Genomic DNA, 72,089 nt, shown 5'->3' on the forward strand with positions numbered 1-72,089 from the left:
ACGATTTTGACTATATGGTCAAAATCGTAAGAAAAAAATTTCACCGTGTGTACACACCATTACTCTCTCTGCACATGTTATATCTGCCCCACTTGCACTGCACATGGTTTCTCCCATTAGAGAAAAAGTTTGCTGTTGCAATCAGGTCTGAATTAGGCCCATAGTCATTCCGTATATTATTTAAAGCAGAAAAATCTGCTAGTGCATCTTATTCTCATCGGCATGCAAATAAGATGCAGTTTTTTTTTAGGGTAAATTACGCTGGCCGAACTGGTGGCTCTCATGCATCCTGTGTGCTGGTGTGCTGAGACTCATTACGTATGGTGGCTGGATGGAGAAGGGTGCATATGTAAGTACACTGCTCAAAAAAATAAAGGGAACACTTAAACAACACAATGTAACTCCAAGCCAATCACACTTCTGTGAAACCAAACTGTCCAATTAGGAAGCAACACTGATTGACAATCAAGTTCATATGCTGTTGTGCAAATGGAAAAGACAACAGGTGGAAATTATAGGCAATTAGCAAGACACCCTCCAATAAAGGATTTGTTCTGCAGGTGGTGACCACAGACCACTTCTCAGCTCCTATGCTTTCTGGCTGATGTTTTGGTCACTTTTGAAAGCTGGCGGTGCTTTCACTCTAGTGGTAGCATGAGACGGAGTCTACAACCCACACAAGTGGCTCAGGTAGTGCAGCTCATCCAGGATGGCACATCAATGCGAACTGTGGCAAGAAGGTTTGCTGTGTCTGTCAGCGTAGTGTCCAGAGTATGGAGGCGCTACCAGGAGACAGGCCAGTACATCAGGAGACGTGGAGGAGGCCGTAGGAGGGCAACAACCCAGCAGCAGGACCGCTACCTCCACCTTTGTGCAAGGAGGAACAGGAGGAGCACTGCCAGAGCCCTTCAAAATGACCTCCAGCAAGCCACAAATGTGCATGTGTCTACTCAAACGATCAGAAACAGACTCCATGAGGGTGGTATGAGGGCCCGACGTCCACAGGTGGGGGTTGTGCTTACAGCCCAACACCATGCAGGACGTTTAGCATTTGCCGGAGAACACCAAGATTGGTAAATTCGCCACTGGCGCCCTGTGCTCTTCACAGATGAAAGCAGGTTCTCACTGAGCACATGTGACAGACGTGACAGAGTCTGGAGACGCCAAGGAGAACGTTCTGCTGCCTGCAACATCCTCCAGCATGACCGGTTTGGCAGTGGGTCAGTAATGGTGTGGGGTGGCATTTCTTTGGGGGGCTGCACAGCCCTCCATGTGCTTGCCAGAGGTAGCCTGACTGCCATTAGGTACCGAGATGAGATCCTCAGACCCCTTGTGAGACCATATGCTGGTGCGGTTGGCCCTGGGTTCCTCCTAATGCAAGACAATGCTAGACCTCATGTGGCTGGAGTGTGTCAGCAGTTCCTGCAAGACGAAGGCATTGATCCTATGTACTGGCCCGCCCGTTCCCCAGACCTGAATCCAATTGAGCACATCTGGGACATCATGTCTTGCTCCATCCACCAACGCCACATTGCACCACAGACTGTCCAGGAGTTGGAGGATGCTTTAGTGCAGGTCTGGGAGGAGATCCCTCAGGAGACCATCCGCCACCTCATCAGGAGCATGCCCAGGCGTTGTAGGGAGGTCATACAGGCACGTGGAGGCCACACACACTACTGTGTCTCATTTTGACTTGTTTTAAGGACATTACATCAAAGTTGGATCAGCCTGTAGTGTGTTTTTCCACTTTAATTTTGAGTGTGACTCCAAATCCAGACCTCCATGGGTTAATAAATTTGATTTCCATTGATAAATTTTGTGTGATTTTGTTGTCAGCACATTCAACTATGTAAAGAACAAAGTATTTAATAAGAATATTTCATTCATTCAGATTTAGAATGTGTTGTTTAAGTGTTCCCTTTATTTTTTTGAGCAGAATATATAAGTGAAAAAAGAGAAGCAGATGGAGAAATAATAAGACTTAAGACAGAGAGTGAGAGTCTGGCTGTGGGTGACAAGGCAGTAGCATATCACCTAAATCATCTTCAACCTGCGGCCCTCCACCTGCTGTGGAACTACACATCCCAGCATGCACTGCCTCAGTTTTAGCATTCCTTAATAACAAATTTGTGGCAGGTCATGCTGGGATGTGTAGTTTCACAGCAGCTGGAGGGCCACAGGTTGAAGACCCATGATGTAAATACTTTTTTTTCTCAGTATTCATTGCATAAGAAGAGGTGTAGGGGCCAAAATTAAGTTACAAAAGCATTCATAAAAACAAGGGTACAGTAGATACAAGTACAGTTACAGAGGAGAAGGTCCTAACAAAACTCTCAAAACTACAGTAAAAGTGGAGAAATCAATATGGCCAGATGGGATACATCCAAAGATACTGGATGTATCCCATCCAGTATCCCATCCAGGCTTAAAGTGGTGATGGTAACATCACAAACAAAATTATTCAATCAGTCACTAGCTACAGGAGTAATCCCAGAGGATTGGAAAAGAGCACATGTAGTCCCACTGCCATATAGTGGAAGCAAGGAAGATGCAAGCAACTATCAACCAGGGAACCTTACATCAGTAGTGGGAAAATGATGGAAATGCTACTCTAAGGAAGAGTTGTGGAATATCTCAAATCCAGCAATTTATAGGATCACAAACAGCATGGATTTATTGGGGGGGGGGGGGGGGGGGCGGAGGGGGCAGATCACAAATCTTTTTTTTTTTTTTTTTTTTTTACTGGATAACTAAAGTAATAGATCAAGGGGTGCTACAGATGTGGTTTCACGCATTAACAGTAAGAAAATCCCTGGGAAAATGGCCACCGTGCCATTTCCCTGGAGACCTGCTCATGCACAGTAGACTCTGGCACAGTGCCAGGTCAGGGGAGAGCACAAACAGAAATCAATAGAAACCTTGAAAGTTGATTGAAATTGAGACTTTTCAGGAGAGTTTCATTAAGATGGGAACAGAGAGAAAAAAAGAGTTTTGTTAAGTCGCCAGGGCAGTCTAAAGGTAGGCGTGTCAAAAAAAACAGAAAGTGGAAGTAGCAATGGCATCGTCAGACCCAGGATTAGAAACAATAGAAGAGTTTATCAAATGTTTAGAAGCTAAGGGGTTTTAAAAAGTATACAGATCATAGAGTATGTGCAGTGTGAAGAAGAATAAAAGCTATAGTCTATCGACGAGGAATTAAGGGCACGCCACGTATCAAACAGACCAGACTCCTTCATGCGTTTACTAAGGGACCGAGACGCTAGGCAAACTCTAGGGTAGGCTGAAAGAGCAGTCCTGTCCAGAGCTTGGTTGAGGATGGCATTGGAATCCCAACCTAGAAGAAGATAGCCTTCCCCAGCTTACATAGTATGGCAAAAAAAAAAAAAGAGTTGCAAAAATTGCTGCTAGCCTGTGATGGGGGCATTACTGTTAGCAATAGTAATATCAAGGTGACCCAGATTGCCAGTCAGAATAATGTATCGGCAATCTGAGTCAGTGTTAACAGAGAGGTGAATAATCAGAATAGCAACCCCATTAGTTTTAGTTTTTTGGAAACTATAAATTTGTTCCTTTTGTGTGTGATCACCTGCATACAGTATTTGTCTCCTTTACTTACCCCCTACACCTCTCACTCCCTGCTACCCTTTCAGCCTCTGATTCTATCTCACCCCTACACCTTTCACCTCCCCATCTCACCCCCTGCGCCTCTCACTCTCCCATCTTACTCCCTGATCCTCTCACTCTCCCATCTCATCCCCTGCTCATCTCACCCCATCTCACCCCCATCTCACCTCCTGCACCTCTCATTCCCTCATCTCACCCCCTGCTCATCTCACTCCCCCATCTCACCCCCTGCACCTCTCACTCTCCTGTCTTATCCCCTGCACCTCTCACTCTCCCACCTCTCATTCTCCCATCTTACTCCCTGATCCTCTCACTCTCCCATCTCATCCCCTGCTCATCTCACCCCAATCTCACCTCCTGCACCTCTCATTCCCCCATCTCACCCCCTGCTCATCTCACTCCCCCATCTCACTCCCTGCACCTCTCACTCTCCTGTCTTATCCCCTGCTCCTCTCACTCTCCCACCTCTCATTCTCCCATCTCACCCCCTGCTCATCTTACCCCCTGCTTCTCTCACCCCTCCATCTCACCCCCTGCTTCTCTTGTCCCCCTTCTCACCCACTGCATGGTAAGAGCCAGGATCGTCGGGTCCCCGGTTTCTCTGATTCCCTGCATCGGAGGTGGATCCCGGAGCATTAGGTCCAACTACAGTGTAAGGTTGGCAGTGGCCGCACACTGGCTGCTATTTAAAATAAGGGGTCATTATTTGAAGATGGCGCCCTTTACGCACCAATCACGGCTCATGGACCACCAGCCGTGAGAAGCTGCCACTTGGCAGAAGCTGCCGTGGTTGGCTCGCACCCAATTTTGAAAAGGCCGCCCCTTCATTCGATAGACACTGCAGCCGATCCACCAGGCGGTATTGGTGGCTGGCGGCCAGTGCCAACTTTACACTGCAGCCCACAAAATGCCTGCAGCAACCCCCACCCTCACGTCCACACCTGTCAATCAGTGTGCGATCGTATCCTTCCAAGATGTGATCACATGGTGATGGGTCTCACACATGCTCTATAGCCAGTGCACGTGCGCAGACCCAGTGGACACGGATGCTGCATGCGAATGCAGTTTATTCGTCCATCTTTGGATAAGGTCCTATGTTTCTATGTTAAATGTATGAACAAACACCATTGCGTTTCCCAAAAACCTCAAATTCTTATACCAGAAGTCAATCTCGATCTCCTGAAAGTGCCTGGAAATTATTTTGGCTTTTTGACAACAATGCATCCTGTAGAATTTTTCCAATCTTTATTTCTTCATCAAGACCTTTGTGGCTTCACACTATATCCATACTTGCCAACTTTCTGTGTCTCGTCTCCATGAGAAACCCGGTGATTAGACAATGCTGGCCAGTTCGGGGGTGGAGCAGGGCTCTCACGTCACTATTCACTATGTTTATCCCTGCCCAATCCATACAGTGCAATAACTAATGTGATTATATCCTGACGGATTCACTAGGAAGCAGGTGGGATGCAGGACATCAGCAACTTCCTGAGTAGGCAAATATGTATGTCTATATCCCCCCAAACAGGCAAGCACACCACAACTAAGAAGGGGAGGCATTCGATATGCCGGCTGTCGGGATCCCGGCGCTCAGCATACCGACGCCAGGATCCTGATAGCCAGCATAATGACAACTATTCTCCCTCTTGGGGTGTCCACGACACCCCTGGAGGGAGAATAAATAGCGTGGCCACAAGGGGCTCTTTTGCGCTCGCTCTGCTGCCGGCATGCCGGCGCTCAGGATCCCAGCGCTGGTATAACATAGTACACCCTTAAGAAGTCCCCCTCCAAATGTTAATAACAAAATTGGAGTTGATTTTTTTTCTTTTTAGAATTTAGTTATATTTTTCAGTGACAAAGCACTAGTGAACATTGCATCAACACTGGTTGCTCTCCATCTATATACCTGTCTTTTTTTGTGAGCCAGTGTGAAATAGTAGAGCGACGATACACAAAATAGGGGCATTTTGGTAGGAAAGAACAACAGGGTATTTGAATAGAAAAGAGAGACAGTGGGTAAGATCTTCCAGTGGTGCTTGGATGCTGTTGTCTCACAAATAAAGGAAATTGCCACATACTCTCTGTTTATGTTAGCCCTATAAAAGCCTTTTACAACATATGATGTTATTCCCTGGTATCTATGGGACATTGTGTAATATGTAGTAAAACAAAATCTTCCGTAAAATGTACCTTTTCTAACTTTATGGCTGCTCGTACCTTCATAAGCTTTTTGATCTATGCTACTGCAAGGTCACCAATATAAAATATGCAATATAACTACATCTACATAGGCCAGAAAAAGCAACTACACTGATTAAGCCTCCAGTTAGCTGATAGCAAAACAGTTGTCATGAGAACTGATAAGGAAGAAGAAGACAGAAAACCAGTGCCACACTCTGTTTACCCAGCCTGCCTTAAACACTTCTGTGTTGCTGTCAGCTATATTTATGTTGATCCATCTGCGTCATTGGCATTTTCCCTTAGAGAAGCATAGCATTTCCAATTTTCTTTTTTTATTGAGCTTAGGTTTTAGGGGAGGGGTTTGCTATTTTTTGCTGCTTAAACACACATAAATACAACCTTATATCAACCTTCTGTTCCTTTACACAAGATAACATTTACTGTAGATATCCCTGTTCGTGAAAGGATTGTATTAAACTAAAACAGTAGGATTGCTTTAATTGTATCAAGTGTTTTAATTGTGGGTAAAAGGGAATGGGAAAACTACTGCACTAGTATTGAGGTTTATATACTTCTGGATAGGATACCCCTTCATATAATGTACTGCCTAGTAGAGATGAGCGGGTTCGGTTCCTCGGAATCCGAACCCCCCCGAACTTCAGCCTTTTTACACGGGTCCGAGGCAGACTCGGATCTTCCCGCCTTGCTCGGTTAACCCGAGCGCGCCCGAACGTCATCATCCCGCTGTCGGATTCTCGCGAGGCTCGTATTCTATCGCGAGACTCGGATTCTATATAAGGAGCCGCGCGTCGCCGCCATTTTCACACGTGCATTGAGATTGATAGGGAGAGGACGTGGCTGGCGTCCTCTCCGTTTAGATAGAGAGTGAGACACTTGATTTACTAGTAATTTAATTTTAGTAATTTTGGGGAGCATTAGGACTGGAGTACTCAGAGAGTGCAGAGTTTTGCTGATAGTTATACTAGTGACCACCAGTTTTATTTATTATTTAAAATCCGTTCTCTGCCTGAAAAAAAACGATACACAGTCACATACCATATCTGTGCTCAGCCTCAGTGTGCTGCATGATAATATCATCTATGTATATCTGACTGTGCTGAGTGCTCACTGCTCACACAGCTTAATTGTGGGGGAGACTGGGGAGCAGTTATAGCAGGAGTACATAACAGTGCACACTTTTGCTGCCAGTGTGACTGACCAGTGACCACCAGTATATTGTCTGCCTGAAAAAGTTAAACACTCGTGTGGTGTTTTTTTTTTTTATTCTATAAACGCATTCTGCTGACAGACAGTGTCCAGCAGGTCCGTCATTCATTATATTATAATATATACCTGCAGTAGTGATATATATATATTTTTTATATCATTATCATCCAGTCTATACTAGCAGACGCAGTACGGTAGTCCACGGCTGTAGCTACCTCTGTGTCGGCAGTGCTCGTCCATAATTGTATACCTACCTGTGGTGGGTTTTTTTTTTTCTATCTTCTTCATACTAGTAGTTTAGGAGTCTGCTGACAGTGTCCAGCAGGTCCGTCATTATATAATATATACCTGTCCTGTAGTAGTGATATATATATATTTTTTATATCATTATCATCCAGTCTATACTAGCAGACGTAGTACGGTAGTCCACAGCTGTAGCTACCTCTGTGTCGGCAGTGCTCGTCCATAATTGTATACCTACCTGTGGTGGGTTTTTTTTTTTTTCTATCTTCTTCATACTAGTAGTTTAGGAGTCTGCTGACAGTGTCCAGCAGGTCCGTCATTATATAATATATACCTGTCCTGCAGTAGTGATATATATATATATTTTATATCATCATCCAGTCTATACTAGCAGACGCAGTACGGTAGTCCATGGCTGTAGCTACCTCTGTGTCGGCAGTCGCTCGTACATAATTGTATACCTACCTGTGGTGGGTTTTTTTTTTCTATCTTCTTCATACTAGTAGTTTAGGAGTCTGCTGACAGTGTCCAGCAGGTCCGTCATTATATAATATATACCTGTCCTGCAGTAGTGATATATATATATTTTTATATCATTATCATCCAGTCTATACTAGCAGACGCAGTACGGTAGTCCACGGCTGTAGCTACCTCTGTGTCGGCAGTGCTCGTCCATAATTGTATACCTACCTGTGGTGGGTTTTTTTTTTTCTATCTTCTTCATACTAGTAGTTTAGGAGTCTGCTGACAGTGTCCAGCAGGTCCGTCATTATATAATATATACCTGTCCTGCAGTAGTGATATATATATTTTTTTTATATCATCATCCAGTCTATACTAGCAGACGCAGTACGGTAGTCCACGGCTGTAGCTACCTCTGTGTCGGCAGTCGCTCGTCCATAATTGTATACCTATCTGTGGTGGTTTTTTTTTTTTTCTATCTTCTTCATACTAGTAGTTTAGGAGTCTGCTGACAGTGTCCAGCAGGTCCGTCATTATATAATATATACCTGTCCTGCAGTAGTGATATATATATATTTTTTATATCATTATCATCCAGTCTATACTAGCAGACGCAGTACGGTAGTCCACGGCTGTAGCTACCTCTGTGTCGGCAGTCACTCGTCATCCATAAGTATACTAGTATCCATCCATCTCCATTGTTTACCTGAGGTGCCTTTTAGTTGTGCCTATTAAAATATGGAGAACAAAAATGTTGAGGTTCCAAAAATAGGGAAAGATCAAGATCGACTTCCACCTCGTGCTGAAGCTGCTGCCACTAGTCATGGCCGAGACGATGAAATGCCATCAACGTCGTCTGCCAAGGCCGATGCCCAATGTCATAGTACAGAGCATGTAAAATCCAAAACACCAAATATCAGTAAAAAAAGGACTCAAAAATCTAAAATAAAATCGTCGGAGGAGAAGCGTAAACTTGCCAATATGCCATTTACCACACGGAGTGGCAAGGAACGGCTGAGGCCCTGGCCTATGTTCATGGCTAGTGGTTCAGCTTCACATGAGGATGGAAGCACTCAGCCTCTCGCTAGAAAAATGAAAAGACTTAAGCTGGCAAAAGCACAGCAAAGAACTGTGCGTTCTTCGAAATCACAAATCCACAAGGAGAGTCCAATTGTGTCGGTTGCGATGCCTGACCTTCCCAACACTGGACGTGAAGAGCATGCGCCTTCCACCATTTGCACGCCCCCTGCAAGTGCTGGAAGGAGCACCAGCAGTCCAGTTCCTGATAGTCAGATTGAAGATGTCAGTGTTGAAGTACACCAGGATGAGGAGGATATGGGTGTTGCTGGCGCTGGGGAGGAAATTGACCAGGAGGATTCTGATGGTGAGGTGGTTTGTTTAAGTCAGGCACCCGGGGAGACACCTGTTGTCCGTGGGAGGAATATGGCCATTGACATGCCTGGTGAAAATACCAAAAAAATCAGCTCTTCGGTGTGGAAGTATTTCAACAGAAATGCGGACAACATTTGTCAAGCCGTGTGTTGCCTTTGTCAAGCTGTAATAAGTAGGGGTAAGGACGTTAACCACCTCGGAACATCCTCCCTTATACGTCACCTGCAGCGCATTCATCATAAGTCAGTGACAAGTTCAAAAACTTTGGGCGACAGCGGAAGCAGTCCAATGACCAGTAAATCCCTTCCTCTTGTAACCAAGCTCACGCAAACCACCCCACCAACTCCCTCAGTGTCAATTTCCTCCTTCCCCAGGAATGCCAATAGTCTGTCAAAGTCAGAAAAATATCTCTATGCACACTACCATATTTGCACCTCATACAGGTCCGTGCTGCGCATGCGTACACTCTCCCGTGCGTGCGCATACTCGCTGTCACGTGCACCCGCAGGCGCACGATGTGCGCATTTACGGTAGAGTTTATGTGATCGTAGCGTGCGACTCAATCGTTACATATTTTCACTATATAATGTATTTTGTAGATCATGGTCCCTTTGATAGATTCTGAAAGTTTAGTTAATGTAGCATGTTCCTGGACAGAGAGATCCCTCTTTGTATTGTACGAAGGGTCCAACAGGGGTCATACAGTGATGTTTAGTATCCATCGGAAGAGTATTTAATTAGCAATATTCCGGTGTTGGTTTGGAGCGGATTAATCGCTCGTGCGAATAGTTATGGACATAAGAAGTTTATGTCCATTTACTATTATTTGCACTTACTTATCCATGCAGCGGGAAACCTAGTTTCCCACCCACCTGAGCAGTTGGAAATTGTCACAGCCCACCTGTATGAATCAACCTATGACCTTTTGTTATAACGCGAGGAGGAATTCCTGTGTCCAATGAACAATGAGATTGTAGGGACCATTGAATTGTATTGTGTGTGGGGCATAAATAGACAAGCCGATCACATCCAGCTGACTCTTCAACGGTTCTCATTGCTGATAATCGGGAGCTGGATGTCCAGAGGCGCATGCGATCGTTCCCCTTTGTGCGTAAGTTTTCTCCGCAATCATATTGATCTTACTGTTATTGTGAGCCATTTCTCTCTCTCTCTCTCTCTCTCTTCTCCTCTTTCTCTCTTATTTTCCCTTAAAACGTAATTGTATTGTATTGTATTTCCCGTGTAGTTATCTGGTTAGTTAGTCTATGTTATATTGTAGTGTATGACTTGTATTGTATTAATTCTTTTGCAAGTATAACATTCATAATATATATATAAGGCGTTGGACCCTAAGCACGGTATCTGTGTATTTCTTATAGTGTTAAGTATTCTCTGAGCGTCGGTGATGTTCGAACAGCTTTTAAGTTAATAAGGTTATACTGTGCTGCATTTACACTCTATCACTACACTAAGGTCTTACTGCATAATACACTGTTTATGGTTTAGATATAAAGGTTTAACATTGTGAACGTCAGCGCCGCTGGTGATCTCCTCGTGGTCCCGAGCGTCCGCTACGCTATAGCGAATCATTACGTTAGTCGGCAGCCAATAGCGTGCCTGCCTGTGATCTCTTGGCCGTGAGCGAACGTGACGCTTGAGCATCTCGACTACGGCTAAGCGATTGTTACGCAACGTGCGTACCCTTACGGTACTCCATACGTAAATAGCGTACAGTGTTCTTAAACCTCATAAAGGGTATTATATAAGATAAATATTTAGCTTTATCAATTGGCTGCTCGTCCAGTCCTTCACATATCTCTGCCAGGTAATTTCAGCAGACATTATCCATCAGCAAAGGGCGGGAGATCATATTCTTCGCAGTGCTGACGGGATAAGCGTCTGTTTCGCTTAGTAAAGGGTGCTGAAGGAATCCGGGAACCGGAGGTAAGAACAACACACTAGTGTCTTTTAAAACTGTTTATTTCTGTTTTGTATACACACGCATATATCTGCATTCCTTTTTCGTGTATATTCATATCACTCTCCTGTTTGCCATTGTATAATTGATAAACGTGCTAAGAGAGATTTGTCGCTATTTAAATAGTTAAAGTGTAAAAGTTATACACTAAGGGGTAATTTGTAAAATACACACACAGCTTTACCTGAGATACAAGAAAGACCTGTGTGGGGCTTGGTAGATGATTACAGTTAAAAGAATCATCTACATTAATAAACGTGCTAATTGTATTTTGTGGCCAGCGTACACGTGTCTCTAACAAAAGGCTGAGACTCGCGAACACAACCCAAAGGCCGACGCACGCAGCGTATATTACGCAACGGAGCGTCTGGGTACGCCCACCGAAACTCAAATCGCACAATAGCATTGTTTTAGTGGGGGCGGTATAGCATAGCCACGTGATAATAGCACAAATTGATTTCAGTTTTTCCAAAACTTAGTTTAAATACCTTACTTTACTGTAATGCCTCTGGGGACAGCTATCAGACTACGGGAAATGATTTTTCTGATCAGAAAACTATAAGAATGATAGTGGGTTGAAAGCGGTATGAGTGTATTGAATCCCGCTTTGTGAACTGAGTGATCTGGGTGATCTTTGGTGGAACGTGATGAGCACGGTCTGAGTGAAAACGTGCAACAGAGTGTGATAAAGTTTTCGTTGTATTACGCTCTGGCTGTTTTGGAGCACAGTAGGGAGACTCCAATGATCCTACCATTTATGGGCAACAAGTGTTTATAAGTGGTACGATTGGACCGCACGGTTGTAGGTGTGACCAATAACGCAACGTGATACGAGGTAAATTGCCCTCATACGTGTTGTGGGAAGCACATGCAAGCGTGATTTGTGTAAAGAAAAAGGAAGGGAATTTTCACTGGTCACAGGAAAATCTCTAGAGATAGGGCCTGCAACGGTTACACGTGTCTGCTAGAAGGCGGACCGGAGATACCCGGAGCAGAAGAAGCTGGTGGAAGAGCTTGGAAAACTCCCACCGTAGACTGTGTTTGGTGCATTTTAGGAAGTTTTTCTGTGTAAGGTCCACAATGGAAGCCAAGTGCACAACACAGGGACGTTCAGCAGTCAGGGTTCAGACTGCAGAGGCTTGCAGACCCCGAGGGTCTGCTCGGTTAGTAATGTGGAGGAGGTATGGTCCCCACACTGAGACCTTTTGTGATGAATGGACACGAATGACTGCGGGGGATAAGGCACCATTTCCCGGGATAGGTAGTTTTGACTTAGAGGTATTGCATAATTTAAGGCAAAGGATCTGTCTCATAAAATCCTGGAAACAACGAGTTAAACATGATGATTGCTTGCAGATATGGCTACAGGAAAGTGACATGCAAAGAAATGTAACTTACATACCTAACTTTCATCTTGAGAGGAGAGACATGGCAATGGAGAGGATTATGGTTGCGGAGAAAGGCACAATGGGGTGCGATAAAAGTGCACTTAGTAACTATATTAAGAATGAATGTAACAAACGTAATAAGGTTTATAAAAATGAAAGTGTTAAATGGACAACTATTAACCTATGCAAGTCGCACCCCTTGTTAAACTTTCCTCAGGAACACCAACAAGAAAGTGAGCCCAGCACAATGTCGGAGCCTTTTCCAGCAGCCATCACACAAGACATCCAGGTGGACGCGACCAAATCGGTAAAGACTGTAATCAAACCCCCTAACGGAGGGTCAGGTGAGGTCGTGTCCACAGGTACGTATGGTATTATACATCACGCACAAACAAATGTACCTCATATCGTGGAATCAATTCAGAATGACGTTACTGGACTTAATCCTGTCAGGGTAATTGCAGTACCAAATGGGAAAACTGACTCTTCAGGAGTCACTCCTGTCAGGAACATCGCCATGTACTGCCCCTTTTCCCGAACAGAATTAAGAACAATTCTGTCTGAATTTCCTGATCCCAGGAAAGACTTAGTTGCTTGTCAAAAATACATTAGAGTGCTAGGAAACACTGCAGAGCCAAATAACAAAGATTGGAGGACAGTTTTGAGGGCATGTTTACCCCCCGATGTTGATTCATTGAAATTTATCGCTGATTGTAAGCTAGATGAGGAAGTACCACTAACAGACAAGTATAACCAAGATAATGTAAAAAGAATCAATCTACAGTTGAAAGAATATTTTCCTGCAGTAGTAAAGTGGAATAAAATCTTTACAATAAAACAAAAAGAAGGTGAATCCGCATCAGAGTATTTTCACCGGGCTCTGCAGGATATGGCTAGGTACACTGGTATAGATGACATTGAAACTAACGTACACCACAGAGAGGTAGCTGTGTCTGTATTAATGGACAGCTTAAAAGACACACTAAAAATTAGGGTACAAACCTCTATACCTCATTGGAGAGGTATCTCGGTGGCTGCATTAAGAGAGTCCGCTATCGAGCATGACCAAAATATCCAAAGAACCAGGGAAGCACAGGGAGAGCGGTTGATGGTACTGAGCATCCAAGCACTAGAGGAGGCATCAAGTCGACCGGAACCCCAGGCCCCTAGCACATGGAGAAAGCCAAGGATTTGTTATCATTGTAGAAGAGAAGGGCATTATGCCAGCAACTGTAATAACCCACATAAAGTCAGACCCCCTAGACCAAGAAATGAGCAAAATTATAACACACACAATTATAATCAGGGATCTTTTAGGAAGAATTTTGGGCCACACCCATGATATGTAGTCAGGAAAGGTGATCATTAGGACTGATGGTAAGCCTGAGGTAACGGTTAATAAATTGGGAGGTCATTCACTGAAGACACAGGAATGACAAGGTGAAACGTTGTAAATGTATTTGTGAAAAATGTTTTTTTTCTCTCTCTCTCCCCATCTCTGACGATTATTAGTAAGGAATCAAACATTGCATATCCGCTTGGTCTTTGCAGAAGTCTACCAAACCCCAGCATGACCTATCCGCATCAATGTATCCTGGCCAGATACAGACAGTGGAGTAATGCAGGTGCTGGTGGGGAGGGACTGCGCAAGGAAACCATTGGACATGTAGATATGACAGCCTGATGATCTGACAATGTTAAAAAAAATGTTCGAAAAATGTTTTTTTCTCTTTTCCTATTGCTGGTTATTGTTGATTTATGTAATATATATATGCATATGAATTGTTCTCTCTTTTTTGTTTTTTTATTTTCCTCTCTTCTCACTCATGTTTTCATGGTTTAAAGATGGTATGTCATACATCAGCTAGACAAATGGTAATGCAAGATTTTTGCTCCTTACAGAAAGATCGCTGGTTTGGAAGAAATATTGCATCACCGGAATGTTCGTTTGGAAGACTGAGAGACAGCACCTTTGAGATGACAGCAGAAAAAGAAGAACAAAAAGACTAGAGAACTTAACTATCGTAACAAGTTTCTCTCCCCCTCAAACTGTTTTTCTGTACCCCATTACAAATTTCTTCTTTTCTCCTCCTGTAAGATGGACTTGCCACAAGAGACTGTGATATGGATTTTCCTGTTGACCCTGATGTTGACCAGAGCAGTCTGTTTCGGTGAGAGTACCAGTGAGGTCGAGAAAGAAGTTTTGACACCAGAAAGGTTCCAATGACTAAGACGGAGGTGTAGATTTCCAATAGCAACACAAGCACCGAACAAAGGCGAGTATCAGAAAACGATCCGATAGCATTGACAATAGAAGGAATTGTGAAGGATTGTTAGCTGAAGAAAACTGTATCTGTAGGCTCTGTGACAACGTAGTTGAGGATGGGTGCATTAAGAAATGCCAATCCAGTTTTAATATCCACATGGACCGGCATCCATTGAGTGACTATCACTCCTTAGTGGGTAGTGTGTGTTAAATCAAACAGATTGTTGGGTATGCTCTCAAGTACCTCAAGGTCATAGCAAATCAGGACTAGTACCATTTCCTTTAACGGTAGGGGAGGTACTTGAGCTAAAGGGTGGGAGACCGGTGGACAGGAGGTTTAATATCTCCAGTCCTCCTAGTTTGAAGCTCCACCAATATCATGTGGATAGATCTCTAATATGTTTTAACATTACCAATCCCCGAAAGCCGGGAAGTTGGGAAGTGTCATGGAGCAACCAAACCATGACCTTTTCATATAGAGCAGATAGAATGCCTACAGATACAGAGCTTATACGCCACATAGCCAGTAGTGGAAAATATTTCCGATATAGGTATACCCTAGGAAGTAGGATTACGAGAGTTGGAGAGGTATCACCAGGATACTGTGCACATATCGTACAAACTGGTACGTGTACTAGACAGATGGGAGAATTAGGGTTAGGAGATTTCACATGGAAGATGTGTAATATGGAAATGTCCTACTCCGTCCCATATGTTCTCCCCGATGATGCATATTTCATATGCGGGAGGAAGGCGTATAAGTGGCTTGCCCCAAACTCTGAAGGATTGTGTTATATTGGAAAAGTATTGCCTGAAGTAATGACTGTATCACATGACAAAATGAAAGACATACACCGTGGTGCCCAAGCTCCTTATACTCACACCCATTACGAGCACGTAGTTAAAAGACAACTGACAGAAAGAACAGAGCATCCGGCCTCTGACATGATCCATGAATCCACCGGGATTCAGTTTCTAATCGCGTTAGATTTCACTCGCACCGCCAGAGGAGTGTTGAATTATAAATACATATCTGCGCTCGCAAATTTGTTAGATAATATCACTGAAATGTATGATGACACGTTTAGGTATACTGGAAGAGAACTTCAAGCTTATAAAACAGAACTGGTACAGCATAGAATGGTTCTCAATTACCTCACAGCAGTGACAGGTGGATATTGTGTCACACTGGCAACGCAGTACGGCGTGAAATGTTGCACATATATTACAAATAGCACCGAGGACCCGGTCGAGGTCATAGACCAAAAGATGGACGATATTCTCCAACTGAAGTGGGAATTTCGCAGGAGACACAATCTCACTCTTGCTGCTGTAGGTAATGAGCTGACTGGTTGGGTGTCATGGTTGAACCCGCGAAATTGGTTCTCTGGTTTAGGAGAATGGGCTCAAGGAGTCATAATGGATGTTGGGAAGTTTCTTCTATGTATCTTAGGTGTTGTCATAGCCATTGGCTTGATATTTAGATGCGGTCAGGCGTTAATGAAGTGCAAAAGTAGTACAAGGGTAATGAGTCTGAGGAGTGAGGAAACTGTAATTCCAATGGATTTAATTTATGACCCAAATGTAGAAACAATGATGTGATGAAAATGCGATTTATACGGTCCGTTTCTTTCACCTGTTTTTCCGTTTTCCTCCAAGGTAAAAAGACCCACTTGGACGAGGAATTTGATGAGCCGATATACAGACAACAGATGGATTAAAGAAGAAGTTTTGACAACCTTATACACAGATTTTTGATGAACTATGCCATAGATCCCCAGTTTCCCTAGAAATTTTAAAATTACGCTAGCCCAACACTTTTGTAAATCTATGGACATTGACAAAGTTTTTGCTCGCACCTTATGGGCAAAAGCACAAAGAAGACTGCAATCAACAGACACCGAACAAGACCTCAACCGACAAATGTACATTAACCTGACATAGAATACCACTGCATTTACCGTAATTATGTCTTTTCTTCATCTCTACAACCTTCAGGTAATTACACACATAGTTGATAGGGAATACAGGCACAGATATCAGCAATCACATATTCCCCCATTCATGTATCATCAACTAAAATGTGCTCCCCATTTTGTTGTAACCACAGCCGAAAAGAGCTCGGTAAAGTTTGACAGCCCATCCACAGACCCGTACTACGGGATAAGAAGGAATTCAAATGTATACTTCGCAATACCTCGAAGCTTGATTTAAAACACGTACGGCACGATGATACATGACCCCCAAACATGGATTCATACACACATTCTTCTACTATCCCACTAGGTCATACCCTCTTCACACCTTCTCCTCTCTCCTCCCTTACCCAACCATGGAAATGTATTAACCCCTGACATATATTTTTCTCTTTTTGAAATGTTTTAGAAGGTGGCAGTTATTGTTGACTGCCAAAGGGTGGACTGTCAAAGTCAGAAAAATATCTCTATGCACACTACCATATTTGCACCTCATACAGGTCCGTGCTGCGCATGCGTACACTCTCCCGTGCGTGCGCATACTCGCTGTCGCGTGCACCCGCAGGCGCACAATGTGCGCATTTACGGTAGAGTTTATGTGATCGTAGCGTGCGACTCAATCGTTACATATTTTCACTATATAATGTATTTTGTAGATCATGGTCCCTTTGATAGATTCTGAAAGTTTAGTTAATGTAGCATGTTCCTGGACAGAGAGATCCCTCTTTGTATTGTACGAAGGGTCCAATAGGGGTCATACAGTGATGTTTAGTATCCATCGGAAGAGTATTTAATTAGCAATATTCCGGTGTTGGTTTGGAGCGGATTAATCGCTCGTGCGAATAGTTATGGACATAAGAAGTTTATGTCCATTTACTATTATTTGCACTTACTTATCCATGCGGCGGTAAACCTAGTTTCCCACCCACCTGAGCAGTTGGAAATTGTCACAGCCCACCTGTATGAATCAACCTATGACCTTTTGTTATAACGCGATGAGGAATTCCTGTGTCCAATGAACAATGAGATTGTAGGGACCATTGAATTGTATTGTGTGTGGGGCATAAATAGACAAGCCGATCACATCCAGCTGACTCTTCAACGGTTCTCATTGCTGATACTTGGGAGCTGGATGTCCAGAGGCGCATGCGATCGCTCCCCTTTGTGCGTAAGTTTTCTCCGCAATCATATTGATCTTACTGTTATTGTGAGCCATTTCTCTCTCTCTCTCTCTTCTCCTCTTTCTCTCTTATTTTCCCTTAAAACGTAATTGTATTGTATTGTATTTCCCGTGTAGTTATCTGGTTAGTTAGTCTATGTTATATTGTAGTGTATGACTTGTATTGTATTAATTCTTTTGCAAGTATAACATTCATAATATATATATAAGGCGTTGGACCCTAAGCACGGTATCTGTGTATTTCTTATAGTGTTAAGTATTCTCTGAGCGTCGGTGACGTTCGAACAGCTTTTAAGTTAATAAGGTTATACTGTGCTGCATTTACACTCTATCACTACACTAAGGTCTTACTGCATAATACACTGTTTATGGTTTAGATATAAAGGTTTAACATTGTGAACGTCAGCGCCGCTGGTGATCTCCTCGTGGTCCCGAGCGTCCGCTACGCTATAGCGAATCATTACGTTAGTCGGCAGCCAATAGCGTGCCTGCCTGTGATCTCTTGGCCGTGAGCGAACGTGACGCTTGAGCGTCTCGACTACGGCTAAGCGATTGTTACGCAACGTGCGTACCCTTACGGTACTCCATACGTAAATAGCGTACAGTGTTCTTAAACCTCATAAAGGGTATTATATAAGATAAATATTTAGCTTTATCAAGTCCTGCAGGCCAGAGGGGAAGTCGTAAGACGACTTTTACTACTTCCACCAAGCAATTGACTGTCCAACAGTCCTTTGCGAGGAAGATGAAATATCACAGCAGTCATCCTGCTGCAAAGCGGATAACTGAGGCCTTGGCATCCTGGGCGGTGAGAAACGTGGTTCCGGTATCCATCATTACTGCAGAGCCAACTATAGACTTGATTGAGGTACTGTGTCCCCGGTACCAAATACCATCTAGGTTCCATTTCTCTAGGCAGGCGATACCGAAAATGTACACAGACCTCAGAAAAAGACTCACCAGTGTCCTAAAAAATGCAGTTGTACCCAATGTCCACTTAACCACGGACATGTGGACAAGTGGAGCAGGGCAGACTCAGGACTATATGACTGTGACAGCCCACTGGGTAGATGTATTGACTCCCGCCGCAAGAACAGCAGCGGCGGCACCAGTAGCAGCATCTCGCAAACGCCAACTCTTTCCTAGGCAGGCTACGCTTTGTATCACCGCTTTCCAGAATACGCACACAGCTAAAAACCTCTTACGGCAACTGAGGAAGCTCATCGCAGAATGGCTTACCCCAATTGGACTCTCCTGTGGATTTGTGGCATCGGACAACGCCAGCAATATTGTGTGTGCATTAAATATGGGCAAATTCCAGCACGTCCCATGTTTTGCACATACCTTGAATTTGGTGGTGCAGAATTATTTAAAAAACGAGAGGACTGGAGCAACACCAAAAACGCCTGAACCTGCCCTGCCATCATCTGAAGCAAGAAGTGGTAACGAGGTGGAATTCAACCCTCTATATGCTTCAGAGGTTGGAGGAGCAGCAAAAGGCCATTCAAGCCTATACAACTGACCACGATATAGGAGGTGGAATGCACCTGTCTCAAGCGCAGTGGAGAATGATTTCAACGTTGTGCAAGGTTCTGCAACCTTTTGAACTTGCCACACGTGAAGTCAGTTCAGACACTGCCAGCCTGAGTCAGGTCATTCCCCTCATCAGGCTTTTGCAGAAGAAGCTGGAGACATTGAAGGAGGAGCTAACACTGAGCGATTCCGCTAGGCATGTGGGACTTGTGGATGGAGCCCTTAATTCGCTTAACAAGGATTCACGGGTGGTCAATCTGTTGAAATCAGAGCACTACATTTTGGCCACCGTGCTCGATCCTAGATTTAAAACCTACGTTGTATCTCTCTTTCCGGCAGACACAAGTCTGCAGGGGTTCAAAGAACTGCTGGTGAGAAAATTGTCAAGTCAAGCGGAACGCGACCTGTCAACATCTCCTCCTTCACATTCTCCCGCAACTGGGGGTGCGAGGAAAAGGCTCAGAATTCCGAGCCCACCCGCTGGCGGTGATGCAGGGCAGTCTGGAGCGACTGCTGATGCTGACATCTGGTCCGGACTGAAGGACCTGACAACGATTACGGACATGTCGTCTACTGTCACTGCATATGATTCTCTCACCATTGAAAGAATGGTGGAGGATAATATGAGTGACCGCATCCAAGTAGGCACGTCAGACAGTCCGTACGTATACTGGCAGGAAAAAGAGGCAATTTGGAGGCCCTTGCACAAACTGGCTTTATTCTACCTAAGTTGCCCTCCCACAAGTGTGTACTCCGAAAGAGTGTTTAGTGCCGCCGCTCACCTTGTCAGCAATCGGCGTACGAGGTTACTTCCAGAAAATGTGGAGAAGATGATGTTCATTAAAATGAATTATAATCAATTCCTCCATGGAGACATTCACCAGCAGCAATTGCCTCCACAAAGTACACAGGGAGCTGTGATGGTGGATTCCAGTGGGGACGAATTGATAATCTGTGAGGAGGGGGATGTACATGGTGATGAATCGGAGGATGATGATGAGGTGGACATCTTGCCTCTGTAGAGCCAGTTTGTGCAAGGAGAGATTAATTGCTTCTTTTTTGGTGGGGGTCCAAACCAACCCGTCATTTCAGTCACAGTAGTGTGGCAGACCCTGTCACTGAAATGATGGGTTGGTTAAAGTGTGCATGTCCTGTTTATACAACATAAGGGTGGGTGGGAGGGCCCAAGGACAATTCCATCTTGCACCTCTTTTTTCTTTCATTTTTCTTTGCGTCATGTGCTGTTTGGGGAGTGTTTTTTGGAAGGGCCAGCCTGCGTGACACTGCAGTGCCACTCCTAGATGGGCCAGGTGTTTGTGTCGGCCACTAGGGTCGCTTAGCTTACTCACACAGCTACCTCATTGCGCCTCTTTTTTTCTTTGCGTCATGTGCTGTTTGGGGAGTATTTTTTGGAAGGGCCATCCTGCCTGACACTGCAGTGCCACTCCTAGATGGGCCAGGTGTTTGTGTCGGCCACTTGGGTCGCTGAGCTTAGTCACACAGCTACCTCATTGCGCCTCTTTTTTTCTTTGCGTCATGTGCTGTTTGGGGAGTGTTTTTTGGAAGGGCCATCCTGCGTGACACTGCAGTGCCACTCCTAGATGGGCCAGGTGTTTGTGTCGGCCACTTGGGTCGCTGAGCTTAGTCATCCAGCGACCTCGGTGCAAATTTTAGGACTAAAAATAATATTGTGAGGTGTGAGGTGTTCAGAATAGACTGAAAATGAGTGGAAATTATGGTTATTGAGGTTAATAATACTTTGGGATCAAAATGACCCCCAAATTCTATGATTTAAGCTGTTTTTTAAGGTTTTTTGAAAAAAACAACCGAATCCAAAACACACCCGAATCCGACAAAAAAAATTCGGTGAGGTTTTGCCAAAACGCGTTCGAACCCAAAACACGGCCGCGGAACCGAACCCTAAACCAAAACACAAAACCCGAAAAATTTCCGGTGCACATCTCTACTGCCTAGTAACTGGTCAGACTTGGGGGGTGCTGCCACAAATTATATTGTTGCCAATATAAGAAACTGGTTTCAAAAGGAGAGGGAAGAATTGGACTTGGAGTGGCGCACTCAAACAAAATATACTTATTAAAATATAACTTTTATTATAATTTTTTTAAAAAGCCAAGAACTGTGAAATATTAAAATTTATAGAGACAAATGTGAGACATGGTGCAACATATAATGTTAAGAACCCACACTCTCGGGATCCACTGTGCTGTGCAATGTCGTATATATATATATATATATATATATATAAAATATATTTCAGGTTCTATGACCTTTTTTAACAAAGAATTGGTGCTGTCAGAATGTGATCTCAATATTTGGTTGGGTGCAGAGCTTGCCTGGAATTTACACCAGTGTTACATTATTTATTAGTTTGTATTTAATAAATTTCCTATAACTGATCGGCTGGTGACTAAAATTTCTGCTAATAATACCACAAAATTGTCATATATATTTGGTATGCCCTTCTTAGAGGATAACTGTTATATGACAGTGTATATGTCAAAGCATATCCTTTGATAGGACCTTCATACAATAGTTCACAAGAAACACGGCTCCCCGCTCTCAGTCTCAGCTGTCAGCGCACTCACGATCTACCCTTATGAACCTCAATTGTATTGCTGTATCAATGGCTGGCTGACATCCTCAATATCTGCAGTCAGCACTTAAAACTTATTTATAGGCAAAAGTTTAGCCTGTGATCATAGGGTTCATAGTTCAGTGCTAAGAGGGATACCTAATTTTGCTTGTAGTAACACTCTGCACTCTCAGTCTTTGCTGTCAGCGCTTGAAGACATTCTTGCACATACAGAATTTACATGTCCAGCTTCCAAATGCCAGGTTGGGTAGTCTTCCCATTAATGGGAGCCTGTCTGTCACTATGTGAACTTGAGCGATAGTGCACAGAGACTTCCTTAATTAATATGTTTTTTAATGTCTCTGTCAATTAGTGCTCTCAGTCTATGCTGTCAGCACTCCTAGGTTCAAGAGAGGAAAATTATATGATGAAGGTAGCTTATACGCTTTTAAAGTGGCTTATTTGTACCAAACGGATCAGTTCTAATCATATTAGTTGTTACCATTAATGTTGTGTGTAATAGTACTAAAAATCTATTACCCATGTAAGTCTTATCAGGTATGAATGTTCATACTACAGCCTGCAAATGGATATAGTTGTTTGGTGCCAAGGACTATAATCTCCAATGAAGTCTTAAACAATTACAGATCTCAATCTTTGTTAGTCAACGCTCTCAGTTTCTGCTGTCAGCGTTAAGGGTTAATCTGTAGGTGGGGAGTTGTTGTAATAACGGCAATTACATATATACCGTATCATATAATTATTATTAACAACAGATTATCTATACCCATTAACAAATCACAATGATCCACAAAGGCTTCCCAGAATATATAAGGGATATCAGCATCAGTATATTCAAAAAATATTAATTAATGCCCACTCGATTGCCCTTGTAACTTATGAGTGAGTCATATGTTGCCTTAAAGTGGATACAATTGCTAAACACTGTAACAAATTGATACTGTTGCTCTTGAACTGCTATACTGAGATTCTTTATCTGAGCATGGTAGCTACAATGTTGTTTCATAAGATTGTAGAGTTTAAATAGAGAGACTCTATATGCTATGCTGAGAGCGGATTGAATATTACTCCATTGCTAGGCTATATCTTATCTAAATAAAGATAGAGCTATAACGGTAATTGAAAAGCCTGTGCTAAACATGGGATTGTTGTGTTAACACACATGAGAACTAATCTATACACATTTCTGACTAGCGCACCTAACTATGACATGCACATGGGTTAGACACATGGAGGGCCCTGACAAAACTAAAACTGTGAAACGCGCGTCGGTGTATCACACTCTCTCCATGTGTCTAACCCATGTGCATGTCATAGTTATGTGCGCTAGTCAGAAATGTGTATAGATTAGTTCTCATGTGTGTTAACACAACAATCCCATGTTTAGCACAGGCTTTTCAATTACCAATTATATAGTGATTTATCATGATTTATGTTTTTTATTTTTGTTTCCTTATTTGTATCATCTTAATAAATTGTTCTGTGGAAAGCGCAGGTCTCCTGAGGCTTCATAAGTGGAGAGCACATCAAAACTCCAAACAGATGAATCTCTTATTGAAGACTTATTGAAGATTTACTAAAGATCTTTTTACATGTAAAAATCATGTGGACGTCGGGCCCTCATACCACCCTCATGGAGTCTTTTTCTGATCATTTGAGTAGACACATGCACATTTGTGGCTTGCTGGAGGTCATTTTGAAGGGCTCTGGCAGTGCTCCTCCTGTTCCTCCTTGCACAAAGGCGGAGGTAGCGGTCCTGCTGCTGGGTTGTTGCCCTCCTACGGCCTCCTCCACGTCTCCTGATGTACTGGCCTGTCTCCTGGTAGCGCCTCCATGCTCTGGACACTACGCTGACAGACACAGCAAACCTTCTTGCACAGCTCGCATTGATGTGCCATCCTGGATGAGCTACACTACCTGAGCCGTCTCATGCTACCACTAGAGTGAAAGCACCGCCAGCTTTCAAAAGTGACCAAAACATCAGCCAGAAAGCATAGGAGCTGAGAAGTGATCTGTGGTCACCACCTGCAGAACAACTCCTTTATTGGGGGTGTCTTGTTAATTGCCTATAATTTCCACATGTTGTCTATTCCAGTTGCACAACAGCATGTGAAATTGATTGTCAATCAGTGTTGCTTCCTAAGTGGACAGTTTGATTTCACAGAAGTGTGATTGACTTGGAGTTACATTGTGTTGTTTAAGTGTTCTCTTTATTTTTTTGAGCAGTGTATATATATATATATATATATATTATTATTATTATTATTATTATTATTTTTTTTTTTTTTTTTGAGCAGTGTGTATCGGAGAGGATGTTGAAGTATTCTTTTAATAACGTACAAACATCAAATAAAAGCAGTTGTGATCATACCCAGGTAGGCGGAGGTAGATAGATGGTATGCAGAAAAAACAGGGCCCCGTTAGTCTGATCTCCTAAACTCCCACAAGGGTAAATTTTAGTCCAAATGCAGGCCTACATTTGAACGGTCCTATAAAAACAGTTAGAGTGTGATTACCAACATCACCTCGCAGTAATACACGAGGATTTGTGGTGTGTGGTTGTGTTCTCTTTCATGTATATGGACAAATCGTGAAAACTGAAAGGAAGAACCCCCAGATCCATCCCATTTAAAAGGGAAGTGTACATGCATTTGTGAGCGCCTGGGCTCAATATTTGTTTTTTTGTTTCTTTGCTGTATTGTTTGGAACTTTTGTGATTCCATATCCAATATATTTCTCAGGCTGCAACACATTAGCGCACAGAGGTACCTCAACACAATTTTTACAGCTGAATTACTGGGTCAGGCGACCCGGGAATTCCGCCATGGCGCTTTCACAGCGCACGTTGACCCGTGTCGACCCGACAATATGCCGGGTCGATACCGGGTTATTTGCGCAGTGTGAAAGGGGTATATGAATCAGACTCTTTTTAAAAAACATTTTTTAGCACAATGTGCCCTCACACAAGAGATCTCCATGGCAATGGGACAACTCAGCAATTTACTGATGGAGGAAAATAACATAGAATGTTAGGGAGCAGCTTCTTTATCCTGTCTGTAAATACCTTCAACTCAAGTTCAGTCCAGGGCCAGGGCTTCAGACATAATATTGAGCTATATGGAAGAGCAGGGAGAGGACAGGCAGATGAATTTAATTCGCTTGTTTAAAAGCTATGATTTACAGGTCAAGTTCAGGGAGCAGTTCCAGATGTGCATCAAATTCTACATGATATGAAAGGTCCACATAATAAACGAAACTCATCAATTTACAGTATCTGTTTATGTATGCTACACAGATTTAAAGTAACTTAATTAAAGTACATTTTTTTTTATTACTATATAATACATTATTTGTATAATATGCAAATCCGATCACCTTAAGTAGGTAGCATTATATTTTCTAAAGGCATAAATGTGACATAATTCTATACATTCATTGCAATCTATAGTGGAAAACATAAAGATGTGTAAAATGATTTTTCTTAACAGATAATTAGGGCCCGATTTATCAACGAGACATAAACCCTTTAGCACTTCCTAAAGAAGTTATGTCCTCCGGCTCCAATACTTTCGCTATTCAATAAACAGTGGTTAACTAAGATTACCGCTGTTTGCCCCTGTACCACTCTTGCCATCTATAGATGGCTAGAGTGATACAGTACCCATTGCTGGCAATGGGGACCCAGTGCTGCATTTCTGCCTCCGGGCATTGCTGGTTCCCTGCTGGATAAAACTGTCATGCAAATGTGCAGACTGGAAAACACAGAACACAGAAGTCTGCTAGCAGCAGAGCGGAGGACGCCGCTGAGGAGGGAGACATCGCTGGAACTCACCAAAGAGGTAAGTAATGCTGAATGCCAACTACATACTCGTTACAGATACTAAATTAAACTTGACACGGGTATTAAAATGGGATGATCAATGGGGCTATTAGTTTTTCACCAGATTTTTCCCAAAACACATAAACCGTCCTCTTTTAGTTTTTCTTTAATGCAATATAGTTACATAGGGCTAAATGTATTATAGTGGCGCGGATCATGCCGCTATAACAATTCCTGCTTCGCCTCATTACCGAGGCGAAGCAGGAAGGGACATCGACAAGATGCATTAACATCTTGTCTGCCGAAGCAGGGGAGCGAAAGCTCCCCCCTTCCGGTTATGTCCCCTGAGCACACACCGCTTCAGCTCAGAGCTGGAGCGGTGTGTCTCCTTGTCCCGGACAGCTCCAGTGCGCATGCGTAGGCTCTCGCTACTCATGCGAGATCCCCTGAGCATTCCAGAGCCAGCACGCTCCACAGCCAGGGGCAGCTCTGTCCCTGCTGTGGTGTATGGGTATCGCCACCTGCAGCTGTCGACGATGGACAGCTGTAGGTGTCGGGCGATGTTGACTTTTCATACATTGTCCTCACATATCGGCCTGCTATCTTTTAGATACATGGGGGAAGCAATATATAGCGCACATAAAGTGTGCTAATACCGCTTCCCCCCCATATCACCAAGTCATACATTTACCCCTTAGAAACATAGAATTTGAGATAAGAACCATTTGGCCCATCTACTCTTCCCATGTACACTTACACACTAGGGTTGATTTTTGTCGGGAGCCAATTTACCTACCAGTGTATTTTTGGATTGTGGGAGTAAACCAGGGTACCTGGAGGAACTCAAGCAAGCACGGGGAGAACATACAGTTAAGGCCATGGTGGAAATAAAACCCATGACCTCGCTGCTGTAATGCTAACCATCCGTACTGCCCTAGTTGTTATATCATTATTACTATTTTGGAGAATTTCGGTCTCTGCTGTGGGGAAGAATTACATTGTTTGGTTTTATTGTACCGTATGTAGCTTGCCAAAAATATTTTCACATGACACAGTCATGAGATTTGACAGTCACAGAGGCTGGCTGGCAAAAGGGGGAGGGTGCCATCTGCCCCCAGGGACGGTAAAATTTAAGTGATCCAGGGCCTCCTGGCTGCGGGAGGCAAACAGAGGTCCACTTGCTTCTGACTGCTCTGAGTTATAACGTTTAACCCACCCCCACCCCCCTGCCTGGCTGCTGAACAGCAGGGGTTATCAGAAAATGTATGCCCCCATAGAAGGCTCTAAGAAAATAGCAACCGCTGACCAATGGGGATCCAGGTGTCATTTCCCAGGACCTTAGGGTCTGGAGAGTGGATAAAGGGGTCGGTGCTTATTGCAGGAGTCGGGCTGCTCTTCCTTTTGCTGGAGTATGTACTGGGAGGGGGTGGGGGGTGGGGAGAGGCTCATTGCAGTTAGGAACAGTTTAAAATAGTGCTATGTGAACTCCCTGCATAAAAAAATGAACTTCTGGGCCAGCTTCACCTCTGGAGAGATTGTATTGGGAGTCAGACACTATCTTCAAACTAAAGCAGGTAACAACTAGTGCACTGGTATTGTACAGTACATCTCCACCTCTGCCCCCATCTCGTAGACACTAGAGATGAGCGCCTGAAATTTTTCGGGTTTTGTGTTTTGGTTTTGGGTTCGGTTCCGCGGCCGTGTTTTGGGTTCGAACGCGTTTTGGCAAAACCTCACCGAATTTTTTTTGTCGGATTCGGGTGTGTTTTGGATTCGGGTGTTTTTTTCAAAAAACACTAAAAAACAGCTTAAATCATAGAATTTGGGGGTCATTTTGATCCCAAAGTATTATTAACCTCAAAAACCATAATTTACACTCATTTTCAGTCTATTCTGAATACCTCACACCTCACAATATTATTTTTAGTCCTAAAATTTGCACCGAGGTCGCTGTGTGAGTAAGATAAGCGACCCTAGTGGCCGACACAAACACCGGGCCCATCTAGGAGTGGCACTGCAGTGTCACGCAGGATGTCCCTTCCAAAAAACCCTCCCCAAACAGCACATGACGCAAAGAAAAAAAGAGGCGCAATGAGGTAGCTGTGTGAGTAAGATTAGCGACCCTAGTGGCCGACACAAACACCGGGCCCATCTAGGAGTGGCACTGCAGTGTCACGCAGGATGGCCCTTCCAAAAAACCCTCCCCAAACAGCACATGACGCAAAGAAAAAAAGAGGCGCAATGAGGTAGCTGTGTGAGTAAGATTAGCGACCCTAGTGGCCGACACAAACACCGGGCCCATCTAGGAGTGGCACTGCAGTGTCACGCAGGATGGCCCTTCCAAAAAACCCTCCCCAAACAGCACATGACGCAAAGAAAAAAAGAGGCGCAATGAGGTAGCTGTGTGAGTAAGATTAGCGACCCTAGTGGCCGACACAAACACCGGGCCCATCTAGGAGTGGCACTGCAGTGTCACGCAGGATGTCCCTTCCAAAAAACCCTCCCCAAACAGCACATGACGCAAAGAAAAAAAGAGGCGCAATGAGGTAGCTGTGTGAGTAAGATTAGCGACCCTAGTGGCCGACACAAACACCGGGCCCATCTAGGAGTGGCACTGCAGTGTCACGCAGGATGTCCCTTCCAAAAAACCCTCCCCAAACAGCACATGACGCAAAGAAAAAAAGAGGCGCAATGAGGTAGCTGACTGTGTGAGTAAGATTAGCGACCCTAGTGGCCGACACAAACACCGGGCCCATCTAGGAGTGGCACTGCAGTGTCACGCAGGATGTCCCTTCCAAAAAAACCCTCCCCAATCAGCACATGATGCAAAGAAAAAGAAAAGAAAAAAGAGGTGCAAGATGGAATTGTCCTTGGGCCCTCCCACCCACCCTTATGTTGTATAAACAAAACAGGACATGCACACTTTAACCAACCCATCATTTCAGTGACAGGGTCTGCCACACGACTGTGACTGATATGACGGGTTGGTTTGGACCCCCCCCAAAAAAGAAGCAATTAATCTCTCCTTGCACAAACTGGCTCTACAGAGGCAAGATGTCCACCTCATCTTCACCCTCCGATATATCACCGTGTACATCCCCCTCCTCACAGATTATCAATTCGTCCCCACTGGAATCCACCATCTCAGCTCCCTGTGTACTTTGTGGAGGCAATTGCTGCTGGTCAATGTCTCCGCGGAGGAATTGATTATAATTCATTTTAATGAACATCATCTTCTCCACATTTTCTGGATGTAACCTCGTACGCCGATTGCTGACAAGGTGAGCGGCGGCACTAAACACTCTTTCGGAGTACACACTTGTGGGAGGGCAACTTAGGTAGAATAAAGCCAGTTTGTGCAAGGGCCTCCAAATTGCCTCTTTTTCCTGCCAGTATAAGTACGGACTGTGTGACGTGCCTACTTGGATGCGGTCACTCATATAATCCTCCACCATTCTATCAATGTTGAGAGAATCATATGCAGTGACAGTAGACGACATGTCCGTAATCGTTGTCAGGTCCTTCAGTCCGGACCAGATGTCAGCATCAGCAGTCGCTCCAGACTGCCCTGCATCACCGCCAGCGGGTGGGCTCGGAATTCTGAGCCTTTTCCTCGCACCCCCAGTTGCGGGAGAATGTGAAGGAGGAGATGTTGACAGGTCGCGTTCCGCTTGACTTGACAATTTTGTCACCAGCAGGTCTTTCAACCCCAGCAGACCTGTGTCTGCCGGAAAGAGAGATCCAAGGTAGGCTTTAAATCTAGGATCGAGCACGGTGGCCAAAATGTAGTGCTCTGATTTCAACAGATTGACCACCCGTGAATCCTTGTTAAGCGAATTAAGGGCTGCATCCACAAGTCCCACATGCCTAGCGGAATCGCTCCCTTTTAGCTCCTTCTTCAATGCCTCCAGCTTCTTCTGCAAAAGCCTGATGAGGGGAATGACCTGACTCAGGCTGGCAGTGTCTGAACTGACTTCACGTGTGGCAAGTTCAAAGGGCATCAGAACCTTGCACAACGTTGAAATCATTCTCCACTGCACTTGAGACAGGTGCATTCCATCTCCTATATCGTGCTCAATTGTATAGGCTTGAATGGCCTTTTGCTGCTCCTCCAACCTCTGAAGCATATAGAGGGTTGAATTCCACCTCGTTACCACTTCTTGCTTCAGATGATGGCAGGGCAGGTTCAGTAGTTTTTGGTGGTGCTCCAGTCTTCTGTACGTGGTGCCTGTACGCCGAAAGTGTCCCGCAATTTTTCTGGCCACCGACAGCATCTCTTGCACGCCCCTGTCGTTTTTTAAAAAATTCTGCACCACCAAATTCAAGGTATGTGCAAAACATGGGACGTGCTGGAATTTGCCCATATTTAATGCACACACAATATTGCTGGCGTTGTCCGATGCCACAAATCCACAGGAGAGTCCAATTGGGGTAAGCCATTCCGCGATGATCTTCCTCAGTTGCCGTAAGAGGTTTTCAGCTGTGTGCGTATTCTGGAAAGCGGTGATACAAAGCGTAGCCTGCCTAGGAAAGAGTTGGCGTTTGCGAGATGCTGCTACTGGTGCCGCTGCTGCTGTTCTTGCGGCGGGAGTCCATACATCTACCCAGTGGGCTGTCACAGTCATATAGTCCTGACCCTGCCCTGCTCCACTTGTCCACATGTCCGTGGTTAAGTGGACATTGGGTACAACTGCATTTTTTAGGAGACTGGTGAGTCTTTTTCTGACGTCCGTGTACATTCTCGGTATCGCCTGCCTAGAGAAGTGGAACCTAGATGGTATTTGGTAACGGGGGCACACTGCCTCAATAAATTGTCTAGTTCCCTGTGAACTAACGGCGGATACCGGACACACGTCTAACACCAACATAGTTGTCAAGGACTCAGTTATCCGCTTTGCAGTAGGATGACTGCTGTGATATTTCATCTTCCTCGCAAAGGACTGTTGAACAGTCAATTGCTTACTGGAAGTAGTACAAGTGGGCTTACGACTTCCCCTCTGGGATGACCATCGACTCCCAGCGGCAACAACAGCAGCGCCAGCAGCAGTAGGCGTTACACGCAAGGATGCATCGGAGGAATCCCAGGCAGGAGAGGACTCGTCAGACTTGCCAGTGACATGGCCTGCAGGACTATTGGCATTCCTGGGGAAGGAGGAAATTGACACTGAGGGAGTTGGTGGGGTGGTTTGCGTGAGCTTGGTTACAAGAGGAAGGGATTTACTGGTCAGTGGACTGCTTCCGCTGTCACCCAAAGTTTTTGAACTTGTCACTGACTTATTATGAATGCGCTGCAGGTGACGTATAAGGGAGGATGTTCCGAGGTGGTTAACGTCCTTACCCCTACTTATTACAGCTTGACAAAGGGAACACACGGCTTGACACCTGTTGTCCGCATTTCTGGTGAAATACCTCCACACCGAAGAGCTGATTTTTTTGGTATTTTCACCTGGCATGTCAACGGCCATATTCCTCCCACGGACAACAGGTGTCTCCCCGGGTGCCTGACTTAAACAAACCACCTCACCATCAGAATCCTCCTGGTCAATTTCCTCCCCAGCGCCAGCAACACCCATATCCTCCTCATCCTGGTGTACTTCAACACTGACATCTTCAATCTGACTATCAGGAACTGGACTGCGGGTGCTCCTTCCAGCACTTGCAGGGGGCGTGCAAATGGTGGAAGGCGCATGCTCTTCACGTCCAGTGTTGGGAAGGTCAGGCATCGCAACCGACACAATTGGACTCTCCTTGTGGATTTGGGATTTCAAAGAACGCACAGTTCTTTGCGGTGCTTTTGCCAGCTTGAGTCTTTTCAGTTTTCTAGCGAGAGGCTGAGTGCTTCCATCCTCATGTGAAGCTGAACCACTAGCCATGAACATAGGCCAGGGCCTCAGCCGTTCCTTGCCACTCCGTGTGGTAAATGGCATATTGGCAAGTTTACGCTTCTCCTCCGACAATTTTATTTTAGGTTTTGGAGTCCTTTTTTTACTGATATTTGGTGTTTTGGTTTTGACATGCTCTGTACTATGCCATTGGGCATCGGCCTTGGCAGACGACGTTGCTGGCATTTCATCGTCTCGGCCATGACTAGTGGCAGCAGCTTCAGCACGAGGTGGAAGTGGATCTTGATCTTTCCCTAATTTTGGAACCTCAACATTTTTGTTCTCCATATTTTAATAGGCACAACTAAAAGGCACCTCAGGTAAACAATGGAGATGGATGGATTGGATACTAGTATACAATTATGGACGGGCTGCCGAGTGCCGACACAGAGGTAGCCACAGCCGTGAACTACCGCACTGTACTGTGTCTGCTGCTAATATATAGACTGGTTGATAAAGAGATAGTATACTCGTAACTAGTATGTATGTATAAAGAAAGAAAAAAAAACCACGGTTAGGTGGTATATACAATTATGGACGGGCTGCCGAGTGCCGACACAGAGGTAGCCACAGCCGTGAACTACCGCACTGTACTGTGTCTGCTGCTAATATATAGACTGGTTGATAAAGAGATAGTATACTCGTAACTAGTATGTATGTATAAAGAAAGAAAAAAAAACCACGGTTAGGTGGTATATACAATTATGGACGGGCTGCCGAGTGCCGACACAGAGGTAGCCACAGCCGTGAACTACCGCACTGTACTGTGTCTGCTGCTAATATATAGACTGGTTGATAAAGAGATAGTATACTCGTAACTAGTATGTATGTATAAAGAAAGAAAAAAAAAACCACGGTTAGGTGGTATATACAATTATGGACGGGCTGCCGAGTGCCGACACAGAGGTAGCCACAGCCGTGAACTACCGCACTGTACTGTGTCTGCTGCTAATATATAGACTGGTTGATAAAGAGATAGTATACTCGTAACTAGTATGTATGTATAAAGAAAGAAAAAAAAACCACGGTTAGGTGGTATATACAATTATGGACGGGCTGCCGAGTGCCGACACAGAGGTAGCCACAGCCGTGAACTACCGCACTGTACTCTGTCTGCTGCTAATATATAGACTGGTTGATAAAGAGATAGTATACTCGTAACTAGTATGTATGTATAAAGAAAGAAAAAAAAACCACGGTTAGGTGGTATATACAATTATGGACGGGCTGCCGAGTGCCGACACAGAGGTAGCCACAGCCGTGAACTACCGCACTGTACTGTGTCTGCTGCTAATATATAGACTGGTTGATAAAGAGATAGTATACTCGTAACTAGTATGTATGTATAAAGAAAGAAAAAAAAACCACGGTTAGGTGGTATATACAATTATGGACGGGCTGCCGAGTGCCGACACAGAGGTAGCCACAGCCGTGAACTACCGCACTGTACTGTGTCTGCTGCTAATATAGACTGGTTGATAAAGAGATAGTATACTACTAATATTATATACTGGTGGTCAGGTCACTGGTCACTAGTCACACTGGCAGTGGCACTCCTGCAGCAAAAGTGTGCACTGTTTAATTTTAATATAATATTATGTACTCCTGGCTCCTGCTATAACCTATAACTGGCACTGCAGTAGTGCTCCCCAGTCTCCCCCACAATTATAAGCTGTGTGAGCTGAGCAGTCAGACAGATATATAATATATATAGATGATGCAGCACACTGGCCTGAGCCTGAGCAGTGCACACAGATATGGTATGTGACTGACTGAGTCACTGTGTGTATCGCTTTTTTCAGGCAGAGAACGGATATATTAAATAAACTGCACTGTGTGTCTGGTGGTCACTCACTATATAATATATTATGTACTCCTGGCTCCTGCTATAACCTATAACTGGCACTGCAGTAGTGCTCCCCAGTCTCCCCCACAATTATAAGCTGTGTGAGCTGAGCAGTCAGACAGATATATAATATTATATATAGATAATAGATGATGCAGCACACTGGCCTGAGCCTGAGCAGTGCACACAGATATGGTATGTGACTGAGTCACTGTGTGCTGTGTATCGCTTTTTTCAGGCAGAGAACGGATTATAAATAAAAGTGGTGGTCACTGGTCACTATCAGCAAAACTCTGCACTGTACACTACTGAGTACTCCTAATGCTCCCCAAAATTAGTAAATCAAGTGTCTAAACGGAGAGGACGCCAGCCACGTCCTCTCCCTATCAATCTCAATGCACGTGTGAAAATGGCGGCGACGCGCGGCTCCTTATATAGAATCCGAGTCTCGCGATAGAATCCGAGCCTCGCGAGAATCCGACAGCGTCATGATGACGTTCGGGCGCGCTCGGGTTAACCGAGCAAGGCGGGAAGATCCGAGTCGCTCGGACCCGTGAAAAAAAACATGAAGTTCTGGCGGGTTCGGATTCAGAGAAACCGAACCCGCTCATCTCTAGTAGACACTGCCACTGTAAAGCGCTACCCCCATGTACACTAACACTGTGGAGTCCCACCTGTTCCCTTACTGTGTATACAGTGAATGCAGCCCCCCTTTGAGCCCACCTGTGTACACTGGTACTATGCAGCCCCACCTGTTCCCACTGACAGTGAAACCATGCAGTCCCACCTGTGCCTCCTCCCTGTGTACAATGCACTTGAATTCCCCATAGAGGTGAGGAGCAGTTTTTGCTTTTTATTATATAGGATTATTTTTCATAAGAACTTAATGACATTCAGATATTGGGAGAGAGGGCCAATTGATACATGTCAACGTGTCGAGTGACATTGAATAGCCTGCAAGTTGCAGGTTGTGCAGCACTTTGTGCGAGTCTGCTGCCATGTAACTGATTGGCACTTAAAAAAATGGGCAGACTCACATAAAGTAATGCACATCCCGCAACTTGCCGCCTATTAAATTTTACCCATCATCACATTTTGAGGAGCAGAGATTATCTCTATTCTGTACATTTATATAACTGCATCAGAATGCACGGTATAGACACCGTTTTACTCTACTGTATAGTTGTTATCAAAATTCTCTGTAATATGTTGTGGTCACCAGTGGATTTTGCATGGGATTATGGCGGCTATAACACATTGTATAGTTTTCAGCAGAATGGTTGTAACATATATAGTGCTCACTAGAATGTTCTGTATATTGTACATTGGCTGTTATAATTGGCTCAGCACTGAACACTGGTCAGATCGGGCTGCGTTATATTGATTGTAGCTCTTTAATATATCACTGATCAATAAAAAAATGCCTATACCCAGCTATCGCCTTGTATGCGCTGCACATTGGGCCTAATTCAGATGTGGTCGCACAGCAGCTATTGTATGCAAATCAAAGTTTTCTTACTGCGCGTTCATCTGAGCAACAGTGCGCATGCGCAGTGACTGAATTGTGATACCGGTCACACCGAGGAATTAGTGCAAAGTGAGTGATAGGTAGAAAGTATTTGGGTAACAGGGAGTGGTTGGGCAAATGAAGGCATGTTATGGCCCTTTCAGACAGATGTCTGGATGTGCATAGCACTTGTGATCTTACACGCTGCTGGAGAGCCCTCTGCGTCCCTGGAGAGCAGCTCTGCCTGCACATCTACACTGGCACTCAGACTCTGCGACATGGCCTGATTTGTGGTGATGGTACCAATGTATCAGTCATTTTATGCCATAGGACAGAAATGATGCGACAGCAGTGAGTGCTCCTATGCTAAGGTTAGCTTCTGTCCTTAGTAGCATATACAGATGGAGCCACACTCATTGAGCATGGCTACATTGCAAGCGGGCGCGAGCAGCGTGCCTAGGCATAGGGCAAAGATATGAATTAGGCCCATAAGGCCCATAATGAAGTGTCTTAAATTTAAACTTAAATAGCTTCATGTCTCTGAGTCAGGGGCATACCACAAATTAGATGGGATACGGTCGTTGGGTCGACACAGCTTAGGTCGACATGCATTAGGTTGACATGGTCAATAGGTCGACATGGTCATTAGGTCAACATGTACTAGGTCGACAGGTCAAAGGGTCGACATGAGTTTTTCACTTTTTTGTTCCATTTTTTGGACTTTTTCATACTTGATGATCCACGTGGACTACAATTGGGATTGGTAACCTATGCCAAACGCAGACACGGTGCACTAATTTGGGTTCCTTGTTACTTTATGAAGAAAACAACACCAAAAAAAAGTCCAAAAACCCATATCGACCTTTTGTCCTGTCAACCTAGTACATGTCGACCTAATGACCACGATGACCTATTGCCCCTATCGACCTAATGCATGTTGACCTTCCATGGTCGACCCAATGACTGTCAACCTAAGTTGAGTCGACCCAACGACCCATACCCAATTATATACACCATAACATACATCTGGACCTATATGTGTGGTTTGCCAGGGGGGGAGGGGGGGAGGAGGGCATCCAGCATTTTAGGAACATTGTATTAATTTAAACTTTTCTGTTTTCCAAATGAATGATACTCAATTTACCTTCAAGTATGTCTTAAAGTAATAATTAGAAGACATCTGGGTTGCTTTAATTACATGTATTACATCAGACCATCTAATAAAATAAGTTGGGTGATTGGCATAATGGTTTATCACAGAAGGACTGAAGGGGTATATTTACTAAAGTGTGGGTTTATAGAAATGAAGATGTTGCCCATAGCAACCAATCAAATTCTATTCATGATTTATCTATCACCTTCTAGAAGATATTAGCTAGAATGTGATTAGTTGCTATGGGCAATATCTCCAGTTTATAAACCGCACATTAATATAAATATACCCATGAGTTTCTTGGGTACTATGATATATTTTATTACAAGTTCTGACTCTAGTAACAAAATGATATATACTGTATATTAACCATATAGCTAGCTTACACATTCAGTAAACACTTCCATATAGCAGACTAGTCAATGACTTTAGAACGCAGAATAAGTACTCAATTTTAAAATCATTTCTTTAATACATAACTGTGAAGTCAGCTGATAATAAATGATTAGTAACACTTCACATAAGGAATCATTTTCTACAAGTTTACATAGGATAGGAGCAATATTTTCTTTAAAAATACATTTAATTTTTAATAAGATGATACTTAATAGTGTTTTAAAAGTATAGTTCTCTGGAATCATGTATCTGCTTGCTCAGTGTGTAGATGTTATATTACACTGCACCATGTGGTCCAGGAGACATTAGGTCCGGCCTATCAAAACATAGGGCAATAATGTGCACAATAACACTTACACTATATAGTATATACAGGAAAGAAAGGCTATAATAATCTGGTGGAAGAGTTTGACCATTAAAGCTAAACAACTTTCATAAGTAATTAGCTGGTATCACTATCAGAAAATTCTAAAAGCACATTAAACTATAAACATAAAATATGTGAACTTCCCCATCTGTGTAACTTTATAGTGTCCCTTGAATTTGTATATTTTGAAAGAAAATAGTTCTTCACAGAGTACAGTTGGCTGAAATCCACACTGTAACAATGGATTGCATTGTTATAGTGTTTAGAAAAGAAACAATAAATATATATTATCTGTATTTTCTACAGAACACAGGAACCAATGTTTTACTTTCCAATCAGAGAAGATTAAAGTTTCCAAGAGAATAGTCATTTGACCTTCAGGAACACTGAGCTTTCTGCAAACATTTTCAGCCTACAGACTCTAAAGCATTGCATGGTATAAGTACAAGAAAACAAAAGATATTCTGAAGGTTTAAATGTTATTTTTTATTATTATTATTATTATTATTATTATTATTAATTTACAGTGACAATGTTGGCAAGTTTTAAGACTCATGTTGTTTGATCACATCCTATAATTACCCATACAGGGCCTGATTCATTGGCGATGTCACACGCAAACAGCCAATGTTTTAGGTCTGCGAATGCATCCAATGTGATGTCGCAGTGTGATGTTTGGTTAGTCCATTCCTTCAGCGCATGGATCACTGATTCTACAATGAATCTCTAATCTCACTGTCAGCATCCCTGTGCCTTCGGATATTGGACAATGAAACATGTCCTCAGTGGTGCCAGTTATTAAGCTTCATACTATAATTTGTAGTAGATACATTTTTCCATTGTAATAAAAACATAAACAACACAAATGTGACACTTTAAATATACGTAGTTGCAAAGTATATTTTTTATATTAAATGTATTATTTTGCTGACATTAAATCTGCATCCTGGACTGTCTTGTATTTAGGTGGCCAATTCTAAGCAACTAGGCAAATGGCAGCTGCTGGCTGGTACTACAACGGGATGCAGTTAAGTTCCTGACAGTCGGGATCCCGGCGGTCGAAATACCAACACCGGAATCCCGACAGCAGTCAAAATGCCGGTGGTCGAAATTCCATCCGCCGCCCTGCATTCCCACCGAGCCTGAAGCGTGGCAAGCACAGCAAGTCCGCGAGGGGACACGCTGCACTCAATGTCAGGATTTTGATTGTTGGGATTCCGGCGTCTGTATTTTGACTGCCGGGATCCCAACTGTCGGGAACTCATACTGATTCCATTACAACGTCTGTTAGCCAAGTAGAGCAATTTAAACATGCTTGGGATAGGCATATCATATGAATATCCCTACAAAGAACTAAGGTTCAAAAATGGTTGAGATTACCCAAAGGATTAAAAAAAGGGGCAGACTAGATGGGCCAAGTGGTTCTTATCTGCCGTCAAATTCTACGTTTCCATGTTTCTAAGAACAGGCTCACAAGTAAATATGATTGGGTATCCTCCTGGGGAGCTAATTATAAGCATGGGGAAAGCGAGTTCAGGTAGAGCACCTCATCAATGAAACATAATGGGGTCCCAAGTTACAGCAGGAAACACTATTGATAATTTAAGGCACGGCACGGTAGTGCAATGATCAGCATTGCTGTCCCAGAGCACTGGGATGATGATCATCTGTTTAATTCAAACCAGGGCCCTACTTGTTGTGTGTTTGTATGTTCTCATAATATTTGTGTACTGTAGGTTTCATCTAAGATGCCAAAGACACACATGTAGGTTGCTTGGCATCTGACAAGATTAAGGGGTCTATTTACTAAGCCTTTGATGGAGATAAAGTGGACGGAGATAAAGTCCCAACCAAACAGTTTCTAACTGTCATTTTTCAAACACAGCCTGTGACATGTTAGGAGCTGATTGGCTGGTACTTTATCTCTGTCCACTTTATATCAATCAAGGGTTAGTAAATAGACCCCTAACCGTATGTGCACGTGAGGTGTAGGGAATACAGATTATAAACTCCACTAGGTCTGATCTAATTGATTATTTCTGTAAAGCATTGAAGAATATGTAGATACTGTAGAAATAACTGATATAATAGTTATAATAATAGTAATAATTTACACACAAGGAACTATACGGATTTAGTAAGATCCAGATACTTTCTGAGACAGTGGCCTTAGTGATAGAGCATGTTCTTATGTGACATACAATATACATGTATACTTGATGTATTCATGTATTTTATTTGACTACAGTACCAAAAGAAAACTACATTTGGCCTAAAAAATAATACAGTTAACTAGGAAGTAAAATAAAAAAAATAAAATGTACTACTTTAGGGGTGAGATAAGGTGGATACAATCCTGAAGAGAGAGAGAGAGAGAGAGAGAGAGAGAGAGAGAGAGAGAGAGAGAGAGAGAATGTGAAGTTGGCCATAGTAACAAATTAGCTTCTAGCTACCAAGTATCTAGCACAGTTTTAAAATGAAAGAAGCTGATTGATTGGTACATATCCTGCTTTGTCAGATATTCACCTATAGCAGTTGCATTTCACATAATTTAATCAGACTGTTTAGTCTTAAAGAATAGACAGAATTGGGTGCACTTAACTATACAAATTCCAACAATTCTCTCCTTAATAAAGTAGCAGCTCCTATTCGATTTTCTGGAAATCAATAAAGTAAACAGATAAAATACATGCCACTTTGTTATTAAGTAACATATATGATATAAATAATATTAAAGGTTAGAATAACATTTAATCACATTTAAAAACAATAATACATATTATCAAATTCTTTCAAGATAGCAATAATTAATGACATGCAGTTGCCCTAAATTGAGGGTTAATACCCTTAGTGATTGTGCAACTGATTTATGTCCAAGAAAAAAATATATTTTATGTCAGTCTTTCATATGCAGTCCTGGATAGGATTCACACAAGTAGGAATTTCCAATATGTTGTTTAGTGTTGATCAAGTGCGCTTTGCTACTACCCCTATGTAAATCCATGGTTTTCACCCACAAAGAATTAAGTTGACAGCCAGCATTCAGTGCCATCCACGGCGTCAAGAGAGCTCGGTCCACAGCAGCATTTACAGGCTGTCGATGAGTGCTGTTTTCTGGCTCTTGCGGTGACTCCCCGCCATGCAACCAGGGACTCAAGTGGTAGTTGTGGAGTTGCTCCGTCAAGTCTCGGTAGGGTGTACTGAAGGGGGAGGGTGTACCCGAGGTATTAGCAAGCATCCAGGATATGCAGTGATATTAAGAAATGGCTACTGCTTGTGTCAGCTCAATCTAAATGCATTTCTCAGCTATTACAGAGCCAGCAGTTTCCTCAGAAGAAGTATCTCTTGAAAGCCTTTCACATAAAGCTAGATATTCTTACCAGTATTTGGTTGCCTCCAGGGCTTCATCTAAGAAATAGAGGCTTGTCACCACATGGCCGTGCTAAGGATTAAAGCTGAGAGGACACTCTACAAAAGACACTATGCTGGATAATGGTAACAAACATAGGGCAAGCAGCAGACTGGATAGGCAGGTCAAAGGTCAACTGCAACTAGTAACTGAAGTAACAGTAGACAGGACAAATATGACCAAATCAACTTGGATCAGGACTAGCTGACAGACTGTAGTGATAGATAATGCTTGGTCCGGGTTAGTTGCTTGCAGACAGACAGTTTAACTGAGCTGGCTCAGGGCCTGGCAGCATACACACAGTAGCAGTTTAATACAGCTGGCTTAGGGCTCACAGCAGATCGACAGTAGTCCAGAGAAAAGCCAAGGTCAGAGGCAAAAGTAGTCAGCAAAATACAGAGTCAAAGCCAAGTCACTAATGAGCAATCAGATACCAGAATAGCAGGTTCGTGTTAAAGCAAACAGAAGCTATCAAGGGTGTATTTAATAATATTACCAAGACCAATCAGCTGCTATCTGTGAAGCTGTGTCAAAATCCACAGCACCTCGGCAGAGAGTGGCATTCCTCTGCAGGATCAGGAAATGTTGTCCACTGTCTCCAGAGCAACTGGCCCAACAGCCAGAAAAGCTGTGATGTCAGGGGACAGTAACCCAGTGAGTATGACGACAGCCGCATGTTCTATATAATGTATTCTTAGTGAAGGTTACATGGTCCAGAAAGGAGACACATTAAGTGGCTACTGGGGTGTGAATTAGCACAGATCCATGACAGTGAACAGAATAATACAGGAATGAGGTAGCAGATGTATTTTGAGAGAAAAAAAGCTGTAAATAATTAAGGAGTAGGTCCAAAGATAAGAGTAGGCAAGACTTTGAAGTGACATTTTTAGTTTTTCCATCGTGCTCATTTCCATATAGCCCACCAATCCCATCAAAGTTGCAGAGATTTGCAAGATTGTTATGTTTCAACAAAGGCTGAACTTGGATATGTATCTATGTAAATACATGACAATCACATGGGAACATTTCTGCAATACAAGTGGCCCGATTTATATGTGTATGGAATTGCACAGCCGCAAGGAAGCGTCTATGCAATTCCATCTAATTAAAATTCTAAATCAGCAGGAGGCGTCTGTTAGAGACAGATACCTCCTGTTAGCATTAGCAAGGATCCATGAGCTGTGTCTCAGGGTGCAGCATCAAATCAACATTTCGACAATCAGATGTGATTTGCGATAATTACAAGCACCAACCAGCCAGCATAAGCTGAAGCTTTCGCAGCCTGGCCATTGGATCCAAATACCAGGGTCTAGGAAGTCCCGGACCCATCACGCCTTTAAAACAGGGCTGACATGCCCCTATTTTGAAGAATGGTTCCGCCCCCACTCCTCCCTCTAAATGCAACAGCATGTCAATAATGACTGGGGGCTGGGAGCGACATCACAAGACCCGTTCTGCATATGTGCAGAACAGGTCTTTCACCTGCGCAAACCTCCAAACATCATATTCGTACATAAACTATCAAAGCATACCCATCTGCATAACATAGTCTCAAAGCCACTCTCCCAACCCCCTGCTTCATGCCTTGGCTATCTATGCTTTGCTCACTTCCTGCCATCAGGCCGCCTTCTGCCTGCTTGCACCTCATGTCACTTGTCTGTCTCGCCCCTCCAGTGGCGCACACAGGGGGGTTTCTGAGTACCCAGAAACCCCCTCTTACGAGCCCAGGTGCCGAGGTCTTTATTTTTTGGGGGCAATGGCAGGTGAGCAGCAGGATCAAAGCCGCTGCGTGTGGCTCCACGGAGAGGCTACTCACTGCGTGCGGCTCCTCACACTGGCAAACAGAGCAGATGATGGAGCTGCAGGCACATAGCAGTGTGGCTGGAGAGCGACAATCACTAGGGAGCGGCTGTCACTCAGCAGCGGTGGGAGCGGTAGTCACTCGGGACAGGAGCAGAGGGAACGGCAGGCACACATGTCTGCACTGACGTTTGCAGCTGCAGACAGTCAGGAGAGGGCTTCCATCTCCAGCTCTGCTTAAGTGTGCATGTAATTGTATGTATGAATATACATACGTGTTTGTGTGTGTGTGTGTGTGTGTGTGTGTGTGTGTGTGTGTGTGTGTACAATATATATATATATATATATTAAACCATGTATATGTATAATATATACATATATATACATATATATATTAAGACATGTATATGTATAAAATATATATATATAGAGAGAGAGAGAGAGAGAGAACTTATCTGGAAACCCCCCCTTAGAAATCCTGCGTTTGCCACTGCCCTCCCCCTAGATTGTGTTCTCGTTGGAGCAGATGCCTTTTTCCCTTCTGTTCTCACAACCCTCTTCTATCAAACATCAATTACAGCTCTCTCCTACTCAGTGACTGTCTATACCCACTCGTGACTGTTCTCTCTTCCACCAGCTGCCTGCCCCTGGTAGTACGCTGATTACTCCTTTGCTTTCTTACATCTCAGCTGTATTGTGTACTGAGAATTGTGCTGCTAATTGTTACCTAACTTTGGGGCTCATTTACATTTACTCATTTAGTCATTTTTATGACACGCCTCTCAGATGTAGCAGTACACGTCCACGCAGATAGGTGTTACCGTCACAATCTCCCTGAAATGCTTTTTCAAAAGTAGGCAAGTATGATACAAATATGAATCAGGCCCAAGGTGCACTATGCTTGCACAAACTTTAAAATTAGCAAATAGTTATAATAGTTATGTAAATAAAAAACAACAATATAAGTACGGATGGGTAAATAAACCATCTAAACTATTTGGTGTAAAACAATAGGTAAACTTGCATTTGTTAATAAAACACTTCTAACTAAAATGACTTCAATGCTTGATTGTGTTAAAATAGAACAGAATGAAAAGGGCATATTTAGCAAATTTAGGAGGATGTTAAATTACAAAAAACAGGTGCCAACAGTTTTTTTCTTAATTTCAGCAAAAATAAAGTTTGACTTCTATTATAAAGGTAGTCAGGATCAATGTGCAAATCCCAAGATATAGCTTTTCATGCTCGCTTCCAGCTCAATTCAGCAGAACAGTTCATTTGCAAAGCTCTGTATGGTTAATGTAAAACAGGCCTGATCCCTATTGTGCTAGCTCCTGCTGTACATACACCAAAATTGGAGCAGTACAGAAAAGATTAGCATGGCGCCTGGGCAAGGATGATACGGAAATTTGTGAAGCTTTCCTTTTTTTTCCATTATTTTTGCAGACTTAAAATTCCACTGGGCATAAAAGCCTGTTCTCCTCTCAATCTGCACTTGGCAATTTTACACACTGTTTATTCATTACCACAAATTCAACAACATTATATAGATTGTTAGGGCATATTTTTACTCTTGTTATTGCAGTCAGTGATATCTTGCCAGTGTTACATTTATGTTATCTTTTCGAAACATGTAGTAAATGTTTAATATATTCATATAATTTACACATACACTTTAATATAATTTACACATACACCCCAAAAATGCTTTACAGATCTCCCATAAAAAAGCACAAATTTTACTAAAGGACGGTACTCTGGGCATTATTCAGCAGTTGATGGACTTGCAAGCCGCTTGTGTTCTGTCTGTCTGCTGAAAATCTGTCTTCTGAAAGTGCAAATGCAGAAGGTTGTGTCAGACACCTCCTCGCTGCACTAGCGGTCCCAGCGCTGTGACCGAGGTCGCAACCTGGCATCAACATCGCGACCGATGGTCTCAATGTTTCTCGCATGCGGCCAGCTGAGTAAGCCTGAGTTTACTCAGGCTGTTCGTTACAGGGCGCCTTGCGAGGTCAGGAAGTATGCATGCAGTGATGCAGACCCTGGCCTTGCCACTCCTGGAAAATGAGGGTTTCACGTCCCCATTTCTGGAAATGCCAGCCGTCCCCACACCACCCACTGAACATCTCTGTCTGTCAATCAGGCAGAGGCAGAACGGGGACTGCATGTGATCGCTCAGGACTAATTCTGCATATGTGCAGAACGGGTCCTGCACCTGTGCACATTTCCAATAATCGGGAATCTGCATGGACATTTAAAACAGCGTCCTGTGCTAAATCAGGCCTTCTATTAATAGGATGTGTTGTCTTATGCATAATTTCGTTTCATTAAAACATTTTCTAAAGCACCACTAATAGTTGTATTTGACATAGTTAGATTTCCAAAGGCTGAACATGGCCCTAATGATGGAGAATAGTCACTAGTCTTGAGCACAGTAGGGATAGTTATATACTCCTGGCCAGGGACGAACTGGGGTCTGAATTCAGCCCTGACATGTGCGTGCAAGGGCACTAAAGTCAGGGGGGCGTGAACTCATGGCACGCCCCCATTTCCATGGAGATGGACGGGGGCCAAGGGTGCATGACCAGCACACGGGGGTGTGCTGCGAGTCATGGGGTCGTGGACTCGCGGCACGCCTCCATTTCTATGGAGACAAGAGGGAAGGCAGGTGAGTGGACAGAGCGGATATCTGGAGGCTGCACTGCGCACGGCCTTCCCGCTCTCTGCCTTACAGGACCGCCCAACAAGCCCATCGGCCCTTCTGGCATTTGCCAGAAGTGCCAGATGGGCAGTCCGGCCCTGCTCCTAGCTACTGATTATATTTTTGCTGGACAAAAATACTTTGGGTCAAAGGATTTCTCAGAACCCCTCTGAAGTTGTAAAGAACTTTTTGGTGCCACCCAGACTCCATGCCAATGTAGCAATGCAGCAATGTAACTGTGGTTTACAGAGCATGCTTGGTGGAGACTGCACTTTCTATTACCATGCACCATAATTGGTCATAAATGCGAAACTTCCTATTTGCCAGGTTGGTGGTAATGGTACATTTCTCCAGTAAACCTAGCATTAAAGTACCTTGGAGTCAGCCTCACTGTTGTAGCTCAGTCTTTATTTCCTCAATTTTCTTTGGGTGGAAAGCAAACAAGTGCTTCACTTGTTTACAAGTGCTTTTCTTTACAGATTTACTAACAACAAAGACTGTTTAGTGCACAACTAGACAGGCAAAATGGTATACAGTTACCAATGCTGAACTGATGGAGACAGACCATCAAGGGCATAAGTATTAAGAGATCCAGTCATGTTACAAGACACATACTGACTTACAGTACATGTCGATCATCACTCCTACATTTTTACCATTGCAATTTATTAACTTTCTCTATCCCGGACAGCTCCTCTGAAAAGTAGCTGCCCGGAGATTAAATATTTTTCTTCTAGGAGTACATCACATTTGTTGACCAGATGCAGGCAAGTGCATAAGGCTGGAAAGTGTCCAGGTGCTGGAACATATCATGACCTGCTTAACATTGCAGCAAGTTGTTGGAAATGGTAATTGTAATATAGTTTGACATATGTCACTGTGATGACTTTCAAAATGTATAACATTATTTAAAAAAACAATATAAGGGGACAAACAAAAAATGTAAGTGTTACACAGCATTATCAGATGGAGGTCTTCTGAAGAATATAGTTATATCAGAGATATCATTTATTAGCATATGTGTGTTTCCTGCTGGGAAATTAGGTGGTTGAGAGGATGCACAACGAGAGAGTAGAGTCACAGAGGAGGGATCGGAAAATGATTCCTTTGCTGCAGTCTATTAAATCAGCCTTATAATGCCAGAAAAAGCTGGCGTTACATAAGGAGATCAAGATCAGAAAAAAATTAAATTTTGGAACTTGATACATTACATAAAAATGTTGTTCCCATAAAGGGCTTTGGAGTGTCAATTTTTTTAGAGAAAATATTACAATAATTAAGGAAAACAGGAGTTCACTGCCAGATCTCCTGTTGTACCTCCATACAGGGATACTTACAAAGTGCAGAAGACATGCAGAAAGCACAGTTTTTTTCTTATTTTACAAAAAGTTGATAAACATGCCTCTAATTGAAAACAATGTACATCATTATTTTCATCTTCCAACTTTACTATCCAGCACATATTATTTGTTCCAAATGGCCATAGTATCATGATACAAGAGCTAATTTCTTGTGTTGTGTGGCATTGTGACTGTCACTGCTCTTCTCTCACTTCCCTGCTTGTACAAGCTACAGACACATTAGGCATACTAAGAATCTTCCAGGTACCGGCTTACCTCCCTCCACATTTGGATTTAGTTTGGCTACTAGGTGTCTAACAGGTGTGGTCTTCACTATGCCGAATGTCGGGATCCCGGCGCACAGTATGCCGGCGCCGGAATCCCGACACCCGGCATACCGACATATAGTCTCCCTCGTGGGGGTCCACGACCCCCCTGGAGGGAGAATAAAATAGCGTGGTGCGCGTAGCGCTCCAACGTGCCTGCAGCATGGCGAGTGCAGTGAGCCCGCAAGGTGCTCATTTGCGCTCGCCACACTGTCTGTATGCCGGCAGTCGGGCTCCCGGTGCCGGTATGCTGGTCGCCGGGAGCCCGGCCGCCGGCATACCATACTACACCCGTATATATTCAGTGAAAATAAAAGGAAAAGGTCATTTAAAAGTACCACAGATATAGTGCGGGATGTAATGACTATTTTGCAGACATGTCTCAGCCTGTGACTGCGTTTGTGTATGCAGTTATAATGGCTCTTGTGGCTTACTTTGACATATATAAAGAGCAACCATAGGTTTGCCCATATAATCCATGGTTCAACAAATGTGTGTCCAATGGTGCGACTTGGTACTCAAGCGGCGGATTAGAGAATCCACCAGTAAGTGTCTCTGTACAAATCACTGGTGCTACAATATTTGCATATTTTCGCAGAACCACTGTACGCAGTCACGATGGAATTTCCACGCATCTCTGAATCACACCCTGAATGCAAAGTCATGGCAGGTCCTGCATGTGAGATGAATAGTGTTTGGGTGAGTGCTCACTCTGTTAGATGGGTGTAGTATGGTATGCCGGCGGCGTAGATATATACTTCTTTAAGTCCCCAGTCACCAAAAATCAGACTGATTTGAATGATATATTAGTATAAAAATTCGTACTCATCACTTTTGCTTTTAGTTATAGATATTGACCCTTACAGAAAGTTTTAAAACATAAAGCATAAATTAATTTGGATATTTTATTCCAGTACTTGCAAATATGTATTATGCTTATGCGTAAATATATAACAGCTTTGTATTTCTGAATCTGTCATCAATCAGCAAGGGCATTGATTGAAGCTGACAGAGAAATCATAATATATATCTATAATCAGCTTCAGTCAATCCTCTGTCAGTTCCCAGACAGTTATGCCTGGAGAATACTTTTGGTGCAGCTCTGGGATAGAAGGATGAGCAGATGTAGTGCTCATCTGGGACCATTAATTCAACTAATTAAGGTCCATGCTAACATTGCTTGCCATCTCTAGTTAACATACATGGAAAATCACACAGAAGTGGGAGACCATACAGAAGGTCTTCTAATATAAGACAGTGTATCTTTTAGTATAACTAGTCTAATGCAGTTTGGACATAAGAATCTACCTTCTGACTTCTGACTGTATTTATGGTATCACAGCATAATAAAGATTGTCTTTGTACATTCTCCGAGCATATCATGTGAAGCAGGCCAGACCGAAGAGTCACTAGAGACTAATTTACCTCTGCGCACTTTGAGCATCATGTCATTTATCAGCTCATGGACCTTTCTTTATGAGTCCTAGAGGAAAAAACATTTGTCTGTAGATATTTCAGTTGGCACAAGTATTCCATTCCTGGGTGACGGTTTCTAGCTTTTTATCATCCTGTAGCCTGAAAGCAGATATCCTCCGAGAGGAATTCCTGGAATCAGCAAAGCTAATTCCTCACCCCCTTACACATTTTCCTGTCCCCAGCTAACTGTACATTTGGAATTGTTGTGGTTTTATAGAAATGATACAAATGTGGTCCATTTCCAAGAAAGCAGATCCTACACTAGAACAGCTGGAAGCAATAAGCTGTTGAGGAAGAATATAGGTAATGTTTAAATGATTGAAACTCTCTGTGACAGAAACTTTGTATCAGTATTGGTGCAAAGTAGAGATGTATGTTATACAATATCCTTCTGGCTTACTCCACTTCCAGTTTTGTGTCATTTATTTAGGTGTGTTAAACTAATCAGCACCTGTTGTAATATGTATGTCTAGTTATGATATCCATACGTACATTCTTTCTAAATGTTCCTGCACAAACAACAAGATGGAAAAAAAATGGCACATCAAAATGCATATGTAATATTGGGGCAGGTGTATTAAGCTGGAGAAGGCATAAGGAAGTGATAACCAGTGATAAGTGCAAAGTGATAAACGTACCAGCCAATCAGCTCCAATATGCAAATTGACAGTTAGGAGCTGATTGGCTGGTGCGTTTATCACCTTGCACTTATCGCTGGTTTATCACTTCCTTATGACGTCCCCAGGCTTAATACACCTGCCCCATTGTTTGTTAGCTCTACCAGCAGCACCAGTAGATGAACACCTCTAGGCCTGTAGGTAATAATTTTTGAACCAGAAACTTACCATAGTCCTTTTAGGAGCACTGGGAATACTGACTGAGCTTGCACTGTAAACCAGGACACAGCAATGCCAGCTTTTCCGAGGCTCCCATGTACAAAATGCTTGGGACCAGAAGAGTTATGGATATCGGATTTTTCTGTATTTTGGAATATTTACATACCATAATGAGATATCTTGGGGATGGAACCCAAGTCTAAACACATATACAAATAGTCTAATGGTAATTTGATGCAATATTTGTAATTTTGTGCATGAAACAAAGATTATGTACATTGAACCATTGGCTGCTTTCACAAAAAGCTGAAGGGGGGTGCGGGCCAGTTCTAGGACACTTGCTTGCCTTTTTGGGGGGGCCGGGAGGATCACATGATTTTCAAGAGCCTCCCGGCCATTCCAGGACGGTAGGCACGTCTGACCTGTGCACAAACATAGATATCACTAAAACCTGGACCGATAGTGTACCTTGAGGACTGAGGTTAGGAATGTCTTAAATCTAGCCCAGGCAGTAAGCAGAATCCAAGCTCCAGTGCACTGTGACAGGGGTACATGTTAATGATTAAATATTCTCTGTAAAAGCACTGCAGGATATCAGCATGATACCAATTTGTGTGCAAAAGCCTATGCAGCTACAATTGTTTTCAGGCTACGGATTCGAGAAACAAAACAAGTGAATCAGCCACCCAGAAATGACTAGAGATGTCCAGCGGAGCCATTGCAAAATCTCAGCAACTGCGTATACATTCGCAGCATCTATGGTCCCACAAATGTAAGCAGAGACATGCCCAGAAAAAGGTCATTACACACCTGTGTTTTTGCCTCCACTCCCCGTTACCTTCCCCAGACTTTCTCTGACTGTCAATCATTTTGAGAATAAATCCTCATTACGAGCATCATCGCAAAAGTACCTTGATGAATGCATAGTGTAGCTGATGCATGCAAAGTTGTCTGATAATTACGCAGCTGCATAAATACAGACATCGTGTACAAACTGGAATCAGACCCTATGTGCGCCCTATATAAATAACTTAATATTAATAATTTATTTTCTTTGTAAATGACTCCCATTAATGTGGACTGATCCTCTTTACTTTTAGTACCAGTGCATCAATGTGCAAATATACGTAAGATATGCTCTGCCAACAGGCATACATTCAACTCTGCAGCAGCCCCTTATGCCGGGTACACACTAGCTGATGTGTGTACCCGGCGATATTGGCTGCGGCAGGGACCCGGCGGGGTGTCGGCATTGGCAAATGCATATACACTTGCCGATGCCGGTGTGAAGGGAGTTATAGGGAGAGTGGGGGCTGCAGCATGGCTCTCGTTAACGTGGTCTTCCCTCAGCTGGACTGTTCAGACGAGGGAGGTGGTCATTAACGATGTACGGGAGCGCGCACCGTTAACGACATTAAGTGTAAACACTAGATGAGACAGTAAAAGATATTGTTCAGAATAGCCCTTCAGAGCGATATCTTTAACTGGGATGCAGTCAAGATGCCGCCGGCCGGAATCCCGGCGGTCGAAATACCGACGCCAGAATCCCGACCGCCACAATCCCGACATATTCTCCCTCCTGTCGGGATTGTGTGGTCGGGTTTCCGGCGTCGGTATTTCGACCGCGGGGATTCCGACCGGCGGCATTTAGTACAGACCTCCTTTAACTTTCTCTTCTAGTATGTATGGGGTTTAATTTTGAAATGGGATATTAGCACTTCTGTTGTGATTGATGAGCCTTATTACGTCATTTATACAGGAAGTTGCATAAGAAAAACATTGAATCTCTGCTGTGGAAACAAGTCTTGGTATACAGTATAACTGTATCTTTTTAATAAATGCAATGCTGATAAGTACTTATCAGATCAGCCCTTCCAACTCTCCCTCTTGGCTCTTACCCTGTTCTGTCATCTTTCCATGGGATTCTTTGCAGTGTAATGGTTTTTAATTCTTCATTTGTTGTTGACTAAAGCAGTAAAACAATGCTCCCCTGACAGTGATGTACATTACAATGGCATGATGCCTAGGGTAAGGGGAGTAGGTGAAATATGAGACCATGTGAAGAACCTCTGTATTCTGATGGGTAACATTTCATATCCCTGAACCCTGTGCAAGCTTCAAATAACTGGAAAGCTTCACTCTTGCTTAATATTCTGCCAGAGATATTATTCCCATCTGCAATTCCTTGTGTTTTCATTTTAATATCTCTACCAGGTATTATTCAAGCAATATTGGAAGAGAAGGAGTTTTTAGGAAGAAAGATAGAGCGAAACAACGAGGGAGGAAAAGAAAGATATTTCGTTTCTCATGCCAAAGTTTATTAGCATGCTGTTTTGTTCTAGTCCTGGAGTTTCCTGTGCTTCAGTAATGAAATCCAGGCACATAGTTGTGCTTTCTGTCTGAAGACATCTGCATGTTTAATGCATACAGAGCTATCAGGAAACTAAACATTAAACAGCTTTGCATATAATCAAGACTATTTTTATTTGACATAAAATATTTTCATACCATATTCAGTGTTTCCTGAGGTGACAGTTGAAAGCACAAGGAAAAATGTTGAAAATTAAGGTTTGTAAGCAGTCAAATTAGCCATGTAATGCATAGGCTTATTGTAACCACATTATATCAAACTGAACTGTGGTATATGCAAAGAACAGCGGTAATTCAAATCCTGTTACATATTACACATAATTAGTAAGGAAGTTGAATGTTTACACAGCTTTGAGCTTTTTAAGAAAAAAATAATTTGGGTACCATTTATTATAATACAGTATATATATTGTGTATGACTGGCAGATGAGACATGGTAAAGTCTGTTGGATGAATGTGCCTTTCTGGGTCTCTGAAATCCCTTGTATCATTTGGGATATTATAGAAATGTACAGATTTTTTTCCTCTAGCATAAAGGTATTTAGGGCCTTATTTAGCTTTGATCACTGTTGAGACAGAAATTGCGATTTTCTCGGAACTGCTTCTGCTAAAAAATGCATGTAAAAAGCCGCCCAGAAAGGTAAAAGATGCACACCGATGCATTTGCAAATTTACATATGCATTTGCATAATTGCGATGCATATGCAGAAATCGAGAAGCATTGGCAATTCCGGTTGACTCGTGCATACACAGGATATACGCGGCTGCAGCGGAGCCACGTTTTTAATTGCAGCTGATGTCAGATAGATACCATGGCCATGACACACCTACATTTTTCCAACCACTCCCCACACTCCCACAAATGACCACTTTCTGGCAATCGCTATACGATTGCACTTTGCTGGGCATGCAATTGCATTGTGAATGCTTTTCGGCCTTCATGCAAGTGTGATCCGGTCACAGCCCATGTGCAGTCGTCTGATAATTGGCCATTTGCGAATTTCCTAATTTGCAATGGAAGCTGAATAAGGCCCTTAGATACATTGTTTCAGATCTGCTGTTGTACTATGGCAACTAAACTGACCACAAATTCACAAACAGATACCCTACCATCTGTTATCCTTTTGTGGGAGGTTTCACTTAAGGCAGCCGTTGTTGGATGGATCAGGATGAGGCTACGGAGAGAATTTATCAAGTGGCGATTTATGCAAATGGTACTTTTTGCTGTGATTTGGGAGATTTTAAAGTTGCTGAAAATTTCAAAGCACGACTGCCAAAAAAATGTCACTATCATTTGGATAGTATACATTTTAAATCAGAAAGAATGTATAATATAGTCAACGCGCAACAAGATGTAACAGCATGGCAATAGTCTAATATTACTTGCAAAGACTAATGAAATAAACTGTAATAAATTACATACAGTATAATAAGAATTTACAAATATTCCGCATATACCGTAGTTACAGGTCATAGGCCCTGGATTTCCAAATGCACGTGCAAAAAAATACAGCTGCATATTGGCTATGCTTTCTCTATGTACAGTATTTTATTAGTACATGTTAATTAGATAAGGAAATACAGTGATACATAACAAGAGCTACAAAGGGAGAATCATTTAGGGGGTAATTCAGACCTGATCACTCGTTAGCTGTTTTTTGCAGTCCTGCGTTCACATAGTTGCCGCCTACCGGGGAGAGTATTTTAGCTGTGCAAGTGTGCGATCTCATGTGCAGCTAAGCGGTACAAAAAGATTTTGTGCAGTTTCTGAGTAGCCCAGGACTTATTCAGCCACTGCAATCACTTCAGACTGTCCGGGACCAGAATTGACCTCAGACACCCGCCCTGCAAACACTTGGGAACGCCTGTGTTTTTCCAACCACTCTGAAAAAACGGTCAGTTGACACCCACAAACGCCTTCTACCTGTCAATCACCTTGCGATCGCCCGTGCGAATGGATTCTTCGCACAAACCCATCGCAAAGCAACGAACCGTTTTGTTCCTGTGTGATGCACCTGCGCATTGTGGTGCATACGTATGCGCAGTTCTGACCTGATCGCAGCACTGCAAAAAATGCTATTGAGCGATCAAGTCTGAATGACCCCCTTAGTGCAGACATCTACCACTTTTTTATTTGCTGCATGTAAATAACAAACCCATGCTAAATATAACTCAGCTGATAAAAAAAATGGGTTATTTATTCAAATAAAGGTTCATAATTATGAACATTAAAATTGAAAAATAACTTCTGCATAAACCAATGTGTACCAGCTGCTAATCAGATTTATTTACTGTGCAGTTGCCACTGTGGACTCAGGGGAAACAAGACTTACGAGGTGGAGGGGCTACCAGGGAAGGGGAGGGGTTGTGCACTGTAGCAGCAGGTTGCACGGCCTCTACAGGAAGAGATGATATATTCAGTCCATGCTCCTGCAATTTACCGTACACCCTCACCTGCATAACATTACAGGTGATTTTTAAAATACTTTATAAAAATCTGGAAGTACTAGGAGAGCATGCCAGGTATGCCTACTGTCCTGTTCCCATCCTCCCCTCCACCCTCCACACACACACCATCCTTAGGCTCACCTAGCAGCAACCCTACTATAGGTAGAGATGTGTGGCTGGCACTTTTCGTGTTTTGTGTTTTGGTTCTAATTCCACTTTCGTGTTTTGGTTTTGGCTTTGTTTTGCCAAAACCACCCTTTTGTGTTTTGGTTTTGGATCTGGATGATTTTTGAAAAAAACATAAAAACAGCTACAATCACAGAATTTGGGGGTAATTTTGCTCCTACGGTATTATTAACCTCAATAGCATTCATTTCCACTCATTTCCACTCTATTCTGAACACCTTACACCTCACAATATTGTTTGTAGGCCTAAAAGTTGCACCAAGTTGGCTGTTTGACCAAGCTATGCCACACAAGTGTGCGGCACAAACACCTGGCCTATCTAGGAGTGGCACTGCAGTGTCAGACAGGATGGCACTTTTCAAAACATAGGCCCCAAACAGCACCTCATGCAAAGATGTAGAAGAGGTGCAATGAGGTAGCTGTATGACTAAGCCAAGCGACACAAAAAATTCCCACTGGAATTATACATCCAAATCACTGGAATTATACGTCCAAATCACTGGAATTAAATGGCAAAATCACTGGAATTAAATGGCAAAATCACTGAAATTATACGTCCAAATCACTGGAATTATACGTCCAAATCACTGGAATGAAATGGCAAAATCACTGGAATTATACTGCAAAATCACTGGAATTATACGGCAAAATCACTGGAATTATACGTCCAAATCACTGGAATTAAATGGCAGTACCACTGGACATATACAGAAGTGTCAGACAGGATGGCACTTTAAAAAAAATAGTCCCCAAACAGCACATCATGCCAAGAAGTAAAAAAGGGCAATGAGTCAGTTGTATGACTAAGCTAAGCGACACAAGTGTGCGGCACAAACACCTGGCCCATCTAGGGTTGGCACTGCAGTGCTACTGCACTTATGGTGGATACCGGATGCACGTCTAACACCAGCTTAGTTGTTATGGCCTCAGTAATCGGCTTTGCAACAGGGTATGTATATATACGGCAGTATCACTGGACTGGATTTATACGCAAGTACCACTGTAATTATACAGCAGGATCACTGGACTTAACGGCAGGATCACTGGATTTATACGGCAGGATAACTGTAATTATACGCCAGTACCACTGTAATTATACGGCAGGATTACTGGAATTATACGGCAGGAATACTGGAATTATACGGCAGGATCACTGGAATTATACGGCAGGAATACTGGAATTATACGGCAGGATCACTGGAATTAAATGGCAAAATTACTGGAATTATACGTCCAAATCACTGGAATTTAATGGCAGTACCACTGGACATATACAGAAGTGTCAGACAGGATGGCACTTTAAAAAAATAGTCCCCAAAGAGCACATGATGCAAAGAAGAAAAAAAGTGCACCAAGGTTGCTGTATGACTAAGCTAAACGACACAACCACCTGGCCCATCTAGTAGTGTCACGCAGTGGCTGAATGTTGAGAGTGGGCCGCAATTGTTCGGTCCACTGACAGCATCTCCAGCACGCCCCTGTCATTTAAAAAAAAATCTGCAATTGGTGGACTTATACGGCAGTACCCCAGGACTAATACAGCAGTACCCCTGGACTCATACGGCAGTGTCAGACAGGTTGGCACTTTTCAAAAACTAGGCCCGAAACAGCACCTCATGCAAAGATGTCGAAGAGGTGCAATGAGGTAACTGTATGACTAAGCCAAGTGACACAAACAATTACCACTGGAATTATACGTCCAAATCACTGGAATTATACGTCCAAATCACTGGAATTAAATGGCAAAATCACTAGAATTAAATGGCAAAATCACTGGAATTATACTGCAAAATCACTGTAATTATGCTGCAATATCACTGTAATTATTAGAGATGAGCGGATTCGGTTTTACTCGGTTTTACTCGGTTCTCAAAATGGCATCTTATTGGCTCACGGATGTCACGTGTTTTGGATAGCCAATAAGATGCCGTTTTGAGAACCGAGTAAAACCGAATCCGCTCATCTCTAGTAATTATACGTCCAAATCACTGGAATTATACGTCCTAATCACTGGAATTAAATGGCAAAATCACTGGAATTATACTGCAAAATCATTGGAATTATACTGCAAAATCACTTGAATTATACGTCCAAATCACTGGAATTAAATGGCAAAAACATGGGAATTAAATGGCAAAATCACTGAAATTATACTGCAAAATCACTGGAATTATACGTCCAAATCACTGGAATTATATGTCCAAATCACTGGAATTAAATGGCAAAATCTCAGTATCGCCTCCCTAGTGAAGTGGAATCTAGATGGGATTTGGTACCGGGGACACAATATCTCCATCAATTGTCTAAATCCCACTGCACTAATGGCGGATACCGGACGCACGTCTGACACCAACATAAGTGTCAAGGCCTCAGTTATGAGGGCTTCCATCGTCATGTAAAGCTGAACCACTAGTCATGAACATAGGCCAGTACCTCAGCCGTTCCTTGCCACTTCGTGTCGTAAATGGCATATTAGCAAGTTTACGTTTCTACTCAGACCATTTAAATTTCTTTTTTTGGGTCTTTTTACTGAACTTTGGCTTTTTATATCTTACATGCCCTCGACTATCACATTGGGCATCGGCCTTGGCAGACGACGTTGATGGAATTTCATCGTCTATGTCATGGCTAGTGGCAGCAGCTTCAGCACTAGGAGGATATTGTTCTTGATCTTTCCCTATTTTATCCTCCAAATTTTTGTTCTCCATTGTTTTTTTGGAGTTATATAACACAATGGGGGTAATTCTGAGTTGATTGCAGCAGGAATTTTGTTAGCAGTTGGGCAAAACCATGTGCACTGCAGGGGAGGCAGATATAACATGTGCAGAAAGAGTTAGATTTCGGTGGGTTATTTTGTTTCTGTGCAGGGTAAATACCGGCTGCTTTATTTTTACACTGCAATTTAGATTGCAGATTGAACACACCACACCCAAATCTAACTCTCTCTGCACATGTTAAAACTGCCACCACTGCAGTGCACATGGGTCCTCATTCCGAGTTGTTCGCTCGGTAATTTTCTTCGCATCGCAGCGATTTTCCGCTAATTGCGCATGCGCAATGTTCGCACTGTGACTGCGCCAAGTAAATTTGCTATGCAGTTAGGTATTTTACTCTCGGCATTACAAGGTTTTTTCTTCGTTCTGGTGATCGTAATGTGATTGACAGGAAGTGGGTGTTTCTGGGCGAAAACTGGCCGTTTTATGGGTGTGTGTAAAAAAAACACTGCCGTTTCTGGTAAAAACGCGGGAGTGGCTGAAGAAACGGGGGAGTGTCTGGGCGAACGCTGGGTGTGTTTGTGACGTCAAACCAGAAACGAAACTGACTGAACTGATCGCAGTTGCCGAGTAAGTGCGGAGCTACTCAGAAACTGCTAAGAAGTGTCTATTCGCAATTCTGCTAATCTTTTGTTCGCAATTTTACTATGCTAAGATTCACTCCCAGTAGGCGGCGGTTTAGCGTGTGCAATGCTGCTAAAAGCAGCTTGCGAGCGAACAACTCGGAATGACCACCATGGTTTTGTCCAACTGCTAACAAAGTTCCTGCTGCGATCAACTTGGAATTACCCCCCTATATGCGGCACAGGAATGACTGATGGCTGATGGCCAGGACACTACCACTGGTCTGATGCAGCACAACACAACAACACTGTAAGGGACTTGTGGTTGTTGTTGTTATAATTATTATAATACTGTAGCAGTGGACATATAGCAGCAGCATATATCGTCACTGGAATGACTGATGGACAAGACACTACCACTGGTCTGATGCAGCACAACACGACAACACTGTAAGGGACTTGTGGTTGTTATTATTATTATTATTATTATTATAATTATACTGTAGCAGTGGACATATAGCAGCAGCAGCATATATTGTCACTGGAATGACTGCTGGACAGGACACTACCACTGGTCTGATGTAGCACAACACAACACCACTTTATACAGCTACACTGGATATATGGCAGCCGAGGACACCAACACTGTGACTGGCTGGACTGATGCTGCACAATACACTGACTACACTGGACTGAGCAGCACAACACAGCACCACTTTATACAGCAACACTGGTTATATGGCAGCAGAGGACACCAACACTGTGACTGGCTAGACTGATGCAGCAAAATACACTGACTAAACTGGACTGGACAGCACAACACAACATCACTTTATACAGCTACACTGGATATATGGCAGCATAGGACACCAACACTGTGACTGGCTGGACTGATGCAGCACAATACACTGACTAAACTGGACTGGACAGCACAACACAACATCACTTTATACAGCTACACTGGATATATGGCAGCAGAGGACACCAACACTGTGACTGGCTGGACTGATGCAGCACAATACACTGACTAAACTGGACTGGACAGCACAACACAACATCACTTTATACAGCTACACTGGATATATGGCAGCAGAGGACACCAACACTGTGACTGGCTGGACTGATGCAGCACAATACACTGACTACACTGGACAGCACAACATAGCACAAGACTCGCCACCCCACTTTCCCGCCCCCACACAAACACTGAACACTGAGGACATGTCCTCTCAATACACTCTCCGAGACTGGAGTGAAAATGGCTGCGACGCGCGGCTCCTTATATGGAATCCAAATCCTGCGAGAATCCGACAGTGGGATGATGACGTTTTGACGCGTTCGGGTTTCCGAGTCAGGTGGGAAAACCTGAGCCTGGCTCGGAACCGAACTCGGAAGGCAAAGTCCAGTAGGGTTCGGTTCTTTGAGAACCAAACCCGCTCATCTCTAATATATATATATATATATATATAGAGAGAGAGAGAGAGAGAGAGAGAGAATGGGGTAGACCTAACAATAGCGCTAAATGAAGAGCTCAACCTCAAGACGTACTCCCTGTTAGACGGAGTACATAGGTACAAATGCAGAGAAAGGGGTGGTGTCTAAGGGAGCTAAACCCAAATATATCTTCCAGGATTTGACCACAATTCACTTTAAAAATAATTTTTTAATATATTTACATAAAAGTATTCAACAATCACAGTGAATAACAAATGGGTGACATAATCAAAAATGCAGACATCAGATATGGACACCGTATATAGCGGATAATTAATAGGTCCAATATTGAGAAGCCACTCAAATCCTGGAAGATATATTTGGGTTTAGCTCCCTTAGACACCACCCCTTTCTCTGCATATATATATATATATATTGGTGGGGGAAAGCTTGTCGGCGCTTGACTGCGATACCAGTATATACTAGAATGTAGTCCAGGTTGTTTAAACACAAATAAGTCTCCTTTTTCTAGACACTCCCTTAATATTACTTGGGCGTCAGCTACACCTTAAAGAAAGAAGCATTGGTAAGGTGCTTCATGTACAATGTAAACGAAAAAAAGAATAAGGTGATTTTAAGCGACCTGTGGTGTCTAATATTAATATGAGACTCAAAATTTAAAAAAAGGTATTTTAATAAATCTGGTAAGCACCAACAAAAACAAAGTAGAAAATAGCTCTATAACAAAGAGCCAGAAAAATACTAAGACTATGTATAAGACATTTGTTAATATAAAATTAATACAAATTTAAAAATTAAAAATTAGACAAGAGAAAAACACGTCCTAAAAGTAGAAAATTGGACATAAGATCAGCATAAAAACGTATAAAAATAGAATTCTTAGCTTTTTGAGAGGGTATGTATCATAGCACCCAACGCGTTTCGTCCTATTTGGACTTCATCAAGGGGTCTTGATGAAGTCCAAATAGGACGAAACGCGTTGGGTGCTATGATACATACCCTCTCAAAAAGCTAAGAATTCTATTTTTATACTTTTTTATGCTGATCTTATGTCCAATTTTCTACTTTTAGGACGTGTTTTTCTCTTGTCTAATTTTTAATTTTTAAATTTGTATTAATTTTATATTAACAAATGTCTTATACATAGTCTTAGTATTTTTCTGGCTCTTTGTTATAGAGCTATTTTCTACTTTGTTTTTGTTGGTGCTTACCAGATTTATTAAAATACCTTTTTTTAAATTTTGAGTCTCATATTAATATTAGACACCACAGGTCGCTTAAAATCACCTTATTCTTTTTTTCATATATATATATATATATATATATATATATCATGGACAATCAACTTTCACACAGGGAGCACTTGATTGTCCATGATGAAGGTGCTGCTGGAGCACCAAAATGGCTGTTAACCTATCAACTTGACACTAGAGTCATGCGGTATTGTTTATTATTGTCCACTCAACAATGGCATCTATGATTATGGAACCTTATATGGCTATTTCTTTTTGTATGCTGCCTCTTTCATGCCTCTGGTAAATTGTATGTACTTTATTGAACGGATCATGTTTTAACCATTTCTTTTGGATAAAGTTGTTTAATTTGCATAAAACGGAGGTGCTGGTTCTTTTTTATGGGACTAACACAATTCTTATATGTTCCTGGCACAAGTTGGCTCATGCAAGTGTGTGTGGATGGTTCTGGATCGCTATAAATATATATATATATATATATATATATACATATATGTAAAAACAAGGATTAATACTGTACCACGTGTGATTTAAAACAGATATGTTGTATAAAGGATGTCAATATAATGTGACACTCCCCTGTGCTGCTAATGGGGTGTCAGCTCGGTCTCTCAATATAAACAGGGGTGGTAATTCCCTGAAAAGAATGTAGGAGAAAGGGGGGATGAGGGATATGTAGCGACCACGGTGTCAATTAATAAAGTAAAAATTGGCAATTACAATAAAAGCTATTTATTACCATGAAAGTTTAGACATAAAAGAGACACATATAAAAAAAATGGGACAACAATACATACACAGATGAACTAAAAGCACTTAAAATGAACGTATAAAAACTACAGTAAGATCACGTAAAACAGATTTCCTTATCTTAGAATGAGGTAGGTACAGGTCCTCCAATGCGTTTCGTCTCATAAGACTTCTTCAGGGGGGTGTCTCTTGTGTCTCTATGGGTCTCTTTTATGTCTAAACTTTCATGGTAATAAATAGTTTTTATTGTAATTGGCAATTTTTACTTTATTAATTGACACCGTGGTCGCTACATATCCCTCATCCCCCCTTTCTCATATATATATATATATTAGTGATGAGCGGGTTCGGTTCCTCGGGATCCGAACCCCCCCGAACTTCACCCATTTTACACGGTTCCGAGGCAGACTCGGATCTTCCCGCCTTGCTCGGTTAACCCGAGCGCGCCCGAACGTCATCATCCCGCTGTCGGATTCTCGTGAGATTCGTATTCTATATAAGGAGCCGCACGTCGCCGCCATTTTCACTCGTGCATTGGAGATGATAGCGGAAGGACGTGCAGCGTTCTCTCAGTTTCTGTGTTCAGTGTGCTGCAAATATCTGTGCTCAGTGTGCTGCAAATATCTGTGCTCAGTGTGCTTGCAAATATCTGTGCTCAGTGTGCTGAAAATATCTACGTTCTCTGCCTGAAAAACGCTCCATATCTGTGCTGGATTGTAGTATATAGTAGGAGGACAGTGCAGAATTTTGCTGACAACCAGTATATATATATATAGCAGTACGGTACAGTAGTCCACTGCTCTACCTCTGTGTCGTCAAGTATACTATCCATCCATACCTGTGCTGCATTTTAGTTGTGCGCAGTATATATAGTAGGAGGACAGTGCAGAATTTTGCTGACCACCAGTATATATATAGCAGTACGGTACAGTAGTCCACTGCTCTACCTCTGTGTCATCAAGTATACTATGCATCCATACCTGTGCTGCATTTTAGTTGTGCGCAGTATATAGTAGGAGGGGACAGTGCAGAATATTGCTGTGACCACCAGTACATATATAGCAGTACGGTACAGTAGTCCACTGCTCTACCTCTGTGTCGTCAAGTATACTATGCATCCATACCTGTGCTGCATTTTAGTTGTGCGCAGTATATAGTAGGAGGGGACAGGGCAGAATGTTGCTGTGACCACCAGTATATATATAGCAGTACGGTACAGTAGTCCACTGCTCTACCTCTGTGTCGTCAAGTATACTACAAAAGTTCAGTAAAATCAAAATTAAAAGCGTCTGATGAGAAGCGTAAACTTGCCAATATGCCATTTACGACACGGAGTGGCAAGGAATGGCTGAGGCCCTGGCCTATGTTCATGGCTAGTGGTTTAGATTCACATGAGGATGGAGGCACTCATCCTCTCGCTAGAAAACTGCAGTGCCACTCCTAGATGGGCCAGGTGTTTGTGTCGGCCACTTGTGTCGCTTAGCTTAGTCACACAGCTACCTCATTGCACCTCTTTTTTTCTTTGCATCATGTGCTGTTTGGGGACTATTTTTTAAATCTGTCATCCTGTCTGACACTGCAGGGCCACTCCTAGATGGGCCAGGTGTTTGTGTCGGCCACTTGGGTCGCTTAGCTTAGTCACACAGCTACCTCATTGCACCTCTTTTTTTCTTTGCATCATGTGCTGTTTGGGGACTATTTTTTAAATCTGCCATCCTGTCTGACACTGCAGTGCCACTCCTAGATGGGCCAGGTGTTTGTGTCGGCCACTTGGGTCGCTTAGCTAAGTCACACAGCTACCTCATGCACCTCTTTTTTTCTTTGCATCATGTGCTGTTTGGGGACTATTTTTTAAATCTGCCATCCTGTCTGACACTGCAGTGCCACTCCTAGATGGGCCAGGTGTTTGTGTCGGCCACTTGGGTCGCTTAGCTTAGCCATCCAGCGACCTTGGTGCACCTCTTTTTTTCTTTGCATCATGTGCTGTTTGGGGACTATTTTTTAAATCTGCCATCCTCTCTGACACTGCAGTGCCACTCCTAGATGGGCCAGGTGTTTGTGTCGGCCACTTGGGTCGCTTAGCTTAGTCACACAGCTACCTTATTGCACCTCTTTTTTTCTTTGCATCATGTGCTGTTTGGGGACTATTTTTTAAATCTGCCATCCTGTCTGACACTGCAGTGCCACTCCTAGATGGGCCAGGTGTTTGTGTCGGCCACTTGGTTCGCTTAGCTTAGTCACACAGCTACCTCATTGCACCTCTTTTTTTCTTTACATCATGTGCTGTTTGGGGACTATTTTTTAAATCTGCCATCCTGTCTGACACTGCAGTGCCACTCCTAGATGGGCCAGGTGTTTGTGTCGGCCACTTGGGTCGCTTAGCTTAGCCATCCAGCGACCTTGGTGCAAATTTTAGGACTAAAAATAATATTGTGAGGTGTGAGGTGTTCAGAATAGACTGGAAATGAGTGGAAATTATGGTTATAGAGGTTAATAATACTATGGGATCAAAATGACCCCCAAATTCTATGATTTAAGCTGTTTTTGAGGGTTTTTTTGTAAAAAAAACACCCGAATCCAAAATACACCCGAATCCGACAAAAAATTTTCAGGGAGGTTTTGGCAAAACGCGTCCGAATCCAAAACACAGCCGCGGAACCGAATACAAAACCAAAACACAAAACCCAAAAAATTTCCGGTGCACATCACTAATATATATATATATATATATACTGTATGTATGTGCACCCATTAAAGCTTATGGAGCGAATGTCAGCTGTGGCCAGTCGCAGCCAGAGTTCGCACTATGCCGAATTGCGTATGTCCGTGTGTACGCATCGCGGCATAGATGAGAGTAGTTCACAAGTATATGCATATATCGGCATCAGTCAAGGTTGACAAAAGATGGGTTTGTTGTACTGATGAATAAACAGAGGGCATACACACTGCACGATTTGCTCAAAATCTTTAAAGATATCGTCTCATCTGCCTTCTCATTTCAGCAGATGAGAATATGCGATGAAAGACCCATATGAATGCATAATAGAGCATACACACTAAACACTGTGGATGATACTGTATGTCATTCCAATTCTGCTCAAAACGACAAATCGTCCAATATATCATCTACTGCAGAGGTTCTCAAATGCAGTCCTCAGGACACCCCAACGGTCCAAGTTTTAAGTATATCTATGGCTCAGCACAGATGGTTATATCAAACTGACTGAGGTACTAATTAAATCAAAATAAATAAAACAAGTGAGCGCTAGTAAAATTGGCTATGAGACAAATATACTTTACATTGACTGCAGCTTCTCAATTTGAGGTGCTGAACCTCAAAAAATCATGGACAATGGTAAAAAACACACAGCGCTTCTTTGTGTTTTTTACTAATTAAGTCACCTGTGGCGAGTGTCGAACTGGGGTATGTAGGGCCCACCGGGGAAATGCAGTGGTAGGGGCCCATGTTAAGGGTGTGGCCAGTCTGCAGAGGGGGCGTGGCCTGCCACCTCACTGGTTTGACTAACCATTAAAGAGTGCAACGTCTAGGCCCCTTCATAAATATATACAGTAAATTCAGCTGCTGAATGCATGATAATGTACCAGATTAATAACAGATTAATAACAGCAATGCACTGTAGAAAATACACCATAGTCCAGTATAAGGTAACATATGTATAATGTATAATTCAAGTGCACAGTCTGGAACCTGATCTTTAGAGCAGAATGTGAGCCCCCAGGCAGTAGGGCCCACCAGTGGTTTCCCCTGTACCCCTGTGGGCCAGTCCAAGCCTGCCTGTGGCCAAGCATGGATATTCTTAAAACCTGGACCATTGAGGTGCCTTAAAGACCAAATTTAAGAACCTCTGGTCCAGTGTGTAACCAGCTTAAGTGCACTAAAAAATGAAGTGGGGCTGGCTCATTCTGTGGGAGGTGGAGGAGTAGATGGGAGGTGAAGTAGGAGCAGGTTAGGCCAGAGTTTTCCAAACACTTCCATTACCTTCCAGGTTTTAAGGATAGCCCTACTTCTGTCCAGATGGTTAAATCAAATTGACTGAGATACTAATTAAGTCACCTGCAATCATCCATGGAGATCCTTAAAATCTGGACTGTAATGGTGGAGTTTGGTTAACTTTGGGTTAGACATTAGGGAGGAGAAGCAGATCAGCTCACAGTCCTTACTGACTGACAGGCCATACAGATAGACAGAATTACACCCACAGTACAATACAAAAAAGCGTTCAAATTAATTTGTATTGCAGAACAGGCATTATTACTATCTTTTTTCCGATAGAAAGTGCTAAACATCTTGGAAACCGTGTTCACATTTAGAAATCAGAACTCATTTTGTAGAAATTGTAGTGCTCGTGACTGTTCTTACAATAACTGATCAAAGTATTCTTATTGCATACCTCCCAACATGACCCTCTCCAGGAGGGACACAATGCTCTGCTTCTTGACTTTTCTCTTAATTTATGATTGCTGGCACCTGTTTTGAACGGGTTAATGAATAAAAAAGGTGTTTCACCACAGGTGATGGCAATCATACATTAACAGGGAAATCCAGGAGCAGAGCATTCTGTTCATCCTGGAGAGGGTCATGTTGGGATGTATGTTAATGTTATAGCAGAATATCCCAAACTCTGTCATTACAGTCCAGGTTTTAAGCCCGTTATGACAATCCAGGTTTAAATTAAATTCACTGAGGTACTAATTACCGTATATACTCGAGTATAAGCTGACTTTTTCAGCACTTTCTTTGTGCTGAAAAGCCACCTCGGCTTATAATCGAGTCAGCATTAGGAGGGACACGGAGAGCGCAGCGCGCGGCTCTCCTGTGTCCCTCCTGCATCTCCGGCGGCAGCGGTGTGTGTGTGTTAAAGGAAGTGCACGAACCGGCACTTCCTTTAACACACGCCGCTGCCGCCGGAGACGCAGGAGGGACACAGGAGAGCCGCGCGCTGCGCTCTCCGTGTCCCTCCTTCAGAAGACAGCACGGGAGCGACGGAGGGTAAGTATCTAGCACTGTGGGGCATATCTGGCACATCTGGCACTGTGGGGCATATCTGGCACACCTGGCACTGTGGGGCATATCTGGCACACCTGGCACTGTGGGGCATATCTGGCACTGTGGGGCACATCTGGCACTGTGGGGCATATCTGGCACTGTGGGGCACATCTGGCACTATGAGGTCTGTGTACGGGTAGAGCTGCATTTCCCACCCTAGGCTTATACTCGAGTCAATAAGTTTTCCCAGGTTTTTGTGGTAAAATTAGGTGCCTCGGCTTATATTCGGGTCGACTTATACTCGAGTATATACGGTAAGTCACATATGCTCAAGTATGGACATACTTAAAACCTGGACTGCAATGGCAGAGTTTAGGAAACTCTGTGTTAAAGTTAAAAAAAAGTACCTGGCTGAAATTTTTATAAAACTTCAACACTGAGTTATTATGTTGTCAACGAAATGTGCACGGTTTAAATAGATTATACCTTTAATAATTTATTGTCTTTGTAAGAAAATTCTACAAACCAGAGTGGAAGATATTTCTTTGTAGCTTTTGTGAAAGTCTGTGCAATCAATTATTAATGAAATATGAAACTAGTTAAAATGCATTCTAATGGAAGTAAACTGTAAACTCCGACATGATTCCCTTTAAGCTGTTTTTTTTCTTCATGTCTGTATTTGATCATTGCTTGTAATATGACATTTAGACTTCAAACTATGTATTACTACGTAATATGCAAATAGTTTTAACCAAGTTTACCAATAATATTTGCACGGGCGTTTCTAGACAGATCCTACCCGTGTGCAGGATCCTGCCCGTGTGCAGGATCTGTCTGGGCTGCCTCCTCTCTAGCCGGCAGCGCTGTGTAGACTCTGGGCACTAGGGTCCCTAGGGGACCCTAGCACTGTCCCAGAGTCTACATCGCATGCGCAGATCTCCGGGAAAATGGCAGGACGGACATTTTTCCAGTGATTTACCTACTACGAAGGTGCAAAAACAGAGAAAATGGCGCCGCACCATTTTCACAGTGATTTGTATTAATGGGTGCAGGATGTGCGGTGTGGGCCCCCTTGGACCCCCATTATAAATACGCCAGTGACTATTTGGATCTCTTATCATCTATATTGGCTTGTGCTCAGCTCCTACCTGTATGGAGGGGGGGTGTTGCTGCTGCTGCCTAGACCGCCAGAGAAGGAAGAGAGCCCCTGCTGCTGCCACCACTGGCTGGGTTCTGGCACCTGCATAATGAAGCTGACAGGAGCCAGGACCGGTGCCGGCGCACAAGCTGCGGCTTGACTGCGCTTGCGCAAAATCATGGCAGCATCGGCTGCAGCACATAGAAGCTGGCTAGGGCTGACAACGTAGGGAGCTGGCTTCCTACTGGAAGCCAGCTCTCTGCCTATCGCAGTCTGGTCTGGCAGTCCCAGAGGGAGGTAAAACGTCCCAGTGGGACTCCCTGTAGTATCTGTGACTGGCAGGTAGGACTTCCAATAGCAAGTCACTGTGAGTCACAGTGAAGCCAGTGCAGTCTCACGGATTGCATCTAGCTTCACTGACAGTGAGCAGGGTGACGGAATTAACCTGGGGGTCTGCAGTTCTGTAGCCCATAGGTAAAATATACCACTGCTTGTGCTACTGAATGTCTTTCTGCCATTTTATCTTGTATGTCCTTTTACCAATCAAACTCAATCTTTCAAAAGCAGAACTCATAATATTCCCAATAGACAGTAGAGGCTGCCTAGCTAACATCATGACGAGAGACACAACTGTACCGCGCAATGTAAATGCTAGGGTGTTACCCTTGTATCAGAACTATACTTTGTTTTCCCCATTCTATGTTTCCATACATACACATACAGTTAGATCTGTTTCCATTACATATTTCACACAAGTCTCTGCAAAAACTTCAATCTTTAACTTTAATTCCTGCATTTTAAACACAGCAGCTACAGTAGACTGATTTTCCTTGCAAAATGGCTTCTACTGCTTCTACACTCTGATAGTGACTACAATGGTTGCCTATTTTACTGAATTCGCTATAAAAATACTTCTATTAGTATACAAGGCCATCAACAAAATTACACAATCATGTATCTCTACACCAGAGGCTGCCCTGCGGTCGGTGACACCTGATGCGGCAAACAGGCCCCCCCACGTGTGCCAAAGGCCAAAAAGGGAGGGGGCATGGCCTCATGGGTAGCAAAAGCTCATGGCAAACTGGGGTGTGGCTTTGTCACATTACTCTGGGGGCATGCCATTCATTCCCGAAGATGTACACTCTGGCTACACAGCCAGCTCCTCATCCGTGACAGGATCCGTGTGGTGCACGAGAATATAAAATTGCAGCACCTGTCTTCCTGTCACTGTGGAGACGACAGCATTTTGGCGTCACCCCCCTGGTAGGGCGACACTTAGGTGCAGTCTGCAACCCCCTTGCTGTGTCTCTGTTTTACACTTGTTTTCAACTTTTCATACAGTAAATCTCCAAAATCAACCCTTGATGCAAGATCTACGTTTATCTTACACACTAATTACTTTTTTTTTTCAATTTGTACCTTCCCTTTTCTAACCTCCAAACCTTCAAGCATTTCCTGACATTTCAATTCTTCAGGCAAGCTTTATCAATTTCCTGAAACACCAATTTAACCTCCCTAGGCTGGTCCACCAGATTATCAGTCACCAACACAGTTCACACAAAACTTCTTTTATAGCATTTAATCTCATGTTGGGCAGTACGGATGGTGTAATTATTAGCATTACGGATGGTGTAGTGGTTAGTATTACTGCGCACAGCACTGAGGTCATGGGTTCGATGCCCACCATGGCCCTGTGTACAGTTTGTATATTTTACCCCTGCTAGTGTGGACTACTTGTGGTAGGGAATATAGATTGTAAGGTCCACTGGGGCAGGGACTGATATGAATGGCCAAATATTCTCTGTAAAAGCGCTGCGGAATATGTGTGCGCTATATAAATAACTGGTAATGATAATAACATACTGTACCTCCCAACATGACCCTCTCCAGGAGGAACAGAATGCCCTGCCCCTGGACATTTCTCTTAATTTGTTATTGCCGTCACCTGTTTTGAACAGGTTAATGAGTAAGAAAGGTGTTTCACCACAGATTATGGCAATCATAAATTAAGAGGGAAGTCCAGGAGCTGAACATTCTATCCCTCCTGGAGAGGGTCATGTTGGGAGGTATGATAATAATAATGTATTAAACTCCCGTTATCATAGACTTTGTACAACTATGAGCCATATGAGCTGGTCCTACTGTCTGTCTGTTAATTTCCAGTTTTGTTTTATTATTGTGTCTGTTCAAAATTCTAATTCACCGTGGGATATACTGGTGCTATATAAATAAATGTTACTAAAAATTATGTAGCCAAAACATGAAAATAATAAAAAAAGTCAACTAAATTTAAAATAAAAAACTTTTTCATTAGCAACAGTAAATCTAAATTAATATAGAGCACTAGACATAGATTACTACAGTAAAGAAAGATTAATGAATGCATACGTTGATGTTAATATATGTTGTTTGACTGTACCTCTGATCCATTGGTGTTTCTATAATGGGTGCAATGTGTGCGGTGCACACCGGCCCCTGGGTCCAGGGGAGTCCACACCGCACACACTGCACCCATGTTTTTCTACTTACCTTTATGGAGTCCTGCGTCGGGCGCTGCAGCCACGCAAAAATCATAGGTAAAATGCCAACTGCGCATGCACTTTAGTGAAATTAGTCTCCAGAACATGGCAGGCGCCATGATTCCAGAGACCTGTGCATGAGTAGTAGATTCTGGCAGAACTGTGCTGTGAAGAGAGGGGGTCCACCTGGTGTCTGCTCACAGGTCCTCACCTCTGTTAAACCGCCCCTGCTCTGATCTGTTACAGTCTGCCACCCGCTAAGTACAATATACATATTGTGTAGTTGCTAGGTATCCATACTTTCCAGTTAGGTATCCATAATTATCAGCTAGAGATAGGCATCCATCTATACTTTACAACTAATTAATCATACCTTCCAGCTATTCCTCCATACTTTCCAGCTTGACTTCCATACTTTCCAGCGAATGATAAACATCCATACCTTTCAGCTAGGCATCCATACCTTATAGCTAGGCATACATTTCTAACCAGACATCCATAGGTTACACTAGACAAGAAATACAAAAGGGATTTTTCCCACGCACTCTGCTGGCTGTTAGTAAGAAGAGCTATATACTATGTAATAATAGGAAATTTAGAGCTCTTCGTTACATATGTTTTGCAAAAGATATGATAAGCCTCCAGGCCACTTCACGGCTGCTCTATTACTGGAGGTCCCTATCTAAGCATAGGTCCAGGGCTTGGACCCCACAAAGTCGGCTCAGGCCCGACCACCCCAGGGCAGCCCACCATTGAAATACTAAAGTGTTAATATGTGTTAAGAAAGAAGCAGAAGCTATGGGTTAGAAAGTGCTACAAAAATAAGGGTGTTAATAAAATACTCAAAAGAGTAATGTTAGTGAAAAAATAGGAGTGTTACATAAGTGCTAAATAAATAATATGGCATGCTACCCCAAGGTGGCCCAGCCCCACCAGACCTGGGGGGTACCACTCCCCAAACCCATGCACAGCATAATAATAATAACATCCACTATGGGTCATACAATTGCTTAATGTATGGCCACATGATAATGGCACATACAGAACATATCCAGATTGAGAGCTAGTTTACCTGGAGGCACCCCTGTATCCTCCAAATGGCACCACAGGACCCAGCATGCCCTCCTAATGCTGGCTCCATCTATGCCTCTCTGAACTGCAATAAATAGTGGAAAACTGCTCTAATCAAGCTGGTAACAATCCCCAGGTGCTGCGGGAGGGGGTTACTCTAGACAAGAAATACAAAAGGGATTTTTCCCACGCACTCTGCTGGCTGTTAGTAAGAAGAGCTATATACTATGTAATAATAGGAAATTTAGAGCTCTTCGTTACATATGTTTTGCAAAAGATATGATAAGCCTCCAGGCCACTTCACGGCTGCTCTATTACTGGAGGTCCCTATCTAAGCATAGGTCCAGGGCTTGGACCCCACAAAGTCGGCTCAGGCCCGACCACCCCAGGGCAGCCCACCATTGAAATACTAAAGTGTTAATATGTGTTAAGAAAGAAGCAGAAGCTATGGGTTAGAAAGTGCTACAAAAATAAGGGTGTTAATAAAATACTCAAAAGAGTAATGTTAGTGAAAAAATAGGAGTGTTACATAAGTGCTAAATAAATAATATGGCATGCTACCCCAAGGTGGCCCAGCCCCACCAGACCTGGGGGGTACCACTCCCCAAACCCATGCACAGCATAATAATAATAACATCCACTATGGGTCATACAATTGCTTAATGTATGGCCACATGATAATGGCACATACAGAACATATCCAGATTGAGAGCTAGTTTACCTGGAGGCACCCCTGTATCCTCCAAATGGCACCACAGGACCCAGCATGCCCTCCTAATGCTGGCTCCATCTATGCCTCTCTGAACTGCAATAAATAGTGGAAAACTGCTCTAATCAAGCTGGTAACAATCCCCAGGTGCTGCGGGAGGGGGTTACTCTAGACAAGAAATACAAAAGGGATTTTTCCCACGCACTCTGCTGGCTGTTAGTAAGAAGAGCTATATACTATGTAATAATAGGAAATTTAGAGCTCTTCGTTACATATGTTTTGCAAAAGATATGATAAGCCTCCAGGCCACTTCACGGCTGCTCTATTACTGGAGGTCCCTATCTAAGCATAGGTCCAGGGCTTGGACCCCACAAAGTCGGCTCAGGCCCGACCACCCCAGGGCAGCCCACCATTGAAATACTAAAGTGTTAATATGTGTTAAGAAAGAAGCAGAAGCTATGGGTTAGAAAGTGCTACAAAAATAAGGGTGTTAATAAAATACTCAAAAGAGTAATGTTAGTGAAAAAATAGGAGTGTTACATAAGTGCTAAATAAATAATATGGCATGCTACCCCAAGGTGGCCCAGCCCCACCAGACCTGGGGGGTACCACTCCCCAAACCCATGCACAGCATAATAATAATAACATCCACTATGGGTCATACAATTGCTTAATGTATGGCCACATGATAATGGCACATACAGAACATATCCAGATTGAGAGCTAGTTTACCTGGAGGCACCCCTGTATCCTCCAAATGGCACCACAGGACCCAGCATGCCCTCCTAATGCTGGCTCCATCTATGCCTCTCTGAACTGCAATAAATAGTGGAAAACTGCTCTAATCAAGCTGGTAACAATCCCCAGGTGCTGCGGGAGGGGGTTACTCTAGACAAGAAATACAAAAGGGATTTTTCCCACG

The 72,089-nt window shown here is 43.1% G+C and overlaps 1 long non-coding RNA gene and 1 other non-coding gene across 2 annotated transcripts; both read left to right on the forward strand.

Annotated features, from left to right (window-relative positions):
- The first annotated feature begins 40,610 nt into the window (after positions 1-40,610).
- Positions 40,611-51,296, forward strand: LOC134911553 (uncharacterized). The gene is made up of 4 exons (XR_010176666.1): positions 40,611-41,098; positions 45,637-45,793; positions 47,210-47,310; positions 51,138-51,296. It is a non-coding gene; the product is annotated as an uncharacterized LOC134911553 (long non-coding RNA).
- Positions 43,569-43,675, forward strand: LOC134913591 (U6 spliceosomal RNA). Its single transcript, XR_010177302.1, has one exon. It is a non-coding gene; the product is annotated as a U6 spliceosomal RNA (small nuclear RNA).
- Positions 51,297-72,089: the final 20,793 nt, after the last annotated feature.

The sequence above is a fragment of the Pseudophryne corroboree genome, chromosome 4 (assembly GCF_028390025.1).
Source record: "Pseudophryne corroboree isolate aPseCor3 chromosome 4, aPseCor3.hap2, whole genome shotgun sequence".
Lineage (NCBI taxonomy): Eukaryota > Metazoa > Chordata > Amphibia > Anura > Myobatrachidae > Pseudophryne > Pseudophryne corroboree.